The 72089-nt window shown below is 32.3% G+C and overlaps 2 protein-coding genes across 2 annotated transcripts; both read right to left on the bottom strand.

The window, feature by feature from the left end:
* Positions 1 to 27625: 27625 nt before the first annotated feature.
* LOC139902709 (uncharacterized) lies at positions 27626 to 56551 on the bottom strand. Its single transcript, XM_071885313.1, has 12 exons — positions 56456 to 56551; positions 56281 to 56337; positions 56092 to 56134; positions 55891 to 56020; positions 49129 to 49248; positions 48872 to 48989; positions 30233 to 30298; positions 28862 to 28927; positions 28620 to 28706; positions 28465 to 28539; positions 28258 to 28348; positions 27626 to 27952 (listed from the first exon to the last, which is right to left on the bottom strand). The coding sequence occupies exons 1-11, from the start codon at positions 56529 to 56531 to the stop codon at positions 28320 to 28322; spliced, it is 867 nt and encodes a 288-aa protein (XP_071741414.1). The 5' UTR covers positions 56532 to 56551; the 3' UTR covers positions 27626 to 27952; positions 28258 to 28319.
* Positions 56552 to 58522: 1971 nt separating this feature from the next.
* On the bottom strand, positions 58523 to 63699 carry LOC139899476 (uncharacterized). Its single transcript, XM_071882304.1, has 7 exons — positions 63133 to 63699; positions 61996 to 62065; positions 61769 to 61824; positions 60601 to 60676; positions 60429 to 60465; positions 59757 to 59871; positions 58523 to 58926 (listed from the first exon to the last, which is right to left on the bottom strand). Exons 1-7 carry the CDS (start codon positions 63459 to 63461, stop codon positions 58713 to 58715), a joined length of 897 nt encoding a protein of 298 aa, XP_071738405.1. The 5' UTR covers positions 63462 to 63699; the 3' UTR covers positions 58523 to 58712.
* Positions 63700 to 72089: the final 8390 nt, after the last annotated feature.

Here is a 72089-nt window from a genome sequence, read left to right as displayed (position 1 = left end):
ATCTAGCAGTTTAATAATCTCTTTCTTAACTACATCTTGCATATTAGGATTTAGTCTTCGTTGGCGTTGCACATACGTTTTATGACCTTCTTCCATAAGGATTTTATGTGTGCAATACGAAGGACTTATTCCTTTAATATCATGAATCTTCCATGCAATGGCTGGTTTATGAGCTTTCAACACAGAAATGAGTTGTGATTTCTCATTTTTAGTAAGAGAAGACGATATTATTACAGGTAATTCAGATTCACCATGTAAATAAGCGTATTCCAAATGGTTTGGAAGTGGCTTTAACTCTAATTTCGGAGGTTCTTCTATCGATGATTTATATCGATATCTGTCTTCTTCTTTTAGCATTTGAATTTCTTCTGTTGTTGGTTCATATCCATTAGCTATAAGTGTAGCTAACATTTCAGCTTCATCAATTGGTTCATTACCTTCTCCTAAAGAACATTCTCCTGTTCCTTGTAATTCTGGAAATTCTTCTAATAATTCTGCATGTGCATCTATAGTTTGAATATAATAACATGTATCATCTGCAGATTGTGGTTGTTGCATGGCTCTATCCACTGAAAAGGTAACACTCTCATCCTCTATACTTAGGGTCAGTTTCTTACCGAACACGTCTATCATTGCTTTAGCCGTGTTTAAGAATGGTCTTCCTAATATGAGAGGAACTTGAGAATCTTCTTCCATGTCCAAAACAACAAAATCTACTGGAAATACTAAAGTACCAACTTTAACTAGCATGTTCTCCATTATCCCTCTAGGATATTTTATTGATCTATCGGCTAGTTGTATGCTTATTCTGGTTGGTTTCAATTCTCCAAGGTCTAGTTTAGCGTATAGTGAATACGGCATTAAATTTATACTAGCACCTAAATCAGCCAATGCTTCTATTGAACTAAGACTACCCAGAAAACATGGAATTGTGAAACTTCCTGGATCAGATAGTTTTTCTGGTATCTTATTCAACAGCACTGCTGAACAATTAGCATTCATAGTAACAGCCGAGAGTTCTTCCATTTTCTTTCTATTCGTGATTAGATCTTTCAAGAATTTAGCATACCTAGGCATTCCTGAAATTACATCAATGAAAGGAAGATTTACATTTATTTGTTTAAACATATCCAAGAATTTGGATTGCTCGGCTTCAAGTTTCTCTTTCTTCATTTTACTCGGGTAAGGAAGTGGTGGTTGGTATGGTTTAACATAAGGTTTAGCCTTAACTGTGTTATCTTCATTAACCTTTTCAACTACCGGTTCTTTTTCCTTATCTTGATCAGGTTGTGGTTCTTGTGGAGTAGGAATAGTTTCATCAGAAGTTACAGGTATTTCAGGTGGTTTAAGTGTTGTACCACTTCTTGTGGTAATAGCTTTAGCTGTTTCATTCCGGGGGTTAGCATTTGTATCACTAGGTAAACTTCCCGGTTTTCTTTCACCTATTAACCTTGCTAGGTTACTTACTTCTTGTTCCAGATTTTGAATAGAAGCTTGTTGATTTCTAAATGCTTGAGCATTTTGTTCATTGGTTTGTTTTTGAGATGTGAAAAACTGCGTTTGAGTTTCAACTAGCTTCGTCATCATATCTTCTAAATTCGGCTTTTTATCATCGGTTTGTTGTGGTGGTTTGTTTTGAAAATTCGGTCTTTGCTGATTGTAAGTATTATTGGATACTTGTTGATTGCTAGGACCTTGTTGGTTGTTGTATGGAATATTTCGGTTATAATTCTGGTTTTGATTGTAAATCGGTCTTGGCGGTTGATAATTACTCTGATAATTATTTCCAGGCCTTTGGTTTATGTATGAAATATTCTCTCTTTGTTCCATTGTTAATTCAATACTTAGACAATCTTTTGTCAAATGTGGTCCTCCACACTGCTCACAACTAATTCGTATAGCATGAATATCTTTAGTCATCTTTTCCATTCGTCTCTCGAAAGCATCTATCTTTGCGGAAATGGAATCTAAGTCATGGCTAGAATCGGCTCTAGCTGCTTTAGATGATCTAATGATATCTTTTTCTTGGTGCCACTCATGTGAGTGGGAAGCAGTATTATCAATAATTTTGTAAGCATCAGTTTCGGTTTTCTTCATAATAGAACCACCAGCTGCTATATCTATGTCTTTTCTTGTAGTGATGTCGCATCCTTGGTAGAATATTTGTACTATTTGACAGGTGTCTAAACCATGTTGCGGACATCCTCTTAATAACTTTCCATATCTTGTCCACGCCTCATATAGAGTTTCATTTGGTTTCTGTGTGAACGTAACAATTTCTGCTTGAAGTCTTACGGCTTTAGATGCAGGAAAGAATTGTTTAAGAAATTTGTCAATTAAAACGTCCCATGTATCGATCGCCCCTTCAGGTAACGATTCCAACCAATCTTTGGCTTCTCCTTTCAAAGTCCAGGGAAATAACATGAGATATATCTGTTCATCCTCCACTTCTCGTATTTTAAATAGTGTGCAGATCCTATTAAAGGTACGTAGATGTTCATTTGGATCTTCCTTCGGCGCACCACTAAATTGGCATTGATTAGTCACCATGTGTAAAATTTGTCCTTTGATTTCATAATCTGGCGCATTAATGTCTGGATGAGTAATTGCGTGACCTTGGCCAGTGCGTTTAGCTCTCATTCGGTCTTCCATACTTAAAGGTTCCAGATTCTCCATAATTGAATTTGTTGAATCGGTATCACTAGATGATTCTGATTTAATGGTTCGTTCCTCAACAATCTCTGTTTGAATGATTGGTGGTTCCGGAGGAAAGTTTAATGGTTCAGGATCTACGAACCGTTCCTGAATATTTTCTGGATTCTCAATTGTGAGGTTTGTTTCAAAAACTGGATTATCGGAAATTTGAACTGAAGTACTTGGTCGACTGGATGACGATTCTAAAGAAAAATCAACGGCGGTTATATTTGTTAAACGATGTCTTGATCGAGTTACAGGTGGTGAACGTACAAAAGGTGATGAACGTCTTGCTCGGTGCATTCACTGAATATCCTATTAGTTTTAAAAAGGAAAGAAAAATTATAATAAGTTATCCAATCAATAGACTTTTCTGATTTTGCCCACGTTTCGAATAGCCAAAAGATGCAGCAGAGGGGCAGGATTCGTTTGGTCTCAATATAATTGAGGACTGTTTGGCTCCAATAACCCGGTCCACGTACAAATCCAACTATTACTACGAACCAGAAAATTTTGATGTCTATTAATTTAACCACTTAAAATAAATTTTTCGTAATTTTTAGAAATTTAGATAAGAAGTAGAATAAAATTCTAAGTCCTAAAACTAGAATGGCGAGAAATAAGAGAGAAAAAGAGTTCGTCGAAAAAGGTTGAAAAAGAAAAAATGGTTGAAAAATAAAAGGTGACGGAAAAATAAAAGGAACTTATCAAAACTTAAAAATACTTAACTAATTTAACCTTATTACTACAACTAACTTAAAATTATAATCGCAAATTGAAATTACTAATTGGAATGATAATTGATACATAGTAAAAGGTCTAAAAATATTAAAGCTTACAAGAAAAACTAAGTCCCAAATGAAAATAACTTAAAAAGAAACTAAAACTTAAAAAGGCGTCGCAAAATTCTAAAGCACCTAAATCTTAGTCTAAAGAAAAAGCACTTAAGGAATTCTACGGCAAAGCCTAAAAATATAGGAGTAAAAATAACTATAGCAAAAACTAAGTTTAAAATTAATTATGAGCTAAAAAATACAAAAGTTACGCTACAACGATTAAAAAGTACAAAATATCAAAATATATAAAAAGTTGTAAAAAAAAAAAAGTACAATTTTTATAAAAATATTATTTTTATATTAATATTTAATTAAAACTACTAATTTTACAATTTAATAAAACTTATTTAAACTAAATACATAAATTAAATAAAAATAAAACTTAAAACTAATAATAATAATAATAATAATAATAAGGTTAAATAATTATAATAATAAATTATAACCCGTAATCAATGCGAAATTAGGGTTTTTGTCCGTGTGTCAGAGGGCCTCCGCGAGTCGCGGCAAATAAAGAGGAAAACTCCGCGAGTCGCGGGGTTCAGGAATTCAGTTGACAGCTTTTGTTTTTACGCGTTTTTCTTTATTTTTTTTTTTTTTTTTTTTTATGTTTTCTGTTTTTTTATATAAATAAAAGATGTTTAAAACAAAAGTTATATTTTTATAAACTAAAATAGAAATAAAGGAACTTATAAAACTTAACTATTTAACAAAATCTTAAAAATACTAATATTTTTGTTTTTTTCTTTTTATATTTTTCGAATTTTTAAAACGTAATTTTACAAAAACGACTTTTAATAAAAGTAGATAAAAATCTTTTTTTTTTTTTATATTAGCGTTGCGCTTCCGGCTTTTAAGATAGTCCCCGGCAGCGGCGCCAAAAATACTTGATGTGCAACGAGGTGTATACAAAATAGCTTATATTTTACTAGGAAAATACTATTAAATACGATACAATTTTACACAAGATATTTATTTATTTATAGAATGGATATACTTAAACCTTGCTACAACACTTATAGGCAGTGTACCTAATCGTACAGTAGTGTAGTTTTTAGTAAGTCCGGTTCGTTCCACAGGGAAATCTTTAAACAAAGCTCAACGCTATATTAGTTTACTTTTATAAAAATACAAATATATATATAAGTAATATTATTATTATAAAGGGGGGTTTTTACCGTTTAATGACCGGTTTGTCGATTTTAAAACTTTAGTCGCAGTTAAAACATAATGTAAAATATTAAATAAATACAAGACTTAAATTAAAGCGTAAAGTAAATAACGATAATGAAATTGCGAATAAAAATGCGATAAAATAAAATTGCGATAATTAAAAAGTACGATAATTAAAAGTGCGATTAAATAACAATAAATAAAAGTGCGATAATTAGAAGTGCAATTAAATATAAAATAAAGGAAATTAAATATGAAATAAAAGAATTATGCTTATTTAAACTTCCGTAATCATGATGTTTGACGTGTTGATTTTAGTTTTATGCCCATGGGTTAATTGTCCTTTGTCCTGGATTATTCAATATGTCCGTCTGGTTTTTGTCCATAACAGTCCATCAGTCATAAATATAAATTGCAAGTGTCCTTGTCAAATTATTATTATACCCGAAGATAAATATTCCAACTAATTAGGGATTCGAATTGTAACAAGGTTTTAATACTTTGTTTAATGAATACACCAGGTTATCGACTGCGTGTAAACCAAGGTTTTACTACTTTGTTAACAATTACACCAATTACCCTTGAATGTAATTTCACCCCTGTTTTAATTATTCTAGTGGCTATTAATCCATTCCCGTGTCCGGTTAAATGAACGATTATTCGTACATATAAATACCCCGCCCATCGTGTCCGATCGAGTTTATATGGTAATTTATAGGGACGCCCAATTGTAAATCTTTATATTAACATTAACAAACTTTCATTTAGTTAAACAAATATAAAGCCCATTAATAGCCCATAGTCTAGTTTCCACAAGTGTCGTTCTTTTGTCCAAACCCCAATTATGGTACAAAGCCCAATTACCCAATTTTAGTAATTAGCCCAACATCATGATTACTTCGTTTTAAATAAGCATAATAATAACTTAGCTACGAGACATTAATATAAAAAGGTTGAACATAACTTACAATGATTAAAAATAGCGTAGCGTTACACGGACAGAATTTCGACTTACACCCTTACAACATTCGCTAACATACCCTTATTATTAGAATTATAATTAAAATTAAAATATAAATTATAAATATAAATATATTACGTATATATTGAGAGAGAGATTGAGAAAAAAGATGATAAATTCGATCAGAATTCGGTTGGCTTTATAGCCAGAAGTGAAATTTGGGGCTCCGCGACTCGCGGCAAAATGGCCTTAAAACTCCGCGAGTCGCGGAGAGGTATTTACAACTCACACCCTTGGAGTTTCTGGCTGCCGACGGTTTTTAATATATATATATAATATATATATAATTAATATAATTAATTATATATTATATTATATTTATATACATAGTTAACTTGTAATTTTTAGTCCGTTGCGTCGAGCGTTAAGAGTTGACTCTGGTCCCGGTTCCGGATTTTCGAACGTCCTCGCGTACAATTTAATATCTTGTACTTTGCGTTTTGAAGCTTGTACTCTTGTGATTTCGAGACGTTTCTTATCAATAATTGGAACCTTTTTGATTGTCTTTTGTTCTTTTGAGCTTTTTGGTCGTTTGCGTCTTCAAATCGTCGAATCTGTCTTCTGTCTTCACCTTTTATTATTTAAACGAATATCACTTGTAAATAGAACCATTGCAACTAAAAGCTTGTCTTTCTTGAGGAATAATGCTATGAAATATATGTTCGTTTTTAGCATTATCAAACCCCTATTGGTATCAATATCATCCCTAGTCTACTTAGTTTTTTTTTATTTTGTAATTTATAAATATTGATACATTTAATACTTATGTTAATATTGTAATAGTTTTTATAATTTTCTAACTTTTATTCTTAGATTTTAATAATTTTTGAATGTGGGATAATATACCAAACTTCAAAAATATGTATATATGTTTGCAGTTTATCTTATGTACACAACAGGGTAAAACAACGCATTTTTAAAGACTGGCATTAAGTTCAGCAAAAGCAACTAATTTTGACGACAAGATGCAAAATATATGTGAAATAACAACAAGACGGAATAAACAAATGATGTGCACCATTTATCATTCAGCAAACAAACGCCAATATATTTGGAAACTTTGGTAAAAATTTAATCATTTTCACACAAATCACCCTCAATAATTTAAATTGTTACTGATTTCTTGCAAATGAGGGCATTGCAAGATCTTAAGTGTGAGAAGGGGTTAAATTCTTTCGGATTTTAAAATTTTTACTTTAAACACTTGGTTACCATTAAAAATACTAGTAAAGCAGTAGTTGTATTAGAATCTAGTGCTCTCTGATAATAAAGAACAGCCCTAGTCTTATATACAGACTACCCAATTCTAGTAAAATTTTTCAAAATTTTAATTAAATGAACTCAAAATCATGTTTATACATATTTATGAACGATAAAACTAGGTTTTAACACCGAAATTATTGTAACCTCGGAAAGGACATAAATTGAGAAACAAACCAAAATGTTAAAATTCATTTAAAATGGAATAGAGGACGATAAAAAGGAAAATAAAAGCCAAGTGTGGGAAAATTTACCAAGTTATTCAAAACATATATCACATATTTTTGTACAAATAACTGAAAATACTTTTGCTTTGGACTAAACTAAAAAGTTTTACCTGATTTACTGTAAGAAAGATGGATCTACACGATGAATCAATTCCATCATTAAAAGGAAGTAAAGTCTTCCGAAAAAGAAACGCGCTTCTTGATTTAGGTCAAGAAGTTGTCGTTCAGACCAGCTGTAGGTTGACGAAAAATCTAGAAAAGTCATCACTAAAATCAGCAGGAAATCCACGGACCTCAGCATCAAACAGGGTCGTCAAGTGGTCAGATTTATCCTAACCATGAGAAGGATCTGTCTTGTAAAATGGGGAGGGCGCCGTGCAAATTAGCTTGATAAGACTAATGAATCAGATCCCCAGAAAGGATAATCTCCTTAAAGATTAAAAAATCAGCTTTTAAGCCTGATATTACTCAATCCTTGAGATTGACCTTAAAGATTGAGAATTACAAACTCATGGAATTCGATGATATCTAAACTCGAGCTTGAACGAGAAAATATTTTGATCAAAATTACAAACCGATTTGTTTTCTGAAAACCCTATTTTCAATGCGTTCATTACCATTGAACGTAAAATCCTAGGAATTCACCTGGAATTCATTAGGTCACCTGAACCAAATCGGGTGTCAACCGTAAGAACGGTGGTTGCATAGTGGTCAAAAGACAGGACCTTGTGCCAGATAGAAAAATTATAAGGGTGAGCTTTACTATTGCTCCTACCAAGGATAGTAATTGCGTCCGACACATTATAGACCATAATCAAATGCATGTCATTAGACATTGCCTTAACAGTTGCTTGTTCAACGCTTTCCTTTACAACCGGACGGTAGTTTACCAAAAGGTAATATACGGGACAAGTAAACTGGACGTGTTGCTTTCCAAATACAAGGTTAGCAAGTGGTGACACAAAACCATAAGTTTTGAGCTAAAATTTTCAAATCTGAAACCCACCAAACCCACAAAAATATTTTGCAAACACCGGTGAAGGGTTATTCCAGAAAACTTATCTAGGGTAAAAACTAGATTTAATTTTCAAAAGATCAAATGTTTTCATAAAGATCCAATTTCCTTAATGGATCTAAATTTTTATAGTCATGTGGGACTGTAAACCATATCATTACTACCATTTGTTTATACCGCCGTATAGAAATCACTGATGTACAAAGTGTGAAGAATAAAGAAGTGATTCTAGTATTTCAAGACGATATTGCTTGAGGACAAGCAACGCTCAAGTGTGGGAATATTTGATAATGCTAAAAACGAACATATATTTCATAGCATTATTCCTCAAGAAATACAAGCTTTTAGTTGAAATTGTTCTATTTACAAGTGATATTCGTTTAAATAATAAAAGGTGAAGACAAAAGACAGATTCGACGAATTGAAGACGCAAACGACCAAAAAGCTCAAAAGTACAAAAGACAATCAAAGAGGTTCCAATTATTGATAAGAAACGTCTCGAAATTACAAGAGTACAAGATTCAAAACGCAAAGTACAAGATATTAAATTGTACGCAAGGACGTTCGAAAATCCGGAACCGTGACCAGAGTCAACTCTCAATGCTCGACACAACGGACTAAAAATTACAAGTCAACTATGCACATAAATATAATATAATATTTAAATAATTCTTATAATTATTTAATATATTATATTAATATTAAAAATCCGTCGGCAAGAAAGACTCCAAAAGGGACTGAGCTGTAATTTCAAACTCCGCGACTCGCGGAGTTTGAAGGCCAAAAATGCCGCGAGTCGCGGAGCCCCAAGTTTCAAAAGTCCCTATAAAAGCAACCGAATTCTGATCGCAAAAACCATCTTTTTCCTTCTTCTCTCAATATATACGTAAAATATATATATATATTTATAATTTATATTTTAATTTTAATTATAATTCTAATAATAAGGGTACGTTAGCGAATGTTGTAAGGGTGTAAGTCGAAATTCTGTCCGTGTAACGCTACGCTATTTTTAATCATTGTAAGTTATGTTCAACCTTTTTAATTTAATGTCTCGTAGCTAAGTTATTATTATGCTTATTTAATCCGAAGTAATCATGATGTTGGGCTAATTACTAAAAATTGGGTAATTGGGCTTTGTACCATAATTGGGGTTTGGATAAAAGAACGACACTTGTGGAAATTAGACTATGGGCTATTAATGGGTTTTATATTAACTAAACAATACCTTGTTAATTTAATATACAAACTTATAATTCGACGTATTTATATATAACCACATACGCTTAATCGGACACGATGGGCGGGATATTTATAAGTACGAATTATTGTTCATTTGACCGGACACGGGGATGGATTAATAGTCAATGGACTCATTAAAACAGGGGTGGATTACATTCAAGGGTAATTGGTGTAATTGTTAACAAAGTAGTAAAACCTTGGTTTACACGCAGTCGATAACCTGGTGTATTCATTAAACAAAGTATTAAAACCTTGTTACAATTCGAATCCCCAATTAGTTGGAATATTTGACTTCGGGAATAAGAATAATTTGACGAAGGCTTTCGCTCTTTATATTTATGACTGATGGACTATTATGGACAAAATCCGTATGGACATATTAAATAATCCAGGACAAAGGACAATTAACCCATGGGCATAAAACTAAAATCAACACGTCAAACATCATGATTACGGAAGTTTAAATAAGCATAATTCTTTTATTTCATATTTAATTTCCTTTATTTTATATTTAATTGCACTTCTAATTATCGCATTTTTATTGTTATTTTATTTAATTGCACTTTTAATTTTCGTACTTTTTAATTTTCGCAAGTTTATTTTATCGCACTTTTATTATTCGCAATTTCATTACCGTTATTTACTTTACGCTTTAATTTAAGTCTTGTATTTATATTTATTATTTTACATTTGGTTTTAACTGCGACTAAAGTTTTAAAATCGACAAACCGGTCATTAAACGGTAAAAACCCCCCTTTATAATAATAATATTACTTATATATATATTTGTATTTTTATAAAAGTAAACTAATATAGCGTTAAGCTTTGTTTAAAGATTTCCCTTTGGAACGAACCGGACTTACTAAAAACTACACTACTGTACGATTAGGTATACTGCCTATAAGTGTTGTAGCAAGGTTTAAGTATATCCATTCTATAAATAAATAAATATCTTGTGTAAAATTGTATCGTATTTAATAGTATTTCCTTGTAAAATTTAATAGTATTTTATACCACTCTGCTCAAACTATCAGTACCTGAGAATAAACATGCTTTAAAGTGTCAACCAAAAGGTTGGTGAGTTCATTAGTTTAACATAAATAACCATTATCATCATTTTAATAGACCACAAGATTTCCATATTCAGTTCTCATAAATAAACGTCCCATGCATAGAGACAAAATATCATTCGTATGGATTGAACACCTGGTAACTGACATTCACAATATACATAAAAGAATATCCCCATCATTCCGGGATCCTCCTTCGGACATGATATAAATTTTGAAGTACTAAAGCATCCGGTACTTTGGATGGGGCTTGTTGGGCCCGATAGATCTATCTTTAGAGTTTGCGTTAATTAGGGTTTCTGTTTCCTAATTCTTAGATTACCAGACTATAAAGGGGCATATTCGATTTTGATCATTCAACCATGTAATGTAGTTTCAATTACTTGTGTCTATTTCGTAAAACAGTTATAAAAGTTGCGCATGTATTCTCAGCCCAAAAATGTAAAGGGTAAAAAAGTAAATGAAACTCACAGTACTGTATTTTGTAGTAAAAATACATATGATGACATTGAACAATGCAGGGTTGGCCTCGGATTCACGAACCTATATCATTCGTATATTCATTAATATATATATTCGTAATTGAACAAATTCATATTATATATCTTTTTATTATATTTTATATATATATAGTTTGTGTATCTATTTAATTTGATTAGTATTATCTGAAAACTACTTAATTTGTTATATATAAGTATTTATATAAAAATGTTATTATGTTTGATATATGTTTATAAAACTATGATATATATATATATATATATATATATATATATATATATATATATATATATATATATATATATATATATATATATATATATATATATATATATATATATATATATATATATATATATATATATATATATATATATATATATATAATGAATATATTCTATGTACATTATTTATCTATTAAAATGATAGTTATGATTATATTAATGATAATACATGTGATAATAATAATGATAGTAAGGATATTACAAATTTTAAATATGTTAATAATACTAATTAAATGATATTAATACTAATATTATTGAAATTAATAATAAATTTTCATCCTAGTTCTTATATTTGTAATAATAACAATTATAATGCTAATACTAACAATATTGATATTGATAATACTAGTAATAAATGTTGTTCATAATACTTAATAAATACAATACTAATAATAATACTAATACTAAAAATCATAAAATGATACTAATATTATTAATATTATAAATCGTATCAATTTCATAATAATAATAACAATAATAATCATAATCATACCAATGATAATAATACTAAAACGGTAAGGTCAATATTATTAGTGATACCTATAACACTACTAATGATAATTTCAGCATATTAGTTGTAATAATACTGTCTTAACATTAATAATAATAATATTCAGTTTTATAATTATAATCCTAACAATAATAATATTTAATATTTGTATTAATAATAATGATAACAATAATACTAATCATAATAACAATAACTAATTATAACAATAACAAAAATAATAATAATAATAATAATAATAATAATAATAATAATAATAATAATAATAATAATAAAATTCATAATAATAATAATTTTAAGAAAACTACCTCATCAAAAATCGGCCCAAAAAGATGCATAATGACCGAGCCAAGGCTCGAACCCGAGACCCCTCGCTCACCCGCTAACACTCTAAACCCTTGTTCCAATTTCATTTTTCTGATTTTAACTTACAAAATAAATATATATTTCGTTTGTCTAGTTCTCCATTCTTCTTCTTCTTCCCTCAAGTTACACGACCCAAAACAATTACATCTTATTGACACTTACAAAAACTGATTTTAGGATGTAATATCTGATACAACAACAACTATATATGATTAAATGATTTAAAGAAGAAAGAAAAAAAAAAACTACATGAATATGTCTGCTGTCGCAGACTTCATAAAAAAAATAAAATTGATATCGAAATCAAGAAGGTTTTAGACAATGTTTATAACATAAGATAGGTTGAAAATTATTATTAGAAATGTTCCAAACCCTCAATTGATTCTGAAACATCACAACAACTTCAAATTTCACGAAGAACAAATGGGTTGACTTTTTAAAATAAAATTTGACTCTTTAAATTCGAATTCAATAGGCGAAATTGAAATTTAGAAACTTGCAGTTAGTTTGAATGAGGGGTTTCTAACAACTTGGCATTAACACAATTTGAAATTTAACTCGAAATCTTTTAAATTGAAAAAAAATAAAACGAAACAGAGTTATTGTGCAGTTCCTTCATAATTAAATTCGATTGTTGATGTTCTTCCCTCGAATTGCATTAGTGGTGTATCAAATAGAGATTAACAGATATTATTGCTACGAAATTGACTCATTTGATTTTGTTTTGTAGCTTAGATTACCCGACAACAAAATTTCTATCAGTACAAAAAAAAAAATGAAGTTGAATACGACTTAAAGCAGCCTGGTGCGAACAATTTTAAAGTATAACAAATTGGAAGGTTCAAACAAAAATTAATACAGTAAATGAATTAGATGGGACATTGATTTTTGGATCTTACACTTTTAATTACATAGTTATTTACTTATTCTTATTCTTAATTAAAACTTAATTATTAATAATTGTATTAATAATAATAATATTAATATTTATATATAATAATAATACTGAAATATTCTTAATAATAATAAGATAATAATAATACACTTAATATTATAATAAATAATAATAATAATATAATAGTAATAATAATAATACCATTAACATAACAATTTACATGTATTTTACATTCATATATATAATCTTCTTAATACATTTTTATATTACTATTTATTTTGATGAAAGTAATAATACATTATTAATATATTATTTATGTTTTTATCTTGTAATTACATTTAATATTGTAATTTATTATTTATGTAGTAATTAATAGTTATATCTATAATAGTTAATACCTATACCTTACAATATATATATATATATATATATATATATATATATATATATATATATATATATATATATATATATATATATATATATATACAATAATAATAATGATAACAATCGATTTAATATTATTATCGATAATGTTACTTAATAATAATACTAATAATGATAAGGGTATTAATATACTAATTATATTCAGCTAGTAATTAAGTTTACTATTTGTCATAATATCTTTTAACTATATAATTTTATTGTATCCTTATTATTTATTAATTATATATATATATATATATATATATATATATATATATATATATATATATATATATATATATATATATATATATATTACAATATTATATATGTATAGATTTCATATATTTACATATTTACTCATACATCGATGTTCGTGATTCGTCGGGAATAGTCAAAGGTCAAATGTATACATGAACACAGTTCCAAGTTTTTGAGACTTCAACATTACAGACTTTGCTTATCATGTCAAAATCATATAAATATTAAGTTTTAAATTTGGTCAGAAATTCCCGGGTCATCACAGTACCTACCCGTTAAAGAAATTTCGTTCCGAAATTTGAGTGAGGTGGCCATGGCTAACAATAAAAATGTTTTCACGACGAATATGAGTTGATAAATTGAGTTTTATCATCATTGAGTACTATGGATATAAATAATTCGATTATTCGAAGAGTACGAATGAAGCTATCGCCAAAGAGTGAAATTAGGAATTCAAGATTCATCCTAACTTTTGACGTGGTTACGGTTGAACTAGAAATTAAGGTGTGTCTTAGCTTTTGATGTTGTCTTGCTTGAATACCGGAATTCAAGGGATTTAAAGAAAATCTTCGAAATCTAAAAGATTTGATTCTTTGGCGAATAAGAAAATTAAGATCTCTATAATTAAATACGGTGATCTGCCTGGTTACTCTGTCTGATATTTCCATTATAAATTAAATTCTTCCGTTCCATTATTCTCACCATTACTATGCTTTCTTTCTTAGTTCGTACATCCAAAAGATTGTGAAAATACTTAATCCAGTTCTAATTCTTGATATTTTTTTTTCTAATTATCATTTCTGTCATCCTTCTTTTCAATCTTCCACCAGAAAAATATGTTTGCTTCTACTAGTACCTTGGGTGATACTATTCTTAATTATACCGTGTCTTTATATTGCTATTCGTATTAATATCCACGGTTTGTAACCTACGTGTTGTTATTGGGCTTTATATCTTCCCTTATACTTCGAAATCCTTGCTTCTGTTTTCTATAATCATTGTCATCCCCAGTTAATACTCCCCCCTATTTTCTGCGATTTATACTCCAATTTCTATTTCGGAGCTTTGTCCCTTCGTTTCTTCTTCTTGCGATTGGGCATCTCTTGTAATGGTCCAGAATTCGCAGATATGAATTTCGAAATGAACATAGTTAATGTTCTAAGAAAGAAATGGTAATAACACGATCTTGATTCGTCAAATTACCAGAATATCTGGGAAAGATAGAACTATCCAGAAAATATGTTCTTGATATTTTTATATATCAAATAAAATGTAAGAGTCGTGTAAATGTCTCATGATGATGGTACTGTGAATCATCACGTTTCATTAGAAACTCAGCATGAATTACTGTAATATAATCACGTTGATCAAGTGTCATTATATTATACTAACTCATGCATCAGTTCCCAACATTACTTCAATAATATTCATATTTTAAGCTCGAAAGTTTACAGAATATAGAAACTAACAGTTTCTATATAATGTAATACTGATAGCACGAAGAGATTAATGATTTCAGATAAGAATAGTTATAAAAATATCTCCAGAAATATGGAGGATATTTATAATGAAAGATACGATAATATCTCGGAATATCTAAGATCAGAGGATGATAGAAACTATTGTCTGCAAGGGTTTAGAGTAAGGAGCAAGATATTCACTAAAGACTTTAGCAGACATTGAATCATTTGGATTCTTTGAAGTCAAACTTATTCTTTGTGATTTGTCCACGGATTTCTTCATAGTTTCGCATAATCTGCTTTTCGGTACTAAATTTTCTATTGAATGTTTCCAATATAATGATACACAGGAAGCATGAGGAGGTATATAATTTTGGACGAGAATATTTATGAAAATATCCTCAGAATATCGAAGATATTGATGATGATATTTTGGAATTTCTAAGTTCGATGTTTGATGGAGAAAGATTTTCTGCAAGATTTTAACATAACTTCGGAGCAAGATATTCTCTAAAGATTTCAACGGATCCAGAATTACCTGGATCCTTTGAATATAGGGTTTGGTCCTTGTATTTGTCCTTGGTCTCCTTCATGGGTAGCTCAATATGTTTTTCAATACCCAATCTTCTATCGAGCGTTCCTAACACTCCTTTCTTTATCATCAAACTTTTGGTCGTTTAGACCATCTACCATTTTTCTATTTCCTCTGCATTTAATGCTATGATATCTGAATTATCGGTTATTAATCCGAGGTGGTTTCAGGAAAATTGTGTTTTTAGATGATTAAATGCTGATGGTAATATGGTGGAATATGAAAGGTTCCCTAGTAACAATAAAAGTGCACGCGTATATATCAACGTTATAACAAGATTGTTTCGTACGAAAATTCGAAGTTGTCTTGCTGGAGCTGTGACAAAACTGGCTATCTCGAACAGTAGATGCAAAGTTATTTTCGGTAATAATAACGCTAAAGGAATTAGCACAGCTACGTGTTAAACGTTTACTCAGGTTTCGAGTGTTTTCAGGTGCATAACTATATGCATCAATCTTTTCTCCCGTAAATGAAGTGCGGTTGGTTCATCCTCTCGATTGAGGTATTTTCAAGAATCGTGAAAGGTTTGAATGCAGAATGTAATCGTGAAGATACAAATGATGTTTAAGACGAAATCAAGTGGCAAACTTGAAGAATTGTTTAGTTTCATAAGTTATAGTCAATATTTTAATTCATTTTAATTGTCCATTGTTGATGTTCCATAATTGATAGTCCATAGTTAGCAATTCAATAATTCATATATAGTTTAATTTATAATATTCGGATTAATTAATACATATCGTGACCCGTGTACATGTCTCAGACTCGATCACAACTCAAAGTATATATATTATTTGAGAATCAACCTCAACCCTGTATAGAGAACTCGATCATTACTGCATATAGAGTGTCTATGGTGATTCCAAATAATATATATAGATGTGTCGATATGATATGTTAAAACCTTGTATACGTGTCCCGATATTTAAAGTGCGTAAAATAAATAACAGAAATTAAATGACGATAAATAAAGTGCGTAAAGTAAATAACATAAATTAAATGACGATAAATAAAATTGCGAGAATTAAAATTGCGATAAATAAATGCGATAAATAAATTGCGATAAATAAAAGGTAATCAGTTAGCTAGGAACAATTGGCTAGGAACAGTTAGCGTGAATTCTTAACAAAATTTCTCATAGTTAATTTGTTTGTTTCTAACAAATTTTATTTTGTCAAATATTTTCTTCATTATGCCACTTGTTGGATTCTGATAAATCAAAATCCAAATATGAAATTGGATGAAAATGTTTATTCTGTGGAGAACGGATTTGTATATCGGTGGATGTAAATAGGATAGTAAACGACTGTTGAATCAGCTTTGAAGAATGTACAGTGTAACTTATTAATGTGAATCTTAAATATTTCTAGGGTATTACCTACCCGTTAAAATATTTTTATCATTAACAGTTTATACAAAAGGATTTTTAATTACAATCTTTATGAAAACATATATACATATATATATTTTCTTTAGATGTAATCATAGATTTAATGATTTAATATAATATTAATCTCATTTGATTTACCGTTAGAAATAGAATACATAATCTCTAAAACATTTAGGGATTACTTAATCGCCATGAAGAACGAAGATAATTGATATAGAACGATACGTAGAACGATAATTATATTCGAGGTACAGAATGAGATGTTGAGGCATGGATTGTTGATGGTACTGGTGCTGTTACTGATGATACTGTTGGTGCCGGTGTTGTTGCTGAAGCTGGTACATTTCGCACCATACTCTCCAAATTGATTACTCAAGCGTGAAGTTCGTTAACTTCTTCCATTATTCCGGAATGATTGTCAGTTGGAGCGAGCGGATGAATAAGGTTGAGAATTTTGGATATCATATAATCATGCGAGATATCCTGGAAATGAGAGTGAATATAGTGTATCGAAGTGGTTCGCCGGTAAGTGCTTCAGGTTCTTCGCCAAGAGTGCAAGTTGGTGGTTGGAAAGGATCGCCTTCCTCTCGTCTCCCTCGGTTAGGTCAACTACGAACCCATCAGATGAATTGGGGATGGATGATTGGTTGATTCATTCTGGTGACACTGCTTTCGGAGCTTAGGTGAAACTCTATATCGGAATAACTATCGGAATAGCTCTCGAAATCTGGGGGACTCGAATTGGTTGAGGGATTCATATCGTACGATCAGATGGAGGATTTTCGATAAGAAATAGATTATAGGATGTAGATTAGTACCCTGCAATACATAATTTACATATGCATATAAAATACTAAAATCCCATAAGTTATGGAGGAATCTACGGAAGCTGTCAGGCAAAGTTTACAATAACATATACGCTAAGATATGAATTATCAGATATGCTAAGATATGAATTTTGTCTATACACTAATCATGCAATCAATGCAATAAGATGTGTCTAGACTAAGGATGATAAGCAAGTAATTTCTGACAAAAATGATAAGCAAAACTTTTGACATGCAGACACGGTCGAAGTCCAGACTCACTAATGCATCCTAACGACTTATCAGTTAAACACACTAAGGCATACCTGGTTCGTTAAGACCACCGCTCTGATACCAACTGAAAGGACCCGTCCTAATCCATCCGGACGAAGTCCATATCGATTATAAACGATTTACAACAGTTGATTACATCGCGAGGTATTTGACCTCTATATGATACATTTTACAAACATTGCATTCAATTTTAAAAGACAATCTTTCTTTACAACGAAAGTTGACGGCATGCATACCATTTCATAATATATCTAACTATAATTGACTTAATATTAATCTTGATGAACTCAATGACTCGAATGCAACGTCTTTTGAAATATGTCATGAATGACTCCAAGTAATATCCCTAAAATGAGCAAATGCACAGCAGAAGATTTCTTTCGTACCTGAGAATAAACATGCTTTAAAGTGTCAACCAAAAGGTTGGTGAGTTCATTAGTTTAACATAAATAACCATTATCATCATTTTAATAGACCACAAGATTTCCATATTCAGTTCTCATAAATAAACGTCCCATGCATAGAGACAAAATATCATTCGTATGGATTGAACACCTGGTAACCGACATTCACAATATACATAAAAGAATATCCCCATCATTCTGGGATCCTCCTTCGGACATGATATAAATTTCGAAGTACTAAAGCATCCGGTACTTTGGATGGGGCTTGTTGGGCCCGATAGACCTATCTTTAGAGTTCGCGTCAATTAGGGTTTCTGTTCCATAATTCTTAGATTACCAGACTATAAAGGGGCATATTCGATTTCGATCATTCAACCATATAATGTAGTTTCAATTACTTGTGTCTATTTCGTAAAACAGTTATAAAAGTTGCGCATGTATTCTCAGCCCAAAAATGTAAAGGGTAAAAAAGTAAGTGAAACTCACAGTACTGTATTTTGTAGTAAAAATACATATGACGACATTGAATAATGCAGGGTTGGCCTCGGATTCACGAACCTATATCATTCGTATATTCATTAATACATATACTCGTAATTGAACAAATTCATATTATATATCTTTTTATTATATTTTATATATATATAGTTTGTGTATCTATTTAATTTGATTAGTATTATCTTAAAACTACTTAATTTGTTATATATAAGTATTTATATAAAAATGTTATTATGTTTGATATATGTTTATAAAACTATGATATATATATAATGAATATATTCTATGTACATTATTTATGTATTAAAATGATTGTTATGATTATATTAATGATAATACATGTGATAATAATAATGATAGTAAGGATATTACAAATTTTAAATATGTTAATAATACTAATAAAATGATATTAATACTAATATTATTGAAATTAATAATAAATTTTCATCCCAGTTCTTATATTTGTAATAATAACAATTATAATGCTAATACTAACAATATTGATATTGATAATACTAGTAATAAATGTTGTTCATAATACTTAATAAATACAATACTAATAATAATACTAATACTAAAAATCATAAAATGATACTAATATTATTAATATTATAAATCGTATCAATTTCATAATAATAATAACAATAATAATCATAATCATATCAATGATAATAATACTAAAACGGTAAGGTCAATATTATTAGTGATACCTATAACACTACTAATGATAATTTCAGCATATTAGTTGTAATAATACTGTCTTAACATTAATAATAATAATATTCAGTTTTATAATTATAATCCTAACAATAATAATATTTAATATTTGTATTAATAATAATGATAACAATAATACTAATCATAATAACAATAACTAATTATAACAATAACAAAAATAATAATAATAATAATAATAATAATAATAATAATAATAATAATAATAATAATAATAATAATAATAATAATAATAATAATAATAATAATAATAAAATTCATAATAATAATAATTTTAAGAAAACTACCTCATCAAAAATCGGCCCAAAAAGATGCATAATGACCGAGCCAAGGCTCGAACCCGAGACCCCTCGCTCACCCGCTAACACTCTAAACCCTTGTTCCAATTTCATTTTTCTGATTTAAACTTACAAAATAAATATATATTTCGTCTGTCTAGTTCTCCATTCTTCTTCTTCTTCCCTCAAGTTACACGGCCCAAAACAATTACATCTTATTGACACTTACAAAAACTGATTTTAGGATGTAATATCTGATACAACAACAACTATATATGATTAAATGATTTAAAGAAGAAAGAAAAAAAAAACTACATGAATAAGTCTGCTGTCGCAGACTTCATAAAAAAAATAAAATTGATATCGAAATCAAGAAGGTTTTGGACAATGTTTATAACATAAGATAGGTTGAAAATCATTATTAGAAATGTTCCAAACCCTCAATTGATTCTGAAACATCACAACAACTTCAAATTTCACGAAGAACAAATGAGTTGACTTTTTAAAATAAAATTTGACTCTTTAAATTCGAATTCAATAGGCGAAATTGAAATTTAGAAACTTGCAGTTAGTTTGAATGAGGGGTTTCTAACAACTTGGCATTAACACAATTTGAAATTTAACTCGAAATCTTTTAAATTGAAAAAAAAATAAAACGAAACAGAGTTATTGTGCAGTTCCTTCATAATTAAATTCGATTGTTGATGTTCTTCCCTCGAATTGCATTAGTGGTGTATCAAATAGAGATTAACAGATATTATTGCTACGAAATTGACTCATTTGATTTTGTTTTGTAGCTTGGATTACCCGACAATAAAATTTCTATCAGTACAAAAAAAAAAAAAAATGAAGTTGAATACGACTTAAAGCAGCCTGGTACGAACGATTTTGAAGTCTAACAAATTGGAAGGTTCAAACAAAAATTAATACAGTAAATGAATTAGATGGGACATTGATTTTTGGATCTTACACTTTTAATTACATAGTTATTTACTTATTCATATTCTTAATTAAAACTTAATTATTAATAATTGTATTAATAATAATAATATTAATATTTATATATAATAATAATACTGAAATATTCTTAATAATAATAAGATAATAATAATACACTTAATATTATAATAAATAATAATAATAATAATATAATAGTAATAATAATAATACCATTAACATAACAATTTACATGTATTTTACATTCATATATATAATCTTCTTAATACATTTTTATATTACTATTTATTTTGATGAAAGTAATAATACATTATTAATATATTATTTATGTTTTTATCTTGTAATTACATTTAATATTGTAATTTATTATTTATGTAGTAATTAATAGTTATATCTATAATAGTATATATTTAATAGTTAATACCTATACCTTACAATATATATATATATATATATATATATATATATATATATATATATATATATATATATATATATATATATATATATATATAATGATAACAATCGATTTAATATTATTATCGATAATGTTACTTAATAATAATACTAATAATGATAAGGGTATTAATATACTAATTATATTCAGCTTGTAATTAAGTTTACTATTTGTCATAATATCTTTTAACTATATAATTTTATTGTATCCTTATTATTTATTAATTATATATATATATATATATATATATATATATATATATATATATATATATATATATTATTACAATATTATATATGTATAGATTTCATATATTTACATATTTACTCATACATCGATGTTCGTGATTCGTCGGGAATAGTCAAAGGTCAAATGTATACATGAACACAGTTCCAAGTTTTTGAGACTTCAACATTACAGACTTTGCTTATCGTGTCGAAATCATATAAATATTAAGTTTTAAATTTGGTCAGAAATTCCCGGGTCATCACACAGCTCCCCTGTAACAAAGACATAGATTCTTTGTATATTTAAGATATCTGAGAATCCATTTTACTCCATTCCAATGCTCTTTTCCGGGGTTGGAGAGAAAACGACTCACCGTTCCCACTGCATGAACAATATCGGGCCTTGTACACACCATCGCATACATCAAACTTCCAACTGCTGAAGAATATGGTACTGAAGACATCTCCCCGATCTCTTCCTTGGATGTGGGACAAGAACTCTTGCTTAAATTGAAATGGTTGGCTAATGGAATGCTAACTGGTTTGGCATTGTTCATATTGAAATGTGAAAGCACTCGTTCAATATACTTCTCCTGAGATAGCCAGAACCTTTTATTCTTCCTGTCTCGGGTTATCTGCATTCCCAAAATCTGTTGAGCCTGTCCTAAGTCTTTCATGTCAAAAGACTTAGAGAGTTTGTTCTTCAGCTGGTTGATCTTCATTGCGTCTTTCCCTACGATCAAAATATCGTCTACATATAGTAGAAGAGCAACGAAATCTTCTTCAGAAAACTTCTGAATGTAGACACACTCATCTGCTGTAGTTTTATTGTACCCTTGACTCACCATGCACGAGTCAAACTTCTTGTACCACTGCCTAGGTACCTGCTTCAAACCATATAAACTTTTCTTCAGCTTGCATACGAGGTTATCTCCTGAAACCTCAAAACCTTCCGGCTGCTCCATGTAAATTTCTTCATGTAAATCTCCATGAAGAAAAGTTGTCTTTACATCCATCTGTTCAAGCTCCAAGTTCATACTTGCGATCAATCCAAGTATGACTCTAATTGAAGTCATCTTGACTACTGGTGAAAATATCTCGTCAAAATCAATCCCTTTCTTCTGTTGGAATCCTTTGACTACAAGCCGTGCTTTGTATTTCACCACTTTTCCACTACCATCCTTTTTCAGCTTGAACACCCATTTATTTTTCAGTGCCTTCTTCCCGCGTGGAAGTTCTACAATCTCATAAGTTTGATTCTTCTGCAGAGAATCCATCTCATCCTGCATTGCGAGCAACCATTTTTCTTTATCCTTATGAGATACTGCTTCATGAAAACTCTCCGGTTCTCCATATTCAGTAAGTAGAAGGTACTCGGATTCTGGATATCTACTCGATGGAATCCGACCTCGTTCAGATCTATGAACTTCTGGAACATTCTGAGGAGATCCACCATCATCTTGACCTTGTGATGGTGCTGGAACGTCTGGCAGATGGGGTTGTGGCTCCCCCTACTCAGCACCGTCATTTTTCTCATTATCTTCTACTTCTGGCATTTCTTTTTGCACTGAAAATTCATTTCTCATGAATGATTCCGTTGTTGCCTCTGGCACCTGAGCAGCAACATTTGACTTCTGAGATATTGTGGGCTTTTCAATATCTTCTATTGTCTGGCTTTCATGGAACACCACGTCCCTACTTCTGATCACCTTTTTCTCCTTTGGATCCCATAATCTGTATCCAAATTCTTCATCTCCATAGCCTATGAATATGCATGGAGTGTTCCTTGCATCCAGCTTCTGCCTGAGCTCCTTGGATACATGTGCGTACGCCAAACATCCAAATATTCTTAAATGAGAGTATGATGGATCCTTTCCGGACCAAAGTTTCTCCGGAACTTCAAAATTCAGTGGTACTGATGGAGATCGATTGATCAAATAACAAGCGGCTCTGACTGCTTCTCCCTAGAATGGCTTTGGCAGCTTAGCCATACTGAGCATGCTCTGAACACGTTCCATGATTGTTCGGTTCATTCTTTCTGCTATACCATTATGTTGAGGGGTACGTGGGACCGTCTTCTCATGTCGGATGCCATATGATCTGCAATAGGCATAGAACTGCCTGGAAGAGTATTCACCGCCGTTGTCGAATACTTCTTTCCTGTCTCACGTTCTACCATGACATGGAACTATTTGAAGTAATCGAACACCTGGTCCTTCGTCCGTAAGAAATATACCCACACCTTTCGAGAAGTATCATCGATAAACGTCAGAAAGTATCGATTGTCGCCAATTGATTCAACCTCCAAGGGACCGCAAACATCAGAGTGTACCAGACTGAGTAACTCTGATTTTTTTGTTGAAGAGGAATTAAACGAGACTCTATGCTGCTTACCAAACAGACAATGATTGCAAGGATCTAGTGCAGCATCCTTGTCTACATTGATAAGCTCCTTCTTTATTAGGGTAGACAACCCTTTCTCACTCATGTGACCGAGTCTCTGGTGCCATAAATTTTGTGAAGCCTCCTTTTCTGCAACATTAATACTGTCTGTGCAGATCTTCACATGAGTTTTGTATAGTGTGCCACAAATGTGTCCTCGAACGACTATCATAGCGCCTCTTGACAATTTCCACGTGCCTCTACTGAAATGACTATCATAGCCCTGTTTGTCGAGAGTTACCCCAAAAAGTAAATTCAACCGAAGATCTGGCACATGGCGGACATCCTTCAGAGTGATTGTGCTCCCGGAACTTGTCTTCATCTTGACATCACCAATTCCGACAATCTCAGCGGAACTGGAATTTCCCATCTTCACAGCTCCAAAGTCACCAGCTTTGTATGTTGTGAAGTATTCCTTATATGGAGTCACGTGGTAGGAAGTTGCAGTATCTACCACCCATTCTGTTTCTTCTCGTGAGACGTGAAGGCATGTCTCATCATGGGTTGAACAATAAGCTACATCACCAGAGATAGTCACTAATGTTTCTCCACCCTTATTCTTCGGCTGTGAACTGCTTTGACCTTGTTCCTCTTTCAATCTATAGCAGTTCTTCTTCATATGTCCCTCTAATCCACAATGATGGCATTTATATGTTGGTTTTCTGACATCAGCTGACGTGCCCCTGCTCTTGCTTCTGCCTCTCCATTTATTTTTGCTACTCATTCGCTGTCTCCCCCGATTCTCTGTGACAAAGGCATGGGTCTGATCTGTGCCCATGTCCTTTATCCTTGCCTCTTCACTGAATATGGCATCCTTGACCATTGACATGGTAAGTTTGCCATTCGGTGCTGAGTTGCTGAGTGTTACTACCAGCATTTCCCAACTATCGGGAAGGGAACTAAGTAGCAGTAGCGCCCGAACTTCATCGCCAAGCGGCATCTCTACAGACGATAACTGGTTGACCAAGCTCTGGAACTCACTGGTATGCTCGGCAAGTAAAGTTTCACTTTTGAGCTTTATGTTGACTAAACGCCTCATAAACAGGGCTTTATTCCGAGCAGTCTTGGCCTGGTACATGTCCTCCAACTCTTTCCAGAGGACATATGCGTCTGTCTCTTGTGCAACATGGTGAAAGACACTATGATCAATCCATTGACGGATCTGACCAATAGTTTTTCAGTTTGATTTCTTCCACTCTTTCTCTTTGGCAGAATCAGGGTTTATACCCTTCAATTCAATAGGATCGAACAAATCCTTACAGCTGAGGAGATCTTCCATCCGAGGTTTCCACAGCGTGTAGTTTGTGGCTGTGAGCATAATCATAGCTCCGGAAGATGATGTTGACTCTTCTGTGGACATTATCACCTTACAAATAATTTTTCAACACAAACGGGGTTGAATTGTAGAAAACAGAGATCACCGTTACATCCGGAACGGTTGAAAATGGTGGAATAGACACTTCGAGGCTTAAATTCCACTTAAGGGGCAAAATTATATTTTTTATAAACTTCAGGGACCAAAAATGAAATTCTGAAAATTTCAGGGACCAAATTGTAAAATTTCATAATTGCTACAGTACTGCTACAGTGCTGCTACAGTGACTTGCTACAGTGCCGCCGCTGCTGCAGTGAATTGCTACAGTGATCGTCTTCTCCGGCGAAAATTCCGGCACTGGTCGTCTTCTCCGGCGAGATTCCGGCGAGTTGACCAAACTTTGACCGCGTTTTCTGGGCTCGTTATAATTCCGTTTAAGTCGTCGTTTTTTGCGTTGGACTCGGTTCAACGAGACGAATTCAATGGTACACTCAAAAATGAATTTTGAGAAAACTTCAGAAAACCCAAAAACTCAACCAACGTCTCTAACCAAGCTCTGATACCACTTGTTAGGAAGAGAGGATTGCCTGGACGTTGAGAGATACAAATTTGAGAGAAAAACAACTCTATTACTCACAAGAATAGATTTACAGAGTATTACAAAACTCTTACAAAAAACTCTCAAACTCACACACACTATCTAGGTTTTGATTACACTTCTCTGAGTGATTTTTGGGATGATTTACAATGGAGGTTTGCACCTCCATTTATAGGGAAAAATTTATGCCGGTGAATGGTGTGAACGAGGAAGGTTGGCGGAAGTTGGCGGCCGTCATCGTGTTCAAGTTTGCTTCTTCTTCATGAGTTGTTCAAAGATGTCTTACTTTGAACATCTAGAAGGTGAGCTTCTAGATTGTAGGCTGGAAACTTTCAGTGAGAAGAAACCTAAGGTTATAGTCTCCATTATAAATAAAGGCCTTATGCTTTGAAGAAAGACACACCAAAAGTCATATAAGCATTCTTATATGATTAGAGTTTCCTCTCAGTCGCAACAAGGTCTCCCCATTCCGGTTACCTTTCAGGCAAGTGTTCAAGTCCGGCAGTATGCTGCTTTGGACCGGTGTACCCAGGGAAAAGACGTCGAATCTGTTTAAGGGAATTTAGGTCAAACACAAGCCCGGTTCAACCTTCAATTCAGTTAGATCGTTCTATCTTTTTCGGTTCTTATTTAGATTATTTATTATTTATGTTTATGATCCGATTATTTTATTGAGTAATATGTTATGATTTTATTTACTCGTTTCAGTTTCGTACATATATTCTTACAATAAGTAGCGCCGCTGGTATTAGGGTTTATTATCTCTTGCTCCGTATTTTTTTTGTGCGTTTATTCAGGAGCAGCAGGAGGGGTTAATTGGTAAGCTCTACTCTGTCAATAATAATAATATAATAATAATAATAATAATAATAATAATAATAATATAATAATAATAATAATATGGAGTAATAATAATAAATAATAATATAATATAATTCCAAGATAGGCTTCAAAATTGGAATCCTACTGGAAGATACAATTGTGTTGTGCAATAGTTGTATGGACTCCGATGGACATCTTTTCTTTCAATGCAAATATGCCCATAATGTTTGGAAATTTATGAAGGAAAAAATTAATGTTGAAAGGCCTCAGTGATAGTATTACAGATATTGTCAATATGCTCAAAGTATATCCATTAAAAAAGAACATATGGTGTGTCATCAATAGACTGTCTATTATATATGGCAGGAAAGAAATTGTAAAAATCACTAATCGAATCACAAATCTTGAACATAAAACATGTACAGAAGAGATTATCACACAGAATCAAACATACAGAATCACCAATCAACAAATCTTTTACTTAACACAACTATGTTCATCAACTAGATGAACAATTACAGAACAAATCAACAACCCTAACTGGATTGCTTAAACCAATACTTGAGAGGATTTGAGTATTACAGACGAATTGAAAAAGAAAAAGTGAATAAACGAAACCCTAATATGGGTATATGTAACATGTAACAAAAAAGTTACAATTACAACCCCTCAAGAATAACAAAGGGCCGGAAATGGTCCCTTAATTATAAAAAGTCAAGCCAAACTACCTCCCACCTATATGTATTCACAGTTTGGCCCCCGTACCAGGTACATTGACCAAAAAGAAACACATGTGATTAGCAAATGGCTTGACCCCTTCAACATAAACTTCAAAGACTGCTACTGCAACTAGAACCAGCAACACTAGCATCCAGCTTCAGCACCAAGTCTTCAAAACCTACAAAAACTCAACCAGAAATATAAGAACAACACTTAATACTTTGAACATCCCTCCTCAATCTAATTGCTAAAACAGTCTTTTAACCCCAGTTTAGTACACAATTGGTTGTGTTGAAAAGAACAAAGACCTTTAGTAAAAATATCTGAAACATCATTTTCTGATTTAACCTTTTCAGTAACAATAACACCTGCACTAATTTTATCCCTTACAAAGTGCAAATCTATCTCGCATATATAAATATATAAATATAAATATTAAATATTATTAGAAAGTCATGAGTCATCACCACAAGAAGATCATACCAATTCTTCTTGCATGGATCCTATGCCTTGCCAATTTCTTTGAGTAGACCCGCCACAAGCATTCACCCAAGATATTTGCAGTGTGGAAATCCTGACAAGTAGAAATTAAAAAATATATGTATAAACGGCCCACCCTCCCTCAAATTCCTAACTTATAAGAGATCACTAGGTTAATACGTAAGTATATTTATGTTAAAATAAGCTAACCTGGCGAGCAAACATAGTAGTCGTACGCATATCTTTTCCTTATCAAACCTCTATACATACGCTTGCCAACTATGTCTGTAAAATGGATTGAGGATAAATTTTAAACACCCCGGTTATGTATGTACATGCTTCAAAAACAGAAAAGCGTTAATTACCTAAAAGATCACTCCTTTTGCTCCAACCTTTTGGTATTTGCGACTTGATCTCACGATAAAGCAGCTCGCATTTACCTATTGTGTAAACTGCCACATGTAACACTTTCCTAAGTAAGAATTGAATGTGTGTGTGTGTATGTGTGTGTGTGTGTGTAGATAGACAGATATAAACCTTTTATAGTATAAAACAAAATAAAATGTTGGTGCAATATTGATCATGGAGAACAAGGATTAAAAAGAACCTTTTATAGCTTTGTGCTTTTTCTTCAGGTGAATCAATTTGGCTGCTATTTTGTGATTGTCCTTACCTGCACAATGACAAACATAAGATAAAAATTTTGATAAAAATAAGGTATAAAAAGACCTCCTCCTCATAAACCTGTTTATAGATGATTAATCGATTGGTAGTATGGTGATAATTTTCTCTCTCACCTTAAAACTTGCAAAGAACAATTCCATTGTCTTCTTTGAATTCGCGTGGTAACGTAAAAAAAAAAAAAAAAAAAAAAAAAAAAAATTACTAATTCAACTTTTCAATAACAAGTTTTATGTTGAACCGCCTAATCAAAATTAATTATGCATGTGCACATGAGTTTTTCTTATTTTGAATGAACACACTTAGAAATGCAAAGCCATTGCATCCGCTTTTGATTTCGCTAACGTATAAATATAATGATGACGAAGAATATAGGCACTATAGCATCTATAAATGTATATATCGGTTACTGGTTTCTCCTATTTCGTTGCAACATGAATTGTGATCTTGTAAAGTTAAAAACTGGCATACACAATTACACTAATGATAAACTAATAGAATTGAATCCAAAGAAAATACACAAAGTGATATAAATAGTAGAGACAAGAGTAAGCAATCTATAAGAGATTAAAACGATTAAATTAGATTCTATCATATCATATCATATCATCCAACCTTTTGGTATTTGCGACTCAATCTCACGATAAAGCAGCTTGCATTTACCTATTGTGTAAACCGCCACAATGTAACACTTTCCTAAGTAAGAATCGTGCGTGTGTGTGTGTGTGTGTGTGTGGATAGACAGATATAAACCATCCCAACATACATATAGGCTAGTAGTTGGGGGTCCTAATATCCTCTTAAAAGGTCTCATGTCAAACCTTGGTAAAAGCATGTCCAGGGGTGGGCCATGGAAAGGGTCAAAAGATAACCGGGTTAGACCGCGTACAACAGAGTAAAAAATATTGTTTGGTATGGAAACCTTTAAAAAGATGTACATAAAAACAATAGTCGGTTATATATATCTAGTTAAGGGACAAACCCTACATTTAGCTGTTTGTTGGAGAATTTATGTAAATTAATATTAATATTAATATTAATATTAATATTAATACTATAAACTATAACTATACTAAAGACTATGTCAAGTGGGATCTATTGAACCCAATCGCGCGGCAGGATAAATGTGGCTCAACTTCACCTCTGGTCTAAGGTTTAAAAGGTCTTTCACTCCATATCCCCATTACATACAACAGCCGACACTTTTTTTTAATCTTTGTTTTTTAATAAAAAAAATAATAAAATGTTACTGCAATATTGATCGAGGAGAAGAAGTATTAAAAAAAAAAAAAAAAACCTTTTATAGCTTTGTGCTTTTTCTTGAGGTGAATCAATTTGGCTGCTATTTTGTGATTGTCCTTACCTGCACAATGACAAAACATAAAATAAAAATGTTGATAAAAAATAAGATATAAAAAGACCTTCCTCCTCATAAACCTGTTTATGAATGATTATTAAAGCAATGGTAGAGGTGATAGATGTTGAAATTTCAGTTATTAAAATCATAGGTTAGCAAAACATAGTATGTAACAAGTATGATATGATCAGTGGCGGAAGCAGGATTTTTCTTCACCGGGGGCGAAATTTTTTTTTAAAACCGTAGCAACTTTTTTGGGCAAAATACGGAGTTTTTGAGACAAAAATTGGAGGTTTTTAGGCAAAATTTTGAGGTTTTTGGATAAAATTTGAAGGTTTGTGGGCAAAATATGAAGGTTTTGGGGCAAAATTTAGAGAATTGTGGGCAAAATTTGAAGGTTTTGAGGCAAATTATGTAGGTTTTGGGGCAAATGGCTTTTGGGTTTGGGGCAAATGGCTTTTGGGTTTGGGGCAAAATGAAAAAAATCTAAATTTTTACACTAAAATTTCGAAATCTGGCATCGAAAGCTAGATGATGCGCTGTGGGCATTTAGAACCGCATTTAAAACGCCAATTGGTACTACACCTTTCCGATTAGTTTATGGTAAGGCATGTCATCTACCTGTCGAAGTCGAACACAAGGCATATTGGGCTTTAAGAGAATGTAACACCGACCTTGTGCAAGCCGGAGAAAACCGATTCTTACAACTTAATGAATTAGATGAATTAAGACTACAAGCATATGAAAACTCTAAAACATATAAAGAGAAAACTAAAAGATGGCACGATGCACGATTAAAAGAAAAGAAAGAATTTGAACAGGGAGATAAAGTATTAGTCTTCCAATCACGTTTTAAGTTTTCACCCGGGAAACTAAGATCCCGATGGACTGGGCCATATATAATAAAACAGGTTTTTCCATCTGGATATGCAGAATTATACGGTAAAGACGGTGGAACTTTCAAGGTGAACGGTCATCGACTAAAACTATACTTTGAAGGGATCAACACTACGGAAAGAGACGAAGCCACATTCTACCCTAAGGACAAATAAATTCAGGGTAACTCTAAGGTTTTAAACTCCATTCTCGATTTGTATTATTTTTTATCTTTAAGAGTGGGGTTAGATTGGTCTTTCCCTAGCAGACCCTAAAGAACTAGTCTTCTCCCTCCATTCTACCTTTTTAATTTCTTTTGGTTTGTATTTATTTTTTTATTTTCAAGATGCGGAGTCAATATATCTACAACCATTTCATTTTAATGTGCGATAAGATTTTACCAAGGGATGTGGTGTTAGATATTAAGAAAAGATGCGATGCGACGAGAAAAGAAGAGAGACAAGATTATAATGAGAAAAATTATGGAAAAGGCAAATCAAAATGCGCTAAGAGACGTCGAGCACGTCAATTGGGTAAATGTGAAAAATGTGGAAAACCGGCTCACTCCGGAGATTGCCCAAAGAACCAAACGGACTCTAATTTCGAGTACGTAACTTTATGCCGAGAAGGGCCTTTCAAATGTTTAGAAAAAAACCTCTTAAACCCACGAGGTTACGCCTACGAGGCAATGGGAAGCGAAATTTCACGACTCGACTACGAGGCGAGTCAACGTGGGTTCACTATCTAATTCTTTTTCTCGTCGATTGTATGTATGTGCATATTTTATTTTTATTTTTTATTTTGTGTGTATTTTGGTTTATATTTGTTTGCAGTGAGTTTTATAAAAAGATCTACTATTTAAAATTGATTAAACTTGAATTTAACCTGTTTTCATTGAAAACGATAATGTTAAAGTGTTAAAACTGAATTATTGTTGTTCAAATTGCACGAAATTAATTGTTAAATTTTTAAGATATCATTTAAATAGTAAATCACGAAAACAAAATAAAAAAAAAAAAAAAATTTCTTTCTACTAAATTGAGGTGAAACGCCTTGAGTTTAACTTGTTTCTTTGAAAATGAAAATGTTAGGTTTCACAACTGAATTTTCATTCTTCAAAATTGTACAGAGTATTTGTTAAATTCTAAAAGTCTATAGTAGATTGCAAAAATATACTCTTTTATCAATAACCGTAAAAATATATAACTTGTAAATCTTTGTCGTGGATAATGATAGGTTTGACAACCGAAATTAATCTCTACCTAGACGATAGGAAACAAAGTTTTAAGTTTGAAAATTAGTTGATTTAAGGGTATATAACAAAAATAGAGTGAATTTTTATTTATTTTAATTTTTATTTTTCATGTACTTGTTTTTATTTTATTTATTTTCGATAAAACTATAAAAACTTTAAACTTTTAATTTATTGAATTTTATAAATTGACTTTAAAAATTTATAAACGGATTAAGATCAGGTGTAAAAACCGAATTTCCGTTACAAATATAAATTTTTAAAAGATATTTTAAGATTCAATTGATTTTAAGTTATAAAAAAAAAATATAGAGTGTATTTTAATTTGTTTAAACTTTTATTTTTCATGTACTTGTTCTAAAATTAAAAATGTTAATATCTTTAACACAAAAATAGAGTGTTTTTATTTTATTTTTGAATTTGTCTTCAGAAAAAACATTAAAAACTTTAACTATTAATGAATTGAATTTTATAAATTTATTTTTAAGATTTATAAACGGATAAAGAACAGGTGTAAAAACCGAATTTCTGTTACAAATATAAATCTATAAAAGATATTTTAAATTTAATTGATTATAAGTTATAAAAAAAAATATATATATATATATATATAAAGAAAAAAAAATTAGTTTGTAATAACAGAATTTTTTTGGTGTGTATTGAAACTTATAATGTTTTTATATATTAGCAAGAAAATATAGTGTGGGGTAAAAAAATGTGTTGTACGATTGAATTAAAACCCCATATTTTGTGTGTTTTTAACATGGTTTTGACAGGTACAGACGAAAATGCAATTAGACGAAACGAAACATCAAATTACATTGTGATACAAACATTGGATATGATCATAGGTAAAACAATTTGAAAATCCAAATCGGTTAACAAAGGAAGTTCCAAATACTCTACACTTTTTGTCCTCTCAAATTTATACATTATTATCTGATTTTATGTAATGAGGGCATTACATAATCTTAAGTGTGGGGTGGGAATATATAAATTCTCGAGAACTAATAAGTTATTGGTTTTTATGAAAATTTGAAAATTTTTAAACAAATGTATCTAATCAATTTTTAAGGTAACTACGAGCAATTAAAGATCAGGTGTAAAAACCGAAATTGTTGTCTCCATACATTAAAAATACATAAGTTTATTTGTTTAAAACTTATAAAAGAAAACCATTTATAACAAGAATTTATAAATCCTTATATTGAGAACCATTTATCACATGTTTCTTTGAAGTTTATTGCAGATATCATTGCTACAGAATGTATAAACCTGAATATTCCATTATCACGAGTAATATAGGATGAATCAAATCCATCCCGTAAGGAAGTAAAGTCTTCCGAATTGACACACTTGCTAACTTATGTTAGAAGGTGTAGTCCAGAACAGCTGTAGGTTGACGAAAAGTCTTGAAAAGTCATCTCTATCATCGGCTGGAAATCCACCTCACCTCAGCATCAAACAGGGTTTTTGGTGGTCAGACTTATCCTAACCATGAGATGGATCTGTCTCGTACAATGGGGGGGCACAATGCAAATTAGCTTTTAAGACTAATGAATCTAATCCCCAGATGGATGATCTCCGTAAAGATCAACCGCATCTATGTTTGACCGCGGTCAACATACATATGCCATAACAAATTGAGGTGTGCAAACTCATGGTTCACCGATGATATTTGGACACGATATAATTTTGTTCTAAAACTTATGCTATTTTATGAATTATATTGTGTAAAACTATTTTTGGACATTCGGCTTCAAGTTCCATGATACTACAATCATGGGGGCGAATAGCTTGCTTATCGCCGACTGAGACTTCGGTTTTCAGTTACCCTCAACCGGAATTTGAGGTTAAAACCGGAAAACGTGTCTAGTATAAAAACTAGCATGACATTTTATAAAATCATAAAACGTTTTCACAAGGTCCAATTTTCCCTAAGGATCCAAATTTTTAAACCCTAATCACGAGTTTCAACTTTGTTTCTGTTGCCAGGATTTTCATTTCGTGTGGTGTGTGTGTGTGATCCAATAAAATTGTGGCGTTTCCAATTCATTTCATAAAGCGTGTGTTTTCATTTCGTGTGGTGTGCGTGTGATTCAATAAAAATTGTGTAGTGTTTCCAACTTATTCCATATAGCGTGTGTTTCATTTCGTGTAGCGTGTGTTGTGTGATTTAATGTTCGATAAGGAAAAATATGTAATGTTCCAATTCTGTTTAAAAGATGTAATTGCTTGAGGACAAGCAATGTTTAAGTGTAGGGTATTTTGATATTGCTCAAAATGAACATATATTTAGTCGCAATATCGGTCCAAAATAATAAGTTTGTATTTGTATTTGTATCACTTTTCGGTTGTAATTGTACAAATAAATAAAAGTGAATGACGAAGAGCGAAGAATGAAGAATATGTCAAAACACGAGAATGTACAAGCAACAGAACATGAGGTACAAGCCCACGAAGCATAGGTATTTTGTCGACCTACCAAAGATGAATTGCATATGACTCAAACCCATGATGAATAAAAAATAATAATACATTAGGTTTGTGTTGTTGCTTTATGTATTAAATTAAATCTAAGAGAATAAGAGAATTATGAAAGATGAGCTTTACATCAAAAAGGAGGAGCAGTTGAGTTCTTTGTTTAATCATCCATCTATCTATAATGCGGAGTACTTGAACAAAAGAAAATGGGACGGTTGCCTTTTGAATTTAATATTACAACTTCAGTGCTTTTCAGCTGTACAGAATTAAAAGAGGTGTATACTCAAGTACACCTACTACTCTTCTAATAAAATATGGGATATATTGTGAAGGATGGAGGATATATAAAGAGGTACACATATTTTGAAGAGAGACACATAATTTAGAAAGTAGTCAGAGAGCCAGTAGTCAACAAAAAGAGAGAGAGATTTCCAAGAGTTGGTGCAAAAATCCATACAACATACACACATACATTTTAGAGTACGTAGAGGAAAAAGGAGAGATACCACACAACTATTATTATCTTTTTATTTTTACCAAGTACTTCGTATTAATTTCAGTTTCAAGGTTCAATTTTTAGGATAGTTTCAGTTTTAAGGGGTGTATTGTTCGTGATTAAGGGTATTATTGTACGCGTGAAAGGGTGTTGTTATTGTAATTTTCTACCATTTGAAGTTAATGAAAGTGAAGAATTTTTAGTAAGTATATTCCGTTAAAATTATCGTTATCAATTTTTATCGTTATTATTATGTTTGTATATTTTTATTTTTATGTTTACCCTAGCATAATGAGTAGCTAAATTTTCCTAGTGTTTGCTTAGATGTAGAGCCCCTAGTGAAATGGATTGTTATCATTTGCAAAATAAAAATGTAACTTAAGTGTTTTTAATATTGAGCCTAATTAAATGAACCATTATTATGTAATTGGATATTTAACCCCTGTCACTTAATTTATGAGATAAAAATAACGAAAGTTATTTTTATTTATATAAATTAAGCTTCAACATTAAAAGTGATTTAGACGAGCTTATGAATAATTTACTAACACTAAATTAAAAATAAAGTTCGGTGGTTTGGGTAATATCACTAGTCATATAATAGTGAAATTGTAAAAAGGGAAACCGTTATGATTTGGGTTTTGGCGAAGGTCAAAACTGGGTTGGGTCTCAATTTAAATACTTAGGGACTAGTAACTAACTAAATAAAATCCGGTGAAAATTAGATTTAATTTAGTTTGTCAAAACTTTATATTTATTCGAAAGAAAAATATAAGTTTATTACTAAACATTTTTATACGAGCTTAACTTAAAACAATCCATGGACCTAGGGGTGACACATTTAAGTAAACACTCTTTTTTTTATATATATTGTAAAATCATTATTATCATTATTATTTACGTATTATTATTATTCACTAAAAAAAAAAAATATCACTCCGTATAATTAAACATATCACTCCGAATAATTAACATATCATGTAATTTAGGGTTTCATATAGTTTAGGTTAAAATTTAGGGTTTCATATATTTTAGGTTAAAATTTAGGGTTTCATATAATTTAGGTCAAAATTAGGGTTTTGAATAGAATATTATTATAATTAGTTTATTAATTTATATTAGGTTATAATTAGGTTATAATTAGGTTAGAATGTTTTAATCTTATAATTAGTATTAATATAATTTAAAATTAGTAATTAGCTTATAATTAGTTAATTATTATAATTCCTATTAGTTTATATTAATTTTAATTAAAACATGTCATTTAGTTAATTTAAATAAATTTATATTATAATTGCTCAAAACAAAATTCTAATCATATAGTTTTATTAAAAGTTATTGTTTTAATTAATTATCATTTAGTAATAAAATTGTTGAATCATAATTAGTATAATTTCATTTAGTTCCTTTTTAAGTTAAATCTTGTAATCTTGTAATTTTATTTATGAAGTAAATTAGTTAAGTTATTTTCCATTATTGTTATATTATAAATTCCAAATACAAAACCCCCTTTAAATTAGTTTAACATCAAAGACTATTAAAAACCATTAAACACTCCATCTCCCTGTGGAACGAATCAGATTTACCTATAAAACTAAACTACGCGGATAGGACCAGTTACCTATATATGTGTGAAATCAACCTGAATTCATTAAAACACCATATATACAAGAAATAAATTCGTGTAACAAAATAACTCAAATCCGTTCAAAATAAAGGTTACGTTTCGCAACATCAACTTTTTGGCGCCGCTGCCGGGGAGTTGGCAGTTAAATAAATAGATAATTTTTCTGATTCGTAGTAGTAGTTGGATTTGTACGTGGACCGGGTTGTTGGATCACCAATTTTATTGGTCTTTGAAGGATCCTGCCCCTCTGCTGCATCTTTTGGCTATTCGAAACGTGGGCAAAATCAGAAGGAAAATCTGTTTGTTTAAGGGTTTTTATCATTGTTTTTATGTTATTCGATCCTCTCGAGGAAATTCATTTCCAAGAAAGTTCAAAGTTTTTGAATAAATCCTTTAGTTCTTTGTACAATTTCCCAAAGAAACAAGTAGGTAACCTTAGGTAAACCTTTAGTGTTGTGATTTCATAAAATAAATTAATGTATGAACTTACGTTCCTCCAACGCTGAATTAACACCTTCACATCCTGAACCCGAAAGAAAACTTCACGAACGCTTAAGAGCTCAAGACGTAGAAACTCTTGCTAAGAATTTAGAATCACTTTCCTTAGAATCCGATTCTAAACCAATAATTCAACCAATCATAGAGCCAATTATTAAAGAAGAAGAAGAAATGGCTGACACAAATTTAACGATGGAAGCATTAATGAAGGCCACAAGAAAAGGTCAAGGCCACGCAATCATCCAACCCGAGATGACTGATGGCTTTGAAATAAAAGGTCAATTTTTACACATGGTAACTAACACATGCCAATTCGGTGGAGCTCCAAACGAGGATGCTAACGAGCATCTTCGTAAGTTTGTAAGCATTTGCAAACTATTCAAAATTAAGGATGTCACCGATGATGTCGCATGTTTAAGAATCTTTCCATGGTCATTAAAAGATGAAGCTAGAGATTGGTTAGACTCATTACCTGAAGGCTATATTGAAGATTGGAATGATATGATGGACAAATTTTTGTCAGAATTCTTTCCTGCTTCAAAAGCAGCAAAATTACAAAGCGATATAAATCACTTTAAACAAAAACCTAATGAAACTCTTTATGAAGCTTGGACTCGATTCAATAAAATGCTTCGAATATGTCCTCAACACGGGTTGAGTACATTTCAAAAAGTTTGTATATTTTATAAAGGAGTCAATGTAGCAACTAGAAAAGATATAGATGTTGCAGCCGGAGGATCGGTTATGAAGAAAACACCTGAAGACGCTCATACAATCATTGCTGAATTAGCGTCCCATTCTCATAATTGGCATCAAGAGATAGAATTCTCTAGATCATCAACCGTTGCTAATATCGAAAGCAATGATGAAATTGCTTCTTTAAAAGTTCAAATGGCAAATCAAGCCAGACAAATTGAGAAAGTAACCAAGGAAATGCATGCTATCAGAGTAGGATGTGAACTATGCCAAGGTCCCCATCTTACTAAAGATTGTAATCAAGCAACAATGGAAGAGCAAGCAAATTTCTTAGGTTACTTGCGAAAAGGTGAAATGAATTTTAGCGATTTTCCAGCAATAGAAGCAAATAACCGAAGATATCCTCCTATCAACAGCTATCAAATAGGAGGACCTTCAGGTTCAAATAATAATAACTATCAAGGAGGAAATCCAGGTTACCAAAATAACCGAAATTACCCAAATCAAAATCAAAATCAAATTCAAAGAAATCCACCACCAGGTTATAATAACCTAAACAACCGTAATCAACCTCAACGAATTTATCAAAATAATTTCCAACACAATCAACCACAACCACAACAATTAGCACTTACACAACCACAACCCGAGAAGAAATCCGGTTTAGAAGATCTCTTGAGAGATTTTATGGTTAGGAACGAGCAAACCGCGGAACTTCAAAATCAGCAAATTCGAAATCAACAAGCTACGATTCAGAATTTAGAAAGAGATGTTGGAAGGATTTCACAGTTACTAGCAGAGAGACCGCCTGGTACTCTCCCCTCAAATACTCAAGTGAATCCCAACAACAGTCAAACAAGGAATGAGCAAGTAAATTCCATAACTACGAAAAGTGGGTTAACCATTAACCCCGATATTCCAAAACCTCCTGCTCGTGTTTCTATTCCTAACGAAAAAGAGTCTTCCGTGGAAGAGGATAAAGTGCCAACCACAAGTGCACCTAAAACTCAACCGCCATTAAAAGAATACAAACATCCAATTCCATACCCACAACGTTTGAAGAAAGATAAATTACAAGCACAGTACAACAAGTTTTCCGAAATGATTAAGCAAATTTGTATCAATGTACCACTTGTAGATGTTCTTGCGGGTATGCCAAATTATGGAAGGTTTATCAAGGATCTCATAGCCGATAAAGGTAAATATGAAGAAGTTTCAACCACATTCCTCAATGAGGAATGCTCAGCAATTTTGCAAAAGCAAAAGATGCCACCGAAACTTGGAGATCCTGGTAGTTTCATTATTCCGTGTCTGATGGGAGATTCAGTAATGTACGATGCATTAGCTGACTTAGGGGCAAGTATTAATCTTATGCCACACTCCCTATACTTAAAACTAAACCTAGGTGATCTAAAACCAACTAGGATGTGTATACGCCTAGCCGATAGAACTTTTAACTATCCTATTGGTATTGCCGAAAACCTACCGGTTAAAGTTAATCATTTAATTTTTCCTGCCGATTTCGTTGTCCTTGAAATGGAAGAAGATAGCAAGGTTCCCTTAATTCTAGGGCGACCTTTTCTAAATACCGCTGACGCGATTGTGCGTGTTAAAGATAAAAAACTTAGTCTAGGTGTAGGGGAAGATAGAGTTACCTTAAACATTGATAAAGCTATGAAACAACCTATCTCCTCCGATGACGAAGTTTATAAGGTAGACATTGTGGATTGTTGTGTTGAAAAAGAATTGCAAGAATTACTAAATGTAGACACCTCGGATTTAACCTCGACGGGTGAAAGTGAAGAATTTGATGTCGAGGTTGAACTTGAAGAATTGTTGAAGGTAGTCATCGATGAAGATGACATTGAGGAAGAAATTCTCAAGGAAGATGAACCCTTTGAAGAAATTACCGATGATAATAGGTTCCGAATAAAATCTTCCTTGGAAGAACCACCAACCTTAGAACTTAAAGAATTACCGGAACATTTGGAGTATGCTTATCTCCAAGGTACGTCACAATTACCCGTTATAATTTCATCAAAACTCTCCGATGACGAAAAGGGTAGGTTAATGTCCGTTCTAAAAGCTCACAAAAGGGCAATTGCTTGGAAAACAACCGATATTCCTGGGATTAACCCAGCTTATTGTACTCATAAGATTCTAATGGAAGAAGATTTTAAACCCGTGGTACAAAGGCAACGAAGGTTAAACCCTAACATGAAAGAAGTTGTCAAGAAGGAGGTTATCAAGTTACTTGATGCCGGGTTAATATACCCTATATCTGATAGTCCGTGGATTAGTCCTGTTCAAGTAGTACCCAAGAAAGGGGGTACAACTGTCATCCTTAATGATAAAGATGAACTCGTTCCTACGAGGACAGTCACTGGTTGGAGAGTCTGTATAGACTACCGTCGTTTAAATGACGCCACAAGGAAAGATCATTTCCCACTTCCTTATATTGACCAAATGCTAGAACGTTTAGCGGGAAAAGAGTACTATTGTTTCCTTGATGGATTCTCCGGTTATTTTCAAATTCCCATTGATCCAAAAGACCAAGACAAGACAACTTTTACTTGTCCATTTGGTACCTTCGCATACCGACGAATGCCGTTCGGATTATGCAATGCGCCAGGCACCTTCCAAAGGTGTATGATGGCAATATTTCATGACATGATAGAAGGAAGTATGGAAGTCTTCATGGACGATTTCTCTGTTTTTGGAGACTCCTTCGATTCATGCCTTTCAAACCTCGAGCTAATGTTAATTCGTTGCGAGGAATCAAATCTTGTTTTAAATTGGGAAAAATGCCACTTCATGGTGAAGGAAGGCATTGTTTTAGGACACAAGATTTCTCGAGATGGAATGGAAGTAGACAAAGCTAAGATTGATGTAATCTCAAAGCTTCCTCCTCCAACTAACGTTAAAGGAATTCGTAGTTTCTTAGGTCATGCGGGATTCTATCGACGATTCATAAAGGACTTTTCCAAAATCGCTCGACCCATGACTAAACTTCTTGAGAAAGATAGTACATTCGATTTCAATGACGAATGCTTACAAGCTTTCTCCATTCTAAAAGATAAACTTACGAATGCACCTATCATAGTATCTCCCGATTGGTCCAAACCATTCGAACTAATGTGTGATGCTAGTGATTTCGCACTAGGAGCCGTTTTAGGACAACGCCAAGATAAGAAATTTCAACCAATATATTATGCAAGTAAAACACTAACAGGAGCACAAATTAACTATACAACTACCGAAAAAGAACTCCTTGCAATTGTATTTTCTTTCGATAAATTTAGATCGTATCTTGTGTTATCCAAAACGATTGTTTTTACCGATCATTCAGCCCTAAAGTACTTGTTCAAGAAACAAGATGCAAAGCCTAGATTAATACGTTGGATTCTTCTCTTACAAGAATTTGATATAGAAATCAAGGATAAAAAGGGTGCTGAAAATCTCGCTGCTGATCACTTGTCTCGTCTTGAGAATCCCGACCTAGAAAAACTAGACGAGTCAGTTATTCATGACACTTTTCCCGATGAGTTTCTAATGAGAATAGAAACCGAATTTGAAGTTCCATGGTTTGCTGATTTTGCAAACTATCTTGCTGCAGGAGTATTAATTAAAAACCAAACGTACCAGCAAAAGAAGAAATTCTTTGCTGACTTAAAGTTTTACTTCTGGGAAAACCCTAATCTTTTTCGAATAGGAGCGGATCAAGTTATCCGCCGATGCGTATATGGTAAAGAAGCTCAACAAATATTGGAGCACTGTCATCAAGGCCCAGCTGGTGGTCATTTCGGACCTAGCTACACAGCTAAAAAGGTCTTTGACTCAGGCTTTTATTGGCCAACTATTTTCAAAGATGCACACCACATGGTTAAAACATGTGATTCTTGTCAAAGATCTGGAAATATCTCCAAGAGAGACGAAATGCCACAACAAAGCATCCTAGTATGCGAAGTATTTGACATTTGGGGTATTGACTTCATGGGTCCATTCCCCGCTTCTAACAAATGTAAATACATTCTCGTAGCAGTCGATTACGTTTCTAAATGGGCTGAAGCAAAAGCCCTACCCACTAACGATGCTCGAGTTGTTGTCAGCTTTCTTAAAAACCTTTTCTCACGTTTTGGGATTCCAAAGGCATTAATCAGTGATCGTGGAACTCATTTTACAAATCAATTACTCGAGAGAGTGCTTAAAAAGTACGGAGTTAATCATCGTTTCTCAACTTCTTACCACCCTCAAACGAGTGGCCAAGTTGAAAACACGAATCGAGGTCTTAAACGAATTTTAGAAAGAACGGTAAAAAACAATCCAAAAATCTGGCATCGAAAGCTAGATGATGCGCTGTGGGCATTTAGAACCGCATTTAAAACGCCAATTGGTACTACACCTTTCCGATTAGTTTATGGTAAGGCATGTCATCTACCTGTCGAAGTCGAACACAAGGCATATTGGGCTTTAAGAGAATGTAACACCGACCTTGTGCAAGCCGGAGAAAACCGATTCTTACAACTTAATGAATTAGATGAATTAAGACTACAAGCATATGAAAACTCTAAAACATATAAAGAGAAAACTAAAAGATGGCACGATGCACGATTAAAAGAAAAGAAAGAATTTGAACAGGGAGATAAAGTATTAGTCTTCCAATCACGTTTTAAGTTTTCACCCGGGAAACTAAGATCCCGATGGACTGGGCCATATATAATAAAACAGGTTTTTCCATCTGGATATGCAGAATTATACGGTAAAGACGGTGGAACTTTCAAGGTGAACGGTCATCGACTAAAACTATACTTTGAAGGGATCAACACTACGGAAAGAGACGAAGCCACATTCTACCCTAAGGACAAATAAATTCAGGGTAACTCTAAGGTTTTAAACTCCATTCTCGATTTGTATTATTTTTTATCTTTAAGAGTGGGGTTAGATTGGTCTTTCCCTAGCAGACCCTAAAGAACTAGTCTTCTCCCTCCATTCTACCTTTTTAATTTCTTTTGGTTTGTATTTATTTTTTTATTTTCAAGATGCGGAGTCAATATATCTACAACCATTTCATTTTAATGTGCGATAAGATTTTACCAAGGGATGTGGTGTTAGATATTAAGAAAAGATGCGATGCGACGAGAAAAGAAGAGAGACAAGATTATAATGAGAAAAATTATGGAAAAGGCAAATCAAAATGCGCTAAGAGACGTCGAGCACGTCAATTGGGTAAATGTGAAAAATGTGGAAAACCGGCTCACTCCGGAGATTGCCCAAAGAACCAAACGGACTCTAATTTCGAGTACGTAACTTTATGCCGAGAAGGGCCTTTCAAATGTTTAGAAAAAAACCTCTTAAACCCACGAGGTTACGCCTACGAGGCAATGGGAAGCGAAATTTCACGACTCGACTACGAGGCGAGTCAACGTGGGTTCACTATCTAATTCTTTTTCTCGTCGATTGTATGTATGTGCATATTTTATTTTTATTTTTTATTTTGTGTGTATTTTGGTTTATATTTGTTTGCAGTGAGTTTTATAAAAAGATCTACTATTTAAAATTGATTAAACTTGAATTTAACCTGTTTTCATTGAAAACGATAATGTTAAAGTGTTAAAACTGAATTATTGTTGTTCAAATTGCACGAAATTAATTGTTAAATTTTTAAGATATCATTTAAATAGTAAATCACGAAAACAAAATAAAAAAAAAAAAAAAAAAATTCTTTCTACTAAATTGAGGTGAAACGCCTTGAGTTTAACTTGTTTCTTTGAAAATGAAAATGTTAGGTTTCACAACTGAATTTTCATTCTTCAAAATTGTACAGAGTATTTGTTAAATTCTAAAAGTCTATAGTAGATTGCAAAAATATACTCTTTTATCAATAACCGTAAAAATATATAACTTGTAAATCTTTGTCGTGGATAATGATAGGTTTGACAACCGAAATTAATCTCTACCTAGACGATAGGAAACAAAGTTTTAAGTTTGAAAATTAGTTGATTTAAGGGTATATAACAAAAATAGAGTGAATTTTTATTTATTTTAATTTTTATTTTTCATGTACTTGTTTTTATTTTATTTATTTTCGATAAAACTATAAAAACTTTAAACTTTTAATTTATTGAATTTTATAAATTGACTTTAAAAATTTATAAACGGATTAAGATCAGGTGTAAAAACCGAATTTCCGTTACAAATATAAATTTTTAAAAGATATTTTAAGATTCAATTGATTTTAAGTTATAAAAAAAAAATATAGAGTGTATTTTAATTTGTTTAAACTTTTATTTTTCATGTACTTGTTCTAAAATTAAAAATGTTAATATCTTTAACACAAAAATAGAGTGTTTTTATTTTATTTTTGAATTTGTCTTCAGAAAAAACATTAAAAACTTTAACTATTAATGAATTGAATTTTATAAATTTATTTTTAAGATTTATAAACGGATAAAGAACAGGTGTAAAAACCGAATTTCCGTTACAAATATAAATCTATAAAAGATATTTTAAATTTAATTGATTATAAGTTATAAAAAAAAATATATATATATATATATATAAAGAAAAAAAAATTAGTTTGTAATAACAGAATTTTTTTGGTGTGTATTGAAACTTATAATGTTTTTATATATTAGCAAGAAAATATAGTGTGGGGTAAAAAAATGTGTTGTACGATTGAATTAAAACCCCATATTTTGTGTGTTTTTAACATGGTTTTGACAGGTACAGACGAAAATGCAATTAGACGAAACGAAACATCAAATTACATTGTGATACAAACATTGGATATGATCATAGGTAAAACAATTTGAAAATCCAAATCGGTTAACAAAGGAAGTTCCAAATACTCTACACTTTTTGTCCTCTCAAATTTATACATTATTATCTGATTTTATGTAATGAGGGCATTACATAATCTTAAGTGTGGGGTGGGAATATATAAATTCTCGAGAACTAATAAGTTATTGGTTTTTATGAAAATTTGAAAATTTTTAAACAAATGTATCTAATCAATTTTTAAGGTAACTACGAGCAATTAAAGATCAGGTGTAAAAACCGAAATTGTTGTCTCCATACATTAAAAATACATAAGTTTATTTGTTTAAAACTTATAAAAGAAAACCATTTATAACAAGAATTTATAAATCCTTATATTGAGAACCATTTATCACATGTTTCTTTGAAGTTTATTGCAGATATCATTGCTACAGAATGTATAAACCTGAATATTCCATTATCACGAGTAATATAGGATGAATCAAATCCATCCCGTAAGGAAGTAAAGTCTTCCGAATTGACACACTTGCTAACTTATGTTAGAAGGTGTAGTCCAGAACAGCTGTAGGTTGACGAAAAGTCTTGAAAAGTCATCTCTATCATCGGCTGGAAATCCACCTCACCTCAGCATCAAACAGGGTTTTTGGTGGTCAGACTTATCCTAACCATGAGATGGATCTGTCTCGTACAATGGGGGGGCACAATGCAAATTAGCTTTTAAGACTAATGAATCTAATCCCCAGATGGATGATCTCCGTAAAGATCAACCGCATCTATGTTTGACCGCGGTCAACATACATATGCCATAACAAATTGAGGTGTGCAAACTCATGGTTCACCGATGATATTTGGACACGATATAATTTTGTTCTAAAACTTATGCTATTTTATGAATTATATTGTGTAAAACTATTTTTGGACATTCGGCTTCAAGTTCCATGATACTACAATCATGGGGGCGAATAGCTTGCTTATCGCCGACTGAGACTTCGGTTTTCAGTTACCCTCAACCGGAATTTAAGGTTAAAACCGGAAAACGTGTCTAGTATAAAAACTAGCATGACATTTTATAAAATCATAAAACGTTTTCACAAGGTCCAATTTTCCCTAAGGATCCAAATTTTTAAACCCTAATCACGAGTTTCAACTTTGTTTCTGTTGCCAGGATTTTCATTTCGTGTGGTGTGTGTGTGTGATCCAATAAAATTGTGGCGTTTCCAATTCATTTCATAAAGCGTGTGTTTTCATTTCGTGTGGTGTGCGTGTGATTCAATAAAAATTGTGTAGTGTTTCCAACTTATTCCATATAGCGTGTGTTTCATTTCGTGTAGCGTGTGTTGTGTGATTTAATGTTCGATAAGGAAAAATATGTAATGTTCCAATTCTGTTTAAAAGATGTAATTGCTTGAGGACAAGCAATGTTTAAGTGTAGGGTATTTTGATATTGCTCAAAATGAACATATATTTAGTCGCAATATCGGTCCAAAATAATAAGTTTGTATTTGTATTTGTATCACTTTTCGGTTGTAATTGTACAAATAAATAAAAGTGAATGACGAAGAGCGAAGAATGAAGAATATGTCAAAACACGAGAATGTACAAGCAACAGAACATGAGGTACAAGCCCACGAAGCATAGGTATTTTGTCGACCTACCAAAGATGAATTGCATATGACTCAAACCCATGATGAATAAAAAATAATAATACATTAGGTTTGTGTTGTTGCTTTATGTATTAAATTAAATCTAAGAGAATAAGAGAATTATGAAAGATGAGCTTTACATCAAAAAGGAGGAGCAGTTGAGTTCTTTGTTTAATCATCCATCTATCTATAATGCGGAGTACTTGAACAAAAGAAAATGGGACGGTTGCCTTTTGAATTTAATATTACAACTTCAGTGCTTTTCAGCTGTACAGAATTAAAAGAGGTGTATACTCAAGTACACCTACTACTCTTCTAATAAAATATGGGATATATTGTGAAGGATGGAGGATATATAAAGAGGTACACATATTTTGAAGAGAGACACATAATTTAGAAAGTAGTCAGAGAGCCAGTAGTCAACAAAAAGAGAGAGAGAGTTCCAAGAGTTGGTGCAAAAATCCATACAACATACACACATACATTTTAGAGTACGTAGAGGAAAAAGGAGAGATACCACACAACTATTATTATCTTTTTATTTTTACCAAGTACTTCGTATTAATTTCAGTTTCAAGGTTCAATTTTTAGGATAGTTTCAGTTTTAAGGGGTGTATTGTTCGTGATTAAGGGTATTATTGTACGCGTGAAAGGGTGTTGTTATTGTAATTTTCTACCATTTGAAGTTAATGAAAGTGAAGAATTTTTAGTAAGTATATTCCGTTAAAATTATCGTTATCAATTTTTATCGTTATTATTATGTTTGTATATTTTTATTTTTATGTTTACCCTAGCATAATGAGTAGCTAAATTTTCCTAGTGTTTGCTTAGATGTAGAGCCCCTAGTGAAATGGATTGTTATCATTTGCAAAATAAAAATGTAACTTAAGTGTTTTTAATATTGAGCCTAATTAAATGAACCATTATTATGTAATTGGATATTTAACCCCTGTCACTTAATTTATGAGATAAAAATAACGAAAGTTATTTTTATTTATATAAATTAAGCTTCAACATTAAAAGTGATTTAGACGAGCTTATGAATAATTTACTAACACTAAATTAAAAATAAAGTTCGGTGGTTTGGGTAATATCACTAGTCATATAATAGTGAAATTGTAAAAAGGGAAACCGTTATGATTTGGGTTTTGGCGAAGGTCAAAACTGGGTTGGGTCTCAATTTAAATACTTAGGGACTAGTAACTAACTAAATAAAATCCGGTGAAAATTAGATTTAATTTAGTTTGTCAAAACTTTATATTTATTCGAAAGAAAAATATAAGTTTATTACTAAACATTTTTATACGAGCTTAACTTAAAACAATCCATGGACCTAGGGGTGACACATTTAAGTAAACACTCTTTTTTTTATATATATTGTAAAATCATTATTATCATTATTATTTACGTATTATTATTATTCACTAAAAAAAAAAAATATCACTCCGTATAATTAAACATATCACTCCGAATAATTAACATATCATGTAATTTAGGGTTTCATATAGTTTAGGTTAAAATTTAGGGTTTCATATATTTTAGGTTAAAATTTAGGGTTTCATATAATTTAGGTCAAAATTAGGGTTTTGAATAGAATATTATTATAATTAGTTTATTAATTTATATTAGGTTATAATTAGGTTATAATTAGGTTAGAATGTTTTAATCTTATAATTAGTATTAATATAATTTAAAATTAGTAATTAGCTTATAATTAGTTAATTATTATAATTCCTATTAGTTTATATTAATTTTAATTAAAACATGTCATTTAGTTAATTTAAATAAATTTATATTATAATTGCTCAAAACAAAATTCTAATCATATAGTTTTATTAAAAGTTATTGTTTTAATTAATTATCATTTAGTAATAAAATTGTTGAATCATAATTAGTATAATTTCATTTAGTTCCTTTTTAAGTTAAATCTTGTAATCTTGTAATTTTATTTATGAAGTAAATTAGTTAAGTTATTTTCCATTATTGTTATATTATAAATTCCAAATACAAAACCCCCTTTAAATTAGTTTAACATCAAAGACTATTAAAAACCATTAAACACTCCATCTCCCTGTGGAACGAATCAGATTTACCTATAAAACTAAACTACGCGGATAGGACCAGTTGCCTATATATGTGTGAAATCAACCTGAATTCATTAAAACACCATATATACAAGAAATAAATTCGTGTAACAAAATAACTCAAATCCGTTCAAAATAAAGGTTACGTTTCGCAACATCAGCTTCCATCTCCATGTGGAAGCAATAGTGATCGTCATGTTTAGCGAATGTCCAGATCCTAACCTCAGGATGAGACATGATACTGTTTTCCCAGTTCTTAACGTACTACAACAAAGATTATATATATTTGAGAAAAGAACATTTGAGAGTTAATAAATAAATAATTAAAAAAAAAAAAAAAAAAAAAAAAAAAAAAAACCATAGAATATGATTGTGATCAAATGTTAGAAAGAAAGAAATATACCTTATGGATGACCTCATTGTAAGCAGCAGTGGCGAAATCACGTATAACAGCTACCAATGGATGATGACCTTCAATTGGCCATCCCCTACTATAACGTGGTATATCAGAAGCACCACCAGGCTGTCATTAATTAAGGCATGCAGCAGCAGGCTGTTATGTATGTAATGTAAAAATTAAAAGAATGATCGATGAATTAAATTAATGATAGTACATACTGATGCAGGATTTAGTAAACATATTGAGCTTGTGCGGAGTGGATTGCAAGATTATTGGGTCGGGTCTGTGGATCAGAATTATTGGGTCGAAAGGATGAAACGGTTTTGGGCCAAACAAGGGAGTCAGGATCGTGGGCTTGCAATCTGCCGAGTTGGTGTAGGATAACAATATAAAGAAGTGGAAGTGGAAGTGGAAGTGGTCTAGGAGTCTTTGTTTAGTTTTTGAATTTTTATGTTTATCTCTTTTTCAAACTTATCCGTATCTATCTATTGTTAGTTTAAAAGGACTTGTAGGTTATATTGAAAAGTCAGTTTTTGTTGATTGATAATAAAGAAAACAAAACAAAACAGGCCGTAGCCTTTTGTGTTGGTTCCAAGCAAGTTTGTCACCTTGCTTTATTTATCCTTATTGGCACAAGTTGTTATTCAATAATTAATTTGTGTATTTGTTTAAGCCATCGATCCACAATTCCGCATTATTTGGTATCAGATTTCAGGCATGGCTAAACAAATTGAGTTCGAGAGATTGAATCGCAAGATTCAAGAGTTGGAAGACATGCAACATCTCTTGCGTAATATAGAGATGAAGCTTGAAAATCTTGAATTTTCAAGAAAGCCTCAACCGGATGACTTTGTTGATTCGGTTGATCAAGTTTTTAACATGGAGTACGTCCCCGAACCTTGTGTGGTTGAAGACACCGTACCTATCTATGATACTTACGGTGAGGAAGAGGAAGAAGGGACACAAGCAGATGGGATGAATATTAGTTTGACACCTTTGGTGTCGCCAATCACTTGTGATAGTGAAGAAGAGACAACTAATGGTTCTTATTGTGTGTCTGGAAAAGTTAATGACAACACATATAAGACTGAAGTCCCGGTTCATTATCATATATTCACAACTGTTAATGTTGCTAATTTGTCACCATTTATCGATTGTAGCGGTGATGTTGTTGACTCGAGGACGAGTCTTTTCGAAGAAAGGGAGGATGATGCAGGATTTAGTAAACATATTGAGCTTGTGCGGAGTGGATTGCAAGATTATTGGGTCGGGTCTGTGTTAAAATAAGAATTGTAATTGTATTTTGCTTGAGTATTGAATATTTTCACTTAATTGAGTTTTTACATTTGGAAGATAAAAGCTGAACTTATACAGAGAATAGCCTAACGGCTATATGACAATATCATGGAAAAAATAAAGGTATGTTTCCCTTTTTGTAAAAGTTAATCTTGCTGTCTTTTTATTTCTAACACTCCCCTGCAAGTTGAATAGTGGGGTTTCCGATGTTCAACTTGGAGAGTATTCCTTTGAAAAGTCTTCCGTTGACGGACTTGGTTAAGATATCTGCTAGTTGGTCTTCTGATCGGACGTGAGGTAAAGATATGATTTCGGCTTCTAATTTTTCTTTAATGAAGTGTCTGTCAATTTCTATATGTTTGGTTCGATCGTGTTGAACTGGATTTTCTGAAATTGCAATTGCCGCTTCGTTGTCACACATGATCTTGATCGAGGTATTAGGAGGAAAACCAATTTCCGTCAAAAGTTTCTTGATCCATAAAGCCTCGGTTACACCTCGTGAAATTCCCCGAAATTCAGCTTCAGCACTAGACAGGGCAACAACCTTTTGTTTCTTGCTTCTCCAAGTAACCAAATTCCCTCCAACAAAGGCAAAGTATCCGGATGTTGATTTTCTATCTCCCTTTTCTCCTCCGTAACCCGCATCGGTGAATATTTGTGCTTCTAGATGATTGTTTTTCTCGAACAGGACTCCATCTTCTGCAGTGCCTTTTAGATATTTGATAATCCTCCATACTGCATCCATATGGTGTTGTTGTGGTTGATGCATGAATTGACTAACAACTCCAACAGCATGTGATATATCTGGACGAGTGTGAGCTAGGTAGATAAGTTTTCCCACGATCCTTTGGTATTGAATTCGATCTGCTGCTTTGGCATCATCCTCTATATATAACCTGAGGTTTGGAATCATAGGAGTATCCGCGGGTTTGCAGTCGACCATTCCTGTTTCTGCAAGAAGATCAAGTATATATTTCTTTTGACATATAAAAATTCCCCTTTTTGAACGTAAAACTTCGATTCCCAGAAAGTATTTATGACCTCCGAGATCTTTCATTTCAAATTCTTTAAAAAGGTTAGCTTTTAAGTTTGTAATTTCCTCTTGATCATTTCCTGTGATAATCATGTCGTCAACATAAATAATGAGACACGTGATAAGGTTTCCTCTTTTTTTTAAAAATAAAGTATGGTCGGAATTACTTTGTTTAAAACCGTAATTTTTCATAGCAATAGTAAAACGCCCAAACCAAGCCCGAGGGGATTGTTTTAAACCATAAAGAGATTTTTTAAGATGACAAACTTCCCTTTCTTTGAATTCTGATGTGAAACCGGGAGGACCTTCCATATAGACTTCTTCTTTGAGTTCTCCATGTAGGAAAGCATTTTTAACATCAAATTGGTGAAGTGGCCAGTCTTTGTTTGCGGCAACGGAGAAAAGAATTCTAATAGTATCAATTTTTGCAACCGGTGAGAAAGTTTCTGAGTAATCAACGCCATAGGTTTGAGTGTACCCTTTGGCAACAAGCCGTGCTTTATATCTTTCGACAGATCCATCGGCTTTGTGTTTGATTGTGAATACCCATCTACATCCTACTGGTTTCTTTGATTCTGGAAGAACACATTTTTTCCAAGTATTATTTACCTTGAGAGCCTCCATTTCATCTTCCATTGCTTTCCTCCAGTGTGTTGATTTTAGAGCTTGTTCAACCGTTGTTGGAATTTCTTCAGAGTATAATGCGGAAGTGAACTTTGTTGCTTCTTTTGATAGATTTCCTCTAGCAATATTTGCCATTGGATATCTTGATTTTGATACAGTTCTCTCAGGAGAGTATCTCCTGGGAGGAATTCCTCGGTTGATTCTTGGAGGAAGAACATATCGTTCCGGTTCTTGTTGTTGTGTTTCATTTTCAGGATATACTTGATCGCTATTTTCCTGTAAAATCTCCTCTAAATTTTCATGATTAGTAATATCAGGAGATTCGGTATTTACCTCTGTATGGTCGGGAAGATCATTAACCGTAGTACTGATTGGAGGAGGACTTTGTGGAGTGGTATGATGAGTCACTTCTTCAGATGATGGAATATCTAGCCAACTCACAGCGTCACCAAAGTCTGTCTCCCCCTGACTTGTGTGTTGGGTATAGAAGTATTCAGTTTCCAAAAAATCACAATTCATTGTAGTGTACATGTGTTTCCTTTTTGGACTATAGCATCTATACCCCTTTTGATTTACCCCGTATCCCACAAAAACACATTTTTCAGCACACGCATCTAATTTGGTTCGTTCGATTTTAGGAATGTGAACAAACACCGTGCACCCAAATATTCGAGGTCTTAGGGTGAGATTAGATGGCGGTTTATAAAATTTAGTCAAGGCCTCAAGAGGGTTCTTAAGTTCTAAAGCTCTAGTTGGGAGTCTATTTACAAGATAAGTTGCAGTGGCAAGAGCTTCAGGCCAAAAAGATCTTGGAACATTAGATTCAATCATTAAAGCACGGGTTATTTCTAGTAAAATACGATTTTTTCTTTCAGCCACCCCATTTTGTTGAGGTGTGTGTGGACACGTGGTTTGATGAATAATACCCCTTTCTTCACAAAAGAGTTGCATTTGACTGTTGACAAATTCACCACCATTATCGGATCTTAAAACTTGTATTTTACTTTGGAATTGTGTTTGAATCATGTTTGAAAAAATAGTAAATTTATCAAATACTTCGGATTTGTTAGTTAAAAAATATGTCCAAGTCATACGAGTACAATCATCAATAAATAAAAGAAAATATCGAAAATTGTGTCCCCCATTAACCCTTGCGGGTCCCCATACATCGGAGTGAACTAAAGCAAAAGGACGTTCGGTCTTTGTATTACTAGTTTTAAACGAGTTTTGATGGCTTTTGGCCAAAATACAAGTTTCACACTCAATACTTTTATTTGAAGAAAATAAATTAGGAAATAAAATGCGTAAATATCCAGCAGACGGATGACCAAGACGTCTATGCCACAACCATGCTTGTCTGTCGGGAGTCCCGTGAGCTAGCATGATCCTACAATCTTGAGTGACCTCATCCACATAGTATAGACCATCCCGTTCAGTACCACGCCCAACTATCTCCCCCGTTCTGATGTCCTGTAAGATACAGAATGTAGGGTGTAATAAGACGGTACAATTAAGTTCTTTTGTCACGTGACTAACAGACAGTAATTTATGGGAGAGATCGGGAACATAAAGGCAGTTTTTTAATTTTAAATTTGGTGAGATTTCAACTGTTCCCCCGCCCTTGACTTGTATAATACCGCCATTAGCGGTTTTAATTTTGATTTTGTTTGGTTTCGTATTTATAATAATATCATTTTTATTAAAAGTCATAGTATCGGTGGCACCACAATCGATAATCCACTCATTACTTTTTGTTTTATTTGAAACAATATTAATTGACGAAACGTTATTTTTAATTTTAAAATCTTTAGTTTTATTGAAAAAAGGTTTTATTTGTTTATTACCAACTATATTATTACAGGGACTATTTGTGTCAATAAAACAATTTGGGGAATTAAATTCGGTGGTGGGTGTTGAGTTGGTGACCGACACTCCTAACCCATCATACTCATCGACATATTTATCCCCACCCACTTTATTCAATTTGTCGGGTATGATTTTTGGGGATTTAATCCCTAATCCCAATCCCCTGTTACCTTCACCGGATGATGATGATGATGATGGTGGCTCGGCTGTGAATAAACCGAAACCACCTTGAGTGGTGGTGCAGGTTTCGTTATCCTCCTGTTTTCCCTTGGTTGTGGCCGTCGTTACCATCGAGGCTTTTCCCTTTCTGTGTTTATCAGCCCACCAATCGGGGTATCCAATAACCTTGAAGCATTGTTCTCTGGTATGTCGTTTCATACCACACTTTGTACATTCAAGGTTGTCTTTATCTCGGGATGATGACGTGGAGTCTGACCGGCGCTGTTGATTTCTTGATAGCAAACCATGGCCGTCGAAATCATTGGATTTTGATGCCGGTGCTACCAGACCAGTGGCTATGCCAGATTGGGTAAAGGCATCCGTTTTATTATTAAATATAAATTGGTGTGCATTTTCTTTTCGAATTGCAGCATAAGCTCCTTCGACAGTGGGTAATGGATCGGTTCTTAATAACTCACGTTTGATATTGTCATGTTTATGATCTAAAGAATTTAAAAACTGGAAAAGTTTTTGTTCTGACCTGATGTTGTTATATTTGACAATATCATTCGGATGTTCCATGGGATTTGGATCCCTTGTGTCGATTTCACCCCAGATTCCTTGCAATTTCAACCACAGTTCTTCGGTTGATTTACCATCTTGCCTGATATTATTAGCTTTAACATGTAAATCAAAGGTTTGGAGTTTGTCTTTACCAGAACTGTAGGTTGTAATGAGGGCATTCCATAAGGTTTTTGCTGTAGGGAACTGGGTCAGATTGCTTGCAATTTGTGGCTCTATATTTTGAATGATCCATGAAAATACCACCAAGTCTTCCTGGTTCCACTTCTGGTTGTTGGTTGATGGTGGATCTTCGGTTAAATGATTGAGGAGGGCCTCGGATTTACCTCCGATGGCAACCTTGATCATACGAGACCATAATGAATAATTTGAGTTGTTAAGGGTAACACTGATTTTTAAAGAATCAGGATGCCTTTGTGATTGATTTTCATTGTTGGTTTGGAGAATTCTAGCCAATTGGCTAGTTAATTCTGTAATGAGTTGAGTTTGGCTGTCATGTTCTGCCATGATAACCACTCAAACGAAAAAAAATAGGCAAATGATTTAAATTGCTGTGATTGAATGATTTAGATCATCAACACAAGCTCTGATGCCATGTTAAAATAAGAATTGTAATTGTATTTTGCTTGAGTATTGAATATTTTCACTTAATTGAGTTTTTACATTTGGAAGATAAAAGCTGAACTTATACAGAGAATAGCCTAACGGCTATATGACAATATCATGGAAAAAATAAAGGTATGTTTCCCTTTTTGTAAAAGTTAATCTTGCTGTCTTTTTATTTCTAACAGTCTGTGGATCAGAATTATTGGGTCGAAAGGATGAAACGGTTTTGGGCCAAACAAGGGAGTCAGGATCGTGGGCTTGCAATCTGCCGAGTTGGTGTAGGATAACAATATAAAGAAGTGGAAGTGGAAGTGGTCTAGGAGTCTTTGTTTAGTTTTTGAATTTTTATGTTTATCTCTTTTTCAAACTTATCCGTATCTATCTATTGTTAGTTTAAAAGGACTTGTAGGTTATTTTGAAAAGTCAGTTTTTGTTGATTGATAATAAAGAAAACAAAACAAAACAGGCCGTAGCCTTTTGTGTTGGTTCCAAGCAAGTTTGTCACCTTGCTTTATTTATCCTTATTGGCACAAGTTGTTATTCGATAATTAATTTGTGTATTTGTTTAAGCCATCGATCCCCAATTCCGCATTACATACCATCCACTTAACCAGCTCCAAAAACTTGATCCAACTTTCGCGGTCCTCTTCTTTCAAAGGAAGTTTGTAGACATTTGGAGACTTGTTAATGTTTTTATCCAACACAGCTTCATCAACAAGACAACCTCCTGAAATATAATAGAAAATGTTGATGTGCAGTGAGTAAGATATAGACATTGATATTGTTGTTTCTAGTGGATACCTTGTTTATCTACCCCCTTGTTTTTCTTCTTGTTTGAACATACTGAAACAAACAAACAAACAAACAGATGTTGCTGCATCAGGTGATACACACACAAGGCCTAGCTAGCCAATAGCAAGATATTATCAAGTGATATATACACTCAGGATGTACTAATTAGATGGAGTATTAACTAATTAGAATCATACCTTTCATTGGTTTTTGCTTTGTGCCCAAGTTGATATTTGTGCTGCATTTTTTCAGACCTGAAAATCAATCAGAAGCCCATTTATTGTTAATTAGTCCACAACCACAATATATTAAGAAGGTGCATACATACGTACATACATACATATCTTTCATATATAAGCTAGTGTAACGAACCTTTCATATCTTTGTAGTAGCCTGTGATATTCAAAGTCTTGTTGTTATATATATTTATTATTATCACTAGCTGCATACATAACCAAAACACAAAATTAAAATGTGCAGCAGGACTTCAAATTAAATGTTCATGTAGTGAGGTTGTACAGTAATAACAACAATCAGCAGCAGTAGAGATAAAATTAAAAAATCAAACCCTCTTAATTTAAACCATAGAGCAACAATTAATCCCAACGGATTTAAATCCTAAAACTTGTTTGGTTCACATTTTTCATTAAAAGAAGTTCAATTGAATTGACCAATATATCCTCAACGTCTTCACAATAGCCAATAAGCTGCACAAATTTTTGGTAATTACCTTCGGTATTGCTAAGGTCTTCAAACCAACATCAACACATCGAGGAGCAGCATTACAGCAATTCAGAATATTAGCAAAAGCTTTAAAAAAATTAAACCGTAGAGCAAGAACTAATCAATTAAGCAAGTAAATAAGTACCGTTTTTTTAAAGTAAGGTTCCAAATTAGAGTTGGTGAGGATTGAACCGGGTCTTCTTTCCATATTCCCAAGCAGCTACTACTCAACCACCCATTTGGGGTATTACTTTTTACCTTTTATCATGTTAAATGGGCTTGTGACTCATTTTAAATAGGCTTGTGACCCATAATAATAAGTAGGCCGATTGAGAGTATGGGCTTTTATTCTATTCGGTTTATTGCTACTAATCCAGTCCATCATATATTTTTTTGGAAGGCGAGGGCCACAAGCTACTCGAAGTCGTAGATTATTCTTAATTTCCACAAGTGTTAAGAAAACACCGGGATATCACACTCAACAAAAACGCCTGAATTCTTTTGCTAGATATGAACAGAACTCATCATTAAAAGAGCCCCCTGAAGTGTTCATAACCAATTGCAAGGCAAATCGAATTATGAGTACCTCAACCGAGACTCGAACAAGAAACCTTCAAACACCTAGGAAATGGAGGTAACAACTAAGCTAAATATATATGGTTAATCCAGTCCATCATATATATTTAACATATTACCGTTTTTTAGCGGCGGTTTGGAGTCACTGACCGAGGGGTCCGAATGCGAAGTCGGAAGCCACAGACCAGATCGTTTTCTTAGTTGAACTATTACAGTCTTACCTCCCTTTCAACAGGGAACCCTTAAGACGAATTCATGCGGGCATCGCGTGTGGTAGAATTTAGAATACTCGAAAACATAATTTGAAGTGATGGTTGGGTCGAATCGTTGGATCACATTTTATTTGAATGGCCTATAGCATTAAAGTTATGGAGGTTGGTTTAATTGTGGTTCAATTTTGCGTTTCCAAGTTTTGCAAATTTGGATGTATGGCTTACATGGTTCGACAATTGGCAAGCTCATTCTTCTTCGAAGGAGGTTATGTTCACGGTTATTGCTAGCATGGTTTGGCACGTTTGGAAATTGCGTAATGGTGTTGTTTTCATTTCTAAAAAGTCGAAGAAGGATTGCATTTTCGATTCTATTCAATTGTATTCGTTTAATTGGTTTGCAAGTAGAGGAAAAATATACATTAGTTGGAACGATTGACTTTAAAAGTGGTTGTAATACTTTTAGCGTTTTGTTAGAGGGTTTTTGTTGAACAAAATTTTTGCTGTTAAAAGAAACAGACTTAGGGTGTGTGTGGCGACACAATTTTTATGAGCTTATGAGAGCTTAAGCTTATTTTTTTTATAAGCTACAGCTTCTAGTCTTGTTCGGTAAACAAATATTCCAGAGCTTATGGAAAAAATAAGCTCTGGAAAAAAAAAAAAAACTAGTTAAAGTATCTTATGAAAATAAGCTAGGAGCTTATGGAAGTAAAATTACATTATTAACCCCTAAATCATTAGTTATGATTTACTTTTCGAATATGAACGTCATCATTTGCCACTTTAGCATTTTACAGATGACCATAAATCATGACCCCGTGGATTGTTATGGTTTAAACAAACCTGGATACCAGAAATAAACTTTGATCAAAGAGAATTACCATTTTTAGCAACTAACCCATAGACCGATAATAGTTAGTAAAAAGCATATATATCAATTACAACTCACGAAGATGATTACTCCGTATGTTTGATCTCAAAATTCAAAGCTAAATAGAACAAGTACAATAGTAACAAGTAAACAAGCTAAATCTCAGCAAACTGAAGACAAAAGCATCCCGTTGCTTACAAAATATACACGTTAGACTTGTATGTTTATTGTTCATTTGTGATTAAACTAGTCAAAGTTCATCATGCATTGGCTGTCCTAAATCAAAGTCAACAGGTTCATTGACTTGAGCAAGGTGATTAATGGCAACTTCTGCATCTCCGGCAGCCATACCGGCTTTAATTGCACCTATCACCTTTCTCTGCAACTTTAGTATTCCAATTCTCTTTGAAACCACATATAAAACAGCTAGGGAGAATAACACAAACCCCGTAGCAAGTATAATCCTGCCCACCATATAATTACACTATTAGAAACTACTCTAAAAAGAATAATATCAATCACAAAATATATTAACTAAAGATGACAATATGAACCCACTTACATAGAAAAGAGTTTATCATTAATGGGTCAAACTAGTACACTTAAAAAAATTAAAAAATTGAAATGGGCCAAACAAGCCTGAAGTGTTACTACCATGTTTTCTATCCCCTAAAGTGATTAAGATATTTCTTGATTTTTCAAATATATTATATAGTCAGACTCAAAACATCAATCACTTCTACATAAAGTACACACATTGACGGGTTGAACTGACCCATTTGACCTGAATCACAAAATTTCAAGTTTTGACTCGAACCCGTTTTGATATATACAAAAACCACCAAAAGCACCCATTTCTCCACCTCTGGCAATAAAACTAAAAAGGATAAACACTAAAGGTTTCAACTAAAAATGGATATTTCAACCCATTAAACTATAAATGAGTTGAACTGTATCTCTAAATTCTAATTGGTCAAATTGGTAGAGGTTTTTTTTTTTTTTTTTTTTTTTTTTTTTAAACCCTGAAGTGTTACTCCTAATATTTCTATTTCCTAGATTGATTGAGAAAACTTAGGATTATTTTGAAATTACATAGTGTGACTCAAAACATCAATCACTTCTACATAAAAAGAATGGAAAAAGAAGAAAGTACAAGGACGGGTTGACCCAACCCATTTGACTAGTATCAAATAAGGTCAAGTATTAAATGGAACCCGTTTTGATATGTACCCAAGCCACCAAAATGACCCATTTTCCCACCTCTAGCAATAAACTAATGATTTGTCCAACCAACCTGTCAAGAACATCTTGGCGTTTCATAGTAGAAAGTAAGTTACGAGTGCGCATCAGTAATGATCTATGACCCTTGTATTCACTTTCTGCTTTCTTTAACACTCCTGTTGATTCCTCTGCATTCAACAAAACATAATAAACTTTTATTTATTTTTATTTAACTAATATAAGAAACTTACATCACCAATTCACAAACAGACTACAATTTTCAATATAATCACTTTTTGTCATTTTATAAAATGACTAAAACCACAAGAAGCACATACCAAGGGTGTGTTTGGGTGACGAGCTTGTTGGAGCTTATGAGAGCTTATAGGAGCTTGAGCTTATGATTTTAATAAGCTCCAAGTCATAAGCTTCGTTTGGTAGAGAAAAAAAGTAGAGCTTATGAAAATCATAAGCTCTGAAAAAATAAGCTACTTTTAGTAGCTTATGAAAAAAAGTAGAGCTTATGAATTGAAAAATAAGCTCCAGCTAGTTTACCAAACACTTATAAGAAATAATAAGCTCCAGCTACCAGCTTAAAAAATAAGCTCCAGCTCCAGCTCTATCTCATAAGCTCCAGCTCCAGCTCCAGCTCCAAGCTCCAGCTACTTTCATCCAAACACACCCCAAATTATATCATTAAAAAAAAAAAAAAATTAAAAAGCTGAAATAATAAGATGAGACATACCAAAAGCCATGAGTGTGCTTCCACTACGTTCAACCTCCTGTAAACGAACAAACACATGAGCAAACCATAGTATGCATCATATTTTGAAGTCAAATAAAGCTTCTACTTTTTTAAATATTAATTAAATAATTGATATTAAATGTATACGCCACAAAATGTAAATGATAAATACCTGAACCATCATCTGCCTTGTACGACGGAGACTTTCTGTAATGCTTTCTGCTGCAGATGTCATTCCAGCTTTTGTCCTGAAGTTAATTTTAGCACGTATTAACAGTTACGGGTAAAAAAAAAAAAATATTGATATGGGTCACATTTCAGGTTCTTAATGGAATCATTACAGAAATTTTATAATCTATACTGTGACAACCAAGGTATTTTAATAGATATTGGGCTCATACAACTAATTGGCTGCAAACGTGGGTAATATATACACACACACTTAACCTCGTGAATAGTGCCTAACGGCACTCATCGGAAAATTCAAATTTCCACCATCTCCGGTCACCTTCATCATCGTTACTATGTCTCAATTCCAGCCTACCTTCCCAAACAACATACCAATTAATCCCAAATTTCACCAACACTTTTACCAGACCCTAAACAAAACACATCACACCAAAACAATTTCCCCAAAAAAATCCACAGTGTTCATTGGTGGAATTTCAAAATTCTCAAACCCGTTCATCATCAAAAACGCGCTCAAACGATTTGGACCCATTCAAGGCATGGCTTGGAAACAAGGTCGTAATTTTACTTTCGTGAAATTCAATGAAGTCGAACAGGCTTCTGATGCCATCTCCTCTTTGAACGGAACAATATTAAATGGCAGAACCATTTACGTTAGCTACACGAAATCCGAGATGGTAATTAGAGATTTCATAAAAAAAAGGAATCACTCCAACAAAATCGGTGATTCTAAACAGGAGATTATGTTGACTGTGAATCAAGGTTGAAACTTTCAGCCTTAAGATTCATCGACAAAGTGCCAATTAAACAGATTAAACTTTTTAAACGGTTAAGAGGTCGTAACAGATCGATCGTCTCGGTGTCCACTTGGGATGTGTTTGGCTACATAGTTGAATGTAAAGATGCCAGAAAGTTTTCAATCCCGGACTTTTGTGTCTTCCGATCTAAGCAATTTTAGTTGTTGTAATTTTACTTTTATCGTTTATGACTTATAAGACTTTGTATTAGGTTCACTTCATCGCTTTGATGAATGAACTTTGTTACTCGTAATAATATGAATCTCCCTTTTCGCCGAAAAAAAAAAAATAAAAAAAAATAATCTATACTGTGACAAAAATAAACATAAGGAATATACAAAAAGAAATACATACTGTAAATTACGTCTTCGTACTGTAGACTCTTCTCCACCTCCCAAAAGAAGCTCCCTCTGATGACAGATATAAGATTTTAACTTTTATGTAATTATAATACTTTTGTTGCTAACATTTATCTCAAGTTTAATTTAAGTTAATACTGAAGTTTAATCATATTTCCTCAAGCTTTAATTAAAAAGTGATCTACACATTTATATAAGTAAACCTGATTAAAAGTTTATTACCTCTTCTTGGGCCGCTTTCCTCATATTAGCCTTTGCTTGTAGATTAGCATTTCTCAGACTTGACCGTAGACTTGCAAAAAATAAAATCATTGTACTTGTAATTAAGTCACATGTATATGGTATAAACCGACAAACATTCATTTATTTATGGTCATTTCACAAGTTATTGATAGAATCATCCAACGTCTAAAACCATTAACCATCCAACTAGCTAATCGTCCTATAATAATCATTAAACTTTGCAAAATAATGAAATCAAACGGTACATTTGTTCCAGTATAAGACTATTAATTGAATCAAATCTTATACAAGTTATATTGATACAGCTGTAAATAACAAATACAAAGTTATAAAAACTCATCGTTTACCTTTAGTTACCTTTTCTTTGCCAAGTATTTCAATTTCAATAACATTTATAATTACCAAAACCAAACAAACAAACACGGAAACAATATTTACTTAGTTATATACATGTAATCTTGATGATGTATACTTCCATATGCTGTGGGGATGTTTGGGATCTTATTTACATAGGATTATGATTATCTTAACTATTGTCTTTTCAAGTCGTAGATAGTCAGTTTCTAGTGATAGATAATAGAGAAACTGATCATAACTATCTAAGCATACAAGGTCAAATCATCAATTAACGAGTTTACGAATTACTGCAACAAAACTGATTCTAAAATCACACTATATAAGACGTAAATTTACATAATCAAACGTAACCAAACACGATTATTACAACTATAAAAAACTGTTAATGAGGGTGATTGGGAACACATATTTCATCTACTTATAGCTTGATGCAATAACCACTGATAAAAGTATTCGAACACATCTGCATTTTAGCATATTTTAGAGGGGAAAGTTGACTAATTATTAAATGGTAAAGTGGTGCTTATTTTGGACACATTTTTTTTAATCCCTAAGCAATAAAAAAAATAAAACACAATCCAAATGGTTCTGTATCAATTTAATCACTTTCAACTGGCAATGCTATCTACTTTTAAATATCATATACTAATACTAAAAAGCAACAAGACGATAATTATTAATTCTACTAACAATAGTAGAAACCTAATAGACTAATAACAACTCAATTGCCAAAATCAAAGTAAAAAATCTGAAACGAACCTTTGAATTTGTTTACTCCATGATTGAAGAGTGAATTGGGCATTTTCAATATGATCATCAGATGGAAGTTGTGGTGTCAAAAGGTCAAGATTGAATTGTGCAGTAGTCAATGTAGCAATTCCATCTTGAGCAAGACCATTCAATCTCTGCAAAGATTCCTTGTTTTTATTATCATTATCATCACTTGATTTTTTGCCGTAATTTTCAATTGCTTGAATGTGAGCTAGGGTTTGTAAATACGCATCATCCCAATCTTTCTTTGTTTTGTTGAATTCTTCCACGACAATATCAGTTGATGATGATGATGATGATAACGTGTTTGATTCCATTGTTATTTAAGCGAATTTATCTGAGGAGATCAATTTTAGGAATTCTGACACTAGGGTTAGGATGCTAATTTGCGGATGAGTTAGATATGCACGGAGAGGGTGTGTCACCGTAGGAAGGATCCGACGATAACGATGATAGTTCGACGGTGAGGCGGGATGCGGTGGTAGACAAAGATGGATTACGGCAGTGAAAGTGGATGGTAGCGACCATTGACGGTGAGGCGCGATTATGTGATGAGTTTGTGACACCATAACCGGTGAATGTAATTTTTCAACAACAAAATTAGTTACTGCAATTAATTCGAGCGAGTTTTTACCTAATGAAACTATTACGAGTCAACACTTGTAGTACTGAAACTACATATATATGCTTCGAGTGTGTTACAAAAGATTGCTAATTGCAACAGTTGTAGTAGCGACTTAACCAGAGTTTTTCAATTATTTTCACTATTAAAGTGTTAATGTTACCACTGCAAACAACACCATTCTTCTCAAATCTATGATATTTTGGCTCATTCATACACCAAGTGCAATCCATTTTTATTATTTTCCACCTTTAGATATCAAACTTATTGAAGAACAAATCAAGGCCTCAAGCTGATTTAAACTTCGACTTCTGTTAATCAAAGTCCACTCATGACATATAGGACCTAATTATCAAGACATTTAAAATAATTAAGTTCAACAAAAGTTATAAAACATCATCACAGTTGCAAGTTGTAAAGATTAGTTACAATTCCAGAAGTGTCAATGTTATGAGAATAGATAGTATCAAAATACCTTAACCAGTACAATTTTTAGCATTGCTTCAACATCGAAACTTGCAAATCCCTTGTGACATTCGAAAGGAAACCAAGGAACTACTTCAAACATGTGTCAAAGTTTCAGAATTGTTACTACCCATGCAAAAACCTCTTCTTAGCCCGACACTTGCAGTCCCTTATATAGCAAGCTTTCATAAATAAATCTATATATCAAAAATTTATCTAATCAGAACCTTTTTTGAAAATAAAAAATAACCTACTAACGCTCAAAATGAGAGATACAAACAGACATTTCTCCAAATAATTTGTGCTCATTATCAAACAACAATGAACTTGATTTCCAATACTCAATCTGATGTTCATATGAAGACCAATAAAAAAAACTATCTCAAATAACCTGGAATAGCTTTGGGGTGATGAAGCTCAAATAAACATATGCTTGAGAAGAAAAAATAAATGAATTTGCCATTTCTTACAATAACTTATATCTATAGTGAGGGTTGTAAAAAATCCGATTACTCGCCGATTAATCCCCGATTAATAATTTTTAGGAACAATCCGTTCCGATTTCCAAAAATCCATTTAATTAAACGATCAACGTGAATTGATGGATCAAAATCGAATTTGGTAATCAAAGTCAGTCAAAGTAAAAAATGGTCAACATTTTAACATGAATTTAAACTAGAATTTTGTAGTTTTGAAGCAAAATGAACAATTTTAGACAATTATGTTAAAAATTATCTTTATATTTATGATTTTTTTCCTATAATTACTCATATAAATATTAAAATTCAATATTTAAATGTATACAGTACAATCCGATTAATCTCTGATTAATCCCCGAATTTTCGATTAATCCTTCCAAAGTCCAGACCGATTAATCTCCGAATAGCGAATTTTGCAACCTTGTCTATAGTTTCTATTAAATCTCTATCATGATGATGTCATAAATAAGGATTATCCAAGCTTGAGTTGTTTGTTGTACGTGTATGTATATGTATGAAATATAGCCCGAAATATTTAGTGTTTTTTAACGATGTCCGTTTCGCGTATAGTTAGTCGCGTTGTGTTCGTAAAATTATTTCGAGTTGAACGGTGGTCTCGGAAAAATTTAACCTGCACCGAGCGAGAAGATAGGGCCCGATAAAAATTCGGGTGGAATTAGTTTCTTTTATTTTAATAAAATTATATATTTACACTTTCTACCCCTGAAAAAATGTAAACTTGGGGGGTCGTTGTGTAAATTGAGCCAAAGTTGAAGAACCGATTGTAGTGTGAACGCAAACTAAAAACGACAATCGCTCAAAAATGAATAGAAAAATTTTAAACCCCCCATAATGATGTCATTAAAATAATTAATTATATTTAATAAAAATATTAACATGTTAATTGTATAATATTTGAAGCATTATGTACAACCTTATGATAAAACACCCACATGACCATATCTACAATATTTGAAACATTATGTACAACCTTATAATAAAACACCCAAATGACCATATATGTACAAACATTAAAACAAATTGTACAATCATTTACAAAGTACTCTATGAACATATGTACAAACTTTCAAGCATATTATACAACTTTCATATAATAATTATATTTCAATTTTTAATAAAAATTAAGAGGCATTTACTAATTACTAATAATGATTATTAAAAATATAAATACTCAATTTTTAAGTAAACTTTATTATTATTATAATTATTATTATATTATTATATATTAGTAAAATATGGGTTTCCTTTACGGGATTAATTACATTACATATGTATACGAAATACATGTCTTAATAAAAAGGATGTAATGTAAGCTTTTATGACAAGAAAAATAGTAATTGTGATGAAAATTGAAAGACGATCCGTGATTCCACGGATCATTAAAGTAAATGACTTTAACATTTACATTCACCTAATACATAAAACATATCATTAAACTGTTTTATTTAAAAAAAACTCGTAGCTTCACGGGTCATTTCACTAGTTTTTCTTAAATCTCGAATCTTGATTTTTCATCCTTAATTTCCAAGATATGTCTAGCACCTATACCATATAACCAAACACAATATATCTACAAAGCATAAATGTAAAAAAAAAAAAAAAATGAAACTAAATTACTCGTATTACTTTTAAACTAGTATATGGAAGGCCCGCTTCGCTGGGCCGCGTTGTTGTTTGCGGGATGGTTATCAATTATATGTTTTCCGTTAAAATATAATATTATTGATTCAAATGCTTACACAAATGTACACTTCGTAATTGTTAAACAAAATTAGATAATATCGACTTATCGTTAGCAAATTCAGAACATGTATAATCGTAAAATTAAAAAGTTATAAATTATAAATATTAAAAAGAAAATTAGAAAATTAAACACTTAAAAAATAAATTAAACCCTCACATGGTATTCATGTGTGAATTGTGATAGATGAATTGGTGTTGGTATTGGATTGTAAATATGGATTAGTATTGGGTCATATATGAAATTTAGAGTGTAGGAAAAATACACCAATTAGTATGTATACATATAAAAGTTCTGTGCACTCTTCTATTTTCTTAATTCTCAGTAGGGGTGTTCATCGGTTCGGTTTTCGGTTTGTTCGGGGTATTCGGTTCGGTGTATTCGGTTTTGAAATTTTTTGAGCAAAACCGAAAACCGAACCGAACACCGAATTCAAAGTTGAAACCGAACCAAACCGAAAACCGAATTCAAATTCGGATTCGGTTGTTTTCGGTTAAAACTGAAAATCCTAAAAAATTATGAAATTTAACAAAATGTTACAATTAGCATACAAAGATGATTATATCATTCAAAATACATAAATTCAGAGTTAATAAGTGGAAATTTTAGTGCAACCAAAACAATTCACCAAAATAACAATGTTTCCACTACATAAGATAGCTAATAAGTTTAGTAGTCTTTATAACAATGAATCTTCAAGTCATAAACTATCATCTTCAAAGTTCAAAATACTTTCAACTTCTTCTTCAAGTCATCACCTATTCTTTGGAAACTTCTACAAAATGATACATAAATACACATAGTTAAAGTATATTGAAAATAGTTAATAAAAATTAATAAACCAACAGATTGACGCATTACAATACAGACATTTGGATGACTAAATTCTACTAGATATACCACATGAATAAACAAGTGCTAATATACAGAATGTCAATATATTGAACAAGCACACTTAAAGAGAAGAAACTTGACAACAACAAACAAGTGCCATGAGAACTAACCTTAACATCGATGGCTTAACATTAAAGATTTTATAAACCATAACAAAATAACAATTACAATAACAATATTTACTAAAATTACATATATATTTAGATTGAGAACTAACCTTTGTCAATTTAAAAATTGATTAGGATTAGAAAAAGAGGGTTAGGGTTTGAGAGAAAAGAACCGCATGAGAAAATAGAAATTGGGGAAAGTAATTCTATTTAGGTTTACATATGTTTTCAATTTTATTTAAATTATTTGGTCCAAATATCAAGCGGGCTGAGGGGGTGGGATTGGGCGGGAATAGTGAATATATACATTTACATTACGGAGTACATGTACAATATACTAAATAATATAATAATAATATTAAATATTAAATATAATATAATAAATAATGTATTATTTTATCATATTTGAATTCGGTTTTGAATTCGGTTTTCGGTTTAACCGAATTCAGAATTTTCAAAATCGAAAACCGAACCGAAAATCGAATTCAAAATTCGGTTTCGGTTTCGCTCGATCCAAAGACCATTTATTAGTTTCGGTTTGGTTTTTTTCGGTTTGATTTCGGTTCGGTTTTCGGGTTAAACGGTTTGAAACCAAATACTGACCACCCCTATTTCTCAGTAACAAAAGCACAACGGAATATCATTGATCTACACAATAAATTTATTTAAAATAAATCTAAAAAAACCCTAACTGGAAGTAAATGATAAAACTTACCAAAATACCATTCATCAAAAATAACTGTGAAGTTGAAGATGAAGATACAAATTGAGATAAGCAATGGTTAGGAGAAATAAAATGAGAGCATAGAAAGATCATCAAGTTATGCTTAAATGTGTAATATATGCTTAAATCTCACTTAGGGTGCGTTTGATAAAACTGAATGATTTAGTGCTGAATGATTCAGAATCTGAATGGTCCAGAGCCTCTGAATAAGATTTGCTCTGAATAAAAATAAGCTGTTTGATAATCATTTAAAATAAACGATATGAACTGACTAAAACTACCTTATTAACGTGTGACATGAATAAAAAATTCAATATACTTGGTAGTTAGGTGATCTGGATATGATTTGAAGAGAATATTATAGATAATGTAGGCTCTTAATGGTTAAGAGTGTGTTTCATCTCTGAATAGTTCAGAGCTAAATTCTGAACCATTCAGCACCATATGTCATTCAGAGGTCAGAAACAAACGCACTGAATGCTGAATGGTTCAGCATTCAGTGCTGAACCATTCCATTAAGAGGCAAACAAACGCACCCTTAGTATAGTTGCTAAGGATAATGATTTTTACTACTGCGTTTTTCATTCATCGAGTTCCCAAGAGCAACTGAAAACTTCAAATATGTAAATGATCATCAATCACACATCTAACATCAAACATGTAAATATAAAAATAAGCTCATAACAATATCCTTGGGATCCGCATTCATACATGTAAATTAAAAAGCATTTCATCAAACATTTAATAATAATGACACACAAACTCATCTGCTTGTTTTGAAATTATACACTCCTAAATTGACTCGTACACTGTCTCTATTACCGAACCATCTTCAACTTTAGTTTCAAAAACACAACTGTCAGCAACTGCTTTTGAACTAAAATTAAGCCTCCTTGCAACATAACTTCCAGAAGTTTCTACACTGTTTAGACCTTTTGAACTCAGCATAGAATTTTCAGTACCCTGGGACAATGGGGTAAGAACATCTTCCATAGGGGTAGACAGGCAATCATGATTTAATGTTTTGTTTGTTGGTGGAGATACTAATGTTGATGGTGATATGCATTTTGATGTCGAATTGACACTTTCTTTATTTGAATATGGAGTTTCGGGACATAAACAACCACCATCATTATCAACCGTCATTGGAGAAGGTGAAGACTGACTAACGTTATTCTTGTATTCCATAGCAGTGGAATTTATAATTTTATCTGAGATACAATATGGGTACTCCTATTTTTTTTTTTTTTATCTGTATCAATATTAGTGACAAAATTAAAATCGAAATCAAAATGACAAATCTAGATAAAACAATATGTAAACTTTATTTGCTAATCACATTCTTTATATTAATCAATCAGATTTGTCGAATTGATTCCTTCTAATTTTGTAGATAACAAATCCCCCAAATTAAACCCTAGGATAAAGAATTAAAAAAAAAAAAAAACGGTGATTAATTCGAAGAGTATTTATGAACGGTAACGATCGATCGTATAGGCGGTACGACTCTCTATTCGCCGGATAATTGTAACTCTAGTTTTACAACGGTAAAATTGCGCATTTGGGCTTATTATATAAATGGGAAATGGGTAAATGAATTACCAACACGTTTAGTATTTTGTTTTTGTTTTTTTTTTCGGCGAAAATATTAATATTAAAGTACGGTTTCACTGTAGCAAATAGTGTTTTACTGTAGCAAAGTCATTTTTACTGTAGCAAATAGTGTTTTACTGTAGGAAAGTCGTTTTTACTTGTACATATATATATATATATATATATATATATATATATATATATATATATATACATACATACATACATACATACATACATACATACATATAATTGTTCATGAATCGTCGAGAGCAGTCAAATGTAATTTAATACATGAAATAGTTCTAAAATTTTGAGATTCAACTTCATAGACTTTGCTTATCGTGTCGGAAACGTTAAATCATTTAAAGATAAAGTTTAAATTTGGTCAAAAATTTCCGGGTTGTCACAGTACCAAATCAAAATATCCAAAAATAACTTAACTACTTCATGTTTAAAGTATTATAAAATATCACAAACAAAAAGTTGATTGAAAAGTTTCTAAAATACTCAAATACACAAAGCATATAAATTATCACAACTCGAAAACTTGTTGTATATGATTTATATTGAATAAAATTATACTCATTTTCAAAACAAATAAGAGAATCTTTCATTCATTAACAATATAATATTAAAACTAAAATTTTACATAAAAATTATTTTTAAAATTTCTCGGGCCGGGTATACGGGTATGCGGGTCGGGTATACGGGTCGGGTAAATGGGTTTGTATTCAAAACCATACCCGAACCCGAACCCGGAATGTTATTTGTAATCATCCCCATACCCGGCCCATGACCCGATGGACTCGGGTCAGACCCGACCCAATTATAATGGGTTTCGGGTTTCCCCATCGGGTGCGGGTTATTTTGCCATCCCTAAGTCCACCCGAATAGACTCGACTACGGAAAAGGTATGAACACTAAAGCAGAACAGCAACCGAACAGTGCAATTCACGAAGCCAAACCAATAGAGATCAGGCTATCATCGCCGAATTTTCAGAGGACATTTACAAACCCGCAACCACCAGAAGCCGAAAAACCAGTAGCCGGCTCCCGCCGGCGACCGATAGCAGCCACCAGCAGAAACCAACCGCCATTAGGCTCTAGACAACCACAAAAGGCCGCCAACAACATCATATGTCGTCGGAAACCTCTCCCAGTCGTCCAATAGCCACTACGGCTCTCGTCACGGGCGGCTCCGGCCACCGGAAGTCGCCAAATTTCAACACACATCAAAACGCCAGCCATAAACCCACCAAAATCAAACCTAACCTCAAAACAAAGCCGAGACTTACCAAGATGAAAGTAGAATTCCGGAGGAATTCGTTGCCTACCACCACCACAGGAAAGAAACCCATCACGAAGATCGGAGAGGAAGGAAAAAGGCGAGCGACCCATTAGACTCAAAACACGCCAGAAGCACCGATTACCAACCCAAAAACCAACCAATACCCAGATCCCGAGGAAAACCACACGGAATCGCCGCCTGGAAGTCGGTGAAGAGACCGAAGAAGATGAAACGGTTCAGGACATCACCGGAGAGAAACGGACCGAGGTTGTAATTATTCGACATAAAGCAGTAAATCCGAACCACCGGCGAGATGTTGGTGGTGGGAGAGGGAATCTAGACCGATCTACAAACCGACGAAGAAGAAGGAACAAGAAAGGAAGGTGTCAGCTACAAAATAAGGGTACAGGAAGCAGAAAAGAGAGAGACGGAGGAGATGTACGGAGAGGAAAGTTTTTTAGAGAGAAAATTATGCCTTGGATGTACGTTTGCATTTACTATATTTTATAAATTATTATATACGAATTATTTTTTTAGAATTTATTTTTATATACATAACGAAGAGATTTTTAACAACAGCTATTCTCAAGAAATTTTTTTACATAATAAAGAGGACATCGCATTAAGAAGTTGATAGGTTGATTATAAGAATCATGTTAATTATCTTCACCTTCAGCCACCATTAAAAGTCCTAATGAAATGGAGGCCGGTATTGTTATCGAACGACTTCAGGAAGACGTTATAGGCTTGTTAATTACGAGTGTTTCTTTCAGTAATGAGTTATAGATTTCTCCTTTTAGACAACAAATAAATGAATAAGCTAATAATATTGATTGTGACGTGTAGTGAAAAGTGAAGTTATTTTTGAGTAATGACTATGACGTGACAAAGTTGAGGTTATAATGGAAAATCTTGTTGAGGAGGGTTGTGAGCAGAATGTAAGTAGAGGTTAGGTTAAAAAGTAGGAAAAGATAACTATTTTCCAAAGTAAACGATAAAAATTAGCAA

Source organism: Rutidosis leptorrhynchoides, chromosome 3, assembly GCF_046630445.1.
Source record: "Rutidosis leptorrhynchoides isolate AG116_Rl617_1_P2 chromosome 3, CSIRO_AGI_Rlap_v1, whole genome shotgun sequence".
NCBI lineage: Eukaryota > Viridiplantae > Streptophyta > Magnoliopsida > Asterales > Asteraceae > Rutidosis > Rutidosis leptorrhynchoides.
The sequence above is the reverse complement of the archived record's forward strand: the minus strand, read 5'-3'. Positions and strand labels throughout refer to the sequence as shown.

What these genes read in the sequence shown, in the direction of transcription:
- LOC139899476 (XM_071882304.1), bottom strand. Translation starts at nt 63,461, where the DNA reads ATGGAATCAAACACGTTATCATCATCATCATCATCAACTGATATTGTC. An exon ending in GGAAAGCGGCCCAAGAAGAG is followed by an intron (nt 61,825 to 61,995) that starts GTAATAAACTTT and finishes ATCTGTCATCAG; the next exon opens with AGGGAGCTTCTTTTGGGAGG. An exon ending in AAGCACACTCATGGCTTTTG is followed by an intron (nt 59,872 to 60,428) that starts GTATGTCTCATC and finishes TGTTGAATGCAG; the next exon opens with AGGAATCAACAGGAGTGTTA.
- LOC139902709 (XM_071885313.1), bottom strand. Translation starts at nt 56,531, where the DNA reads ATGCAGCTAGTGATAATAATAAATATATATAACAACAAGACTTTGAAT. An exon ending in GGAAGCTGATGTTGCGAAAC is followed by an intron (nt 30,299 to 48,871) that starts GTAACCTTTATT and finishes GTCATTGTGCAG; the next exon opens with GTAAGGACAATCACAAAATA. An exon ending in AAAGCACAAAGCTATAAAAG is followed by an intron (nt 28,928 to 30,232) that starts GTTTTTTTTTTT and finishes GTCATTGTGCAG; the next exon opens with GTAAGGACAATCACAAAATA.